The sequence below is a fragment of the Myotis lucifugus genome, unplaced genomic scaffold (assembly GCF_000147115.1).
Source record: "Myotis lucifugus unplaced genomic scaffold, Myoluc2.0 scaffold_332, whole genome shotgun sequence".
Taxonomy (NCBI): domain Eukaryota; kingdom Metazoa; phylum Chordata; class Mammalia; order Chiroptera; family Vespertilionidae; genus Myotis; species Myotis lucifugus.
Window position 1 is genome coordinate 846,275 of NW_005871380.1, and position 71,600 is coordinate 917,874.

The window sequence follows — 71,600 nt, forward strand, 5'->3', positions numbered from 1 at the left end:
ATTCAATGCACAGCTTTAGAAAGGGCTCCTCTGATTGTTTCCATAGGAACAGTGATATAATTGGGGGATACATTTTAGATCAATGGCTGTACACTTACTCCTTCCCGCAGTGAGTGAGAGGCATCATATTGTAGCGGTTAAAGCCCGTTATTGAATCTGACCACACAGCCTCAAATTGAATCTCAAATCTTAATGTCTTACTTAACCATTATGTGCCTTGGTTTCCTTGTGTAAAATGGGGATCACATAGTGCCCACTTCATAGAATGGTTGTGAGGATTCGATGCATCAAAACATTTAAAATCCTTACAGAAGTACGCGGCACTTAGCAAGGGCCCAGTTTCCAGTCTTGGGGAGATGATGAGTAAAGCCTTCTGTAATCATTTGTGTATAAGTTCTCGTGTAAAATATTTTTTTTTACATTTGTAAATAAACGTTATCATTTTTTCTTGGGTAAAAACTTAGGGATGGGATTGTTGGATGGTATGGAAGTATATGTTTAGCCATATAAGAAACTGCCAAAAATTTTTCCCAAGTTGCTGTACCATTTTGTATTGTCACTGGCAATATATAACAGTTCCAGTTGCTGTGTATCTTTGTCAGTACTTTAAAAAAAATTAGCCATTCTAGTAGCTATGTAGTAGTATTTCATTGTGATTTAAGTTTGTTTTTTCTAATGACTAATGATGTTAAACATCTTTTCATGGTCTTATTTGCCAACCATGTATGCTTTTTGGTGAAACATCTTAAATTTTTGTTTTAATTCATGAACAAAAATTGGGTTGTTTTCTTACTTTGAGTTTTGAGGGTTTTATACATCTGGATACAGCTCCTTTGTCAGATAGTGATTTGCAAATATTTTCTCCCAGTCTGTGGCTTTTCTTTTTATTCTATTAGCAGAGGAAAAGTTTTTAAATTTTTCTTTTATGCTTTTGATGGCATAGCGAAGAAATCTTTGTTTAATCCAAGGTCACAGAGATGTTCTATATTTTTTTCTAGAAATTTAATAGTTTGATTTTGCATTGAGTTCTATGCTCTGCTTTGAATTAATTTCATATAGTGGATTGAGGTATAGATCAAAATGGGTCTTTTTTTTTTTTTTTACCATACATGGATTCCAATTGTTCCACCACCATTTGTTACAAAGGCTATCTTTTTCTATTCAGTTGCACCTTTGTTAAAAATTGACTATATTTGTGTAGGTCTATTTCTGGATTCTCTTTTCTGCTCCATTGATTTGTGTATCTTTGATCTAATTTTAGCCCAGGGTTTGGCAAATTTCCTATAAAGGGCAAACTTTTTCTGTAAAGGGCAAAATTTTAGGCTTTGCATGTCAACTATATAAGAGACAAAACAAGTTTCCACAGAATTTTTATTAGTGAAATTCAACATAATAGGGAGGGAGTGAGAATGGGGTAGAGGAGGTCAATGGGGAGAAAATAATACATACTTTCAACAATAAAGATAAATTTTAAAAATTCAATATAATAATTGAGTACAATTTTTTTTTGTAATATATGTCTACTAATGAGAAAAATGGAGTTGTTTTTTATGAGACAACATACTTGTTAGGTGGGGTTCAAAGTATTCCCTATCATCAAAATTGATATTGTAAATATTCAACTCATAATGCTGATCTGTAATGAGATTTTGTGTATTTCACTTTGAAGATATGATATTGATTGAATACATTTATGGCTTGAAAAGCATTGACAGAATTCTGTTATATTCTTCTCCTTTATATTTGCCTTTTAATAAGTCATTACATTACAAATTAATCACATCCAATTGAAGGTTATGTGGAGGCTCCTCAATTGAACAATTAAATAGATTTTGAAATATGAAAATTTTCTTTGCACTTAAATCAAGGTCTGAAAAAATGATGCTGGAACAATAGTTTGAGCTTGGAATATACATTTGCTCAAATTTGTGTGGGAATGAAGATTTCACTCCTTGTTTTATCTCTTGACAGCATGGGAGGTGCTTAATGCAGCTTGCTATTGCTTGTGATTTAAACAACATTGGTTGTCATCAAAATGACTGTACCACAGTATGTTTCACAGATAAGCACTGTAAAAGCTAACTTCAAAAGCTATTCAATATCCAGTAATACTGGTTATGGGGAGTTCTTTCAACCATTAAAAATTGTCAAAATCATTCTTAGTTTATAGGCTATAAAAAATTGGGTGGTGGATTTGGCGCATGGGTCAGTTTGCCTGCTGATGCTTCAGCAAGACCATATTGTCTTGATTAGTGTGGTTTTAGGAACTCTTGAAATGAGGTAATAGGAGTCCTCCAGTTTTGTTCCTTTTTCAAAATGATTTTGACTATTCCAGTTCCTTTGCCTTTTCATATGGATTTTAGAGTCAGCTTGTTGATACCTACAAAAGATATTGCAGAGCTTCCAGCCAAGATGGCAGAGTAGGTAAGTGCTGTGCTCACCTCCTCCCATGACCACATCGAAGTTACAACGACATTATAGAGCAGCCATCAATGAGAAGCACCTGAGGAGTGGCTGAACAGAAGTCTTATAACTAAGAATATAAAGAAGAAGCCAAGACGAGACTAGAAGGAGCGGAGGAGACATGGATTGGTCAGGTCCTACACAAAGGTGTGGCCAATAAGGATCAGGGGGCGTATCTTGGCTGTGGCGGTACCCCCTGAAGAGTGAGGGTTCCTAGCCCCCCCGCCCCGCCCACCCAACTTCCCAGACTGGGAAGAGGAGTTCTCATAATATCTGGCTGTGAAAACCAGCAGTCTGGGTGAGACAAAGAGCTGATGGGGTCCCACGCATTCCTCTCGAGAGGCCCACCTAGGAACTCACTTGCTCACAAACTTACTCTCTGTAAGTTTCAGGGAAGGGGCAGCAGCTTGAAAGCACCACAAATATACAGGGAGGAACTGGGTTGATTAGCTTCAGGGCAAGGGCTGGAGGGGCAGGGATCAGGACAGTCATCTCAGGGGATGGAAGCCCTGGCAGGTGCCACTGTTCCTTTGTTGACCCCTCTCTTCACCCAGCTTACATTTGCAGGCAGACATCAAATAGGAGTTCTCCATTAACCTGAATAGTACTGTTGGACCCACCCTGGTGATTCCCTGAGACTCTGCCCGACCCAACTCATGTGCCCTGTCTGAGCTACTTCCAGTGGCTTTTCCATACGAGCAACCTGCCTCGGCTCAAGCTGCAGTTTTTTAAAACTATATTTTATTGATTTCAGAGAGGAAGGGAGGGAGAGAGAGATAGAAACATCAATGACGAGAGAGAATCATTGATTGGCTGCCTCCTGCATGCCCCTCACCCCCCGGGGACTGAGCCCACAACTCAGGCATGTGCTCTTGACTGGAATCGAACCTGGGACCCTTCAGTCAGCAGGCTGACACTCTATCCACTGAGCAAAACCAGCTAGGGCATCAAGCTGCAGACGTTCCTAAAATCTCTCAAAAGTCCATAAACTCCAAACAAACAGCACCGGCCTCGGTGTGCCCTCTACCTCTTGCTAAGCAGTCCCAAGCTCAGTACAAGTGGCAACTGGTCTCAACTTGCATTGTAAGTTTCATCAGGTGGCACCAAGCCTGGCATAACCTGTGGTCAGTGTTGGCTTGGAGCACAGCTATAGCTAAGTGACCACAAGCTTGGCACAAGGGCGTCTGGTTTCAGCTCACATCATGGTGACCACCCAAGGATTCCAAGCCAAGTACTAGTGCTAGCTGCCCTCAGTTCATAGCATAGCCTCTCCCAAGCACCTCCAAGCCCAGCACAAGTGGCAACCAATCACAAATCACTTTGTAGCTCCTACCAAGAAACTAATGGTACAAATGGTGACTGACCTTGGCCTCCACCAGGATCCCTCCCAGAGGCTCCAGAACCAACGCATCTGGTGGCCAGATGCAGACCACACGAGAGCACCACCCAACCAGCTCCACAAACAATGCACCTGGAGGGTAGACTTGTCTGGATCAGCCCCTGCTCAACAGCTTGTCTGCTGTAGTCATAGCCAGCCCTCACAGTCAGGCAGCCTGACGGTCAATCCCACCAACTGACGTGCCAACAGCTACTGAGGCTCAACTACAACAGAAGGGCACGCACAACCCACCCAAAGGACACCCCTGGAACACCTGGGTCAGGTGATCAAGGAGACTGCACCAATGGGCCTCTCTACTGTATAAGGCCACTCGGCCAAGACTGAGACAATAGCAGGTCTACCCAGTACATAGAAACAAGCACACAGAGTCAGATAAAATGAGGAGACAAAGAACCATGTCCCAAATGAAAGAACAGAACAAAACAAGAAAAAGAACTACACAAAATGGAAACAAGCAATCTACCACATACAGAGTTTAAAATACTGGTTATAAAAATGCTCAAGTAGATGAAACAGTGAGAATTTTACCAGAAAGATAGAAACGATTTAAAAAAAGAACCAGTCAGAAGTGAAGAATATAATAACTGAAATAAAGAGTACATTAGAAGGCATCAATAGTAGAATTGATGAAGCAGAGGATTAAATCAACAATATGGAAGACAAGGTAGGAGAGAACACCCAATTGGAACAGCAAAAAGAAAAAATAATGTTAAAAAAAATGAGGCTAGTTTAAGGGACCTCTGGGACAAAACTAGTGTGCCAACATTCTTTTTTAAAATATATGTATATTTTTATTGATTTCAGATAGGAAGGGAGAGGGAGAGAGAGATAGAAATGTCAATGATGAGAGAGAATCATTGATCGGCTGCACACCCCACACTGTGTATCGAGCCCGCAAACCCGGGCAAATGCCCTGACCAGGAATCGAACCGTGACCTGGTTCATAGAACGACACTCAACCACTGAGTCACACTGGCTGGACATAGAATAGCACAGAAATTTGAATTCATTTTAAAAAATATATATATATTTTTTTATTTCAGAGAGAGAGGGAGAGAGAGAGAAAAAATCACCAATGATGAGGAAAAAAAATCAATCATTGGCTGCCTCCTGCCCACCCCACACACTGGGGATTGAGCCTGAAACCCAGGCATGTGCCTTGACCGGAATCAAACCCTGATCTCCTGATTCAACCACTGAGCCACCTGCTGGGCATAACACAGAAATTTGAGGAAATATTCTTCCAGTATTAAACAAGTATTACTCAATTCAACAAAAATGTTGCTCACCTCATGGACAAATGAAGTTCTGACATCCATCTCTGTTGTTTCACTTTTATCTCAATTATTGTTCATTAAACATCAACCAACATCCTTGTTAGAACTACACTCAGAGAGCTAGCTGTTAAACCAGCTAACACACACCTGCCTCCAGCCCACAGCCATGTGAGGGCGCCACCTTGGTAGTACTTGCAGCCTTCTGCCCTAGTCAAGCCTTCAGAGGACTACAGCCCTGGCCAATAGCTAGACGGCAGCCTGGTGAGAGACCTTGAGAAAGAACCAGTCAACCAAACCACTCCCAAATTCCTGACCCACAGAAACTATGCAAGACAATAAATGTTTAGTATTGTTTTAAGCTGCTAAATTTTGGAATAGTAGCTGCATTAGATAACAAACACATCATCTTTGACAGAACTGTACTGAAGGAAAAAATGAGTCAAAATGGACTGGATTATTTTGTTGTGACAAATTCCCAGAAGTAGACTAACAGACCCAATGACTATGAATAAATATTTGTTTCTTGAGTTATTAACAGTTTGCTGCCAACAACAAATATATCTTTTTCTTAAAATAGATATTAAGTAATATTTCATTTCTGTTTTAATTTGCACATGGTGTTTTTTAAGGAAAATAATGAATCTATTCATGTTAATATTGCCTCAGTTCTTTGGAAAAGCCATTGGTCAGTTAATTCAATATTTAGTGCCTATATAAGAACTAGCTATACTTGCTAGCAGTATGTAGTCAAGGTACAGCTCCTTTTTCCTTTATTATTGTTGTCCTAACTTATTTATTTTAAATATACTTTTATTGATTTCAAAGAGAAAGGGAGAAAGAGGGAAACATCAATGAAGAGAGGGAATCATTGATTAGCTGCTTCCTGCATGCCTCCTATTGGGGATCGAGCCCGCAACCCAGCCATGTGCCCTTGACCAGAATCGAACCAGGGATCCTTTAGTCTGCAGGCTGACACTCTATCCACTGAGCCAAATCAGCTAGGGCCTACCTTCTTATTTTTTTCAAACTTTACATGACTTTTATTTTTTAAATTAAAGCAAAATGAAATGTGTTGCAATTTTGAAAATTTGATTTCTTTTTGTTTTTTGTTTGGTTTAGGGTAAGTTGGCAGATTCCAGAACAGAGTTTCAAGCCATCAAGCTTCCCTCTGTCCATTCTCACCTCCCGATTAGCAGAGTTCCTGTTAACAGAATTAAACATCTTTATTCAAGGATCTTCTCAATGCAGTCTGGCCTCCTAATCCACCCAAACACTGGGGTGAGCAAATATTTCTGATGCATGCAATAAAGCAGTTTTGGTTTAATTCTTGGAATCATGCTATTATTTTGTCAAGAAGTATATATCAACCTTTAACAAAGGCTTAAGAAAAAATGTGCAGATTTAGGCATAAAGACCCGCTGTATTCCATTTCAGCAATACCATGCTCTCTGTTTTGGTTCAAAGGCAAAATTTGGTGTGTTTCTTTTTTACCAGGATTAACCCAGTGGAAGAAAGTATCAGGAAAGATCACAGTAAATGTCTTGGCCATTCCTCTTACCAGGAAGAAGAAACAATAAAAACACTAAAACTACTGGCCAAAAAGCATATTTAATCTTTCTTTTTCATCTTTCATTGTGAAACAGATCATGTACTGTACCACCTGGAATTTAAAATTCTTAAAAATATATCCTTATGAAATGTAGGGTCAACCTGTAATATTCTTTCAATGTCAACAAAAGAGTATGGTGAATTTTATAAGGTGGTCTTAATTTAGCTTTCTACAAGGTATTACTGTAAAATAATGAGACTGATTTTCATGGGTTAGTGAAGAGGTTAATTTCATTGTTTCATTATCTTGAGTCACACATTAAAGGGGAAGCTGTCATCTCTGGAGCCTCTGAGTGGAGAGGGCATTAGGGATCATCTCCAGTGGTTCTCAACCTTCCTAATGCCACGACCCTTTAATACAGTTCCTCATGTTGTGGTGACCCCCGACCATAAAATTATTTTCGTTGCTACTTCATAACTGTAATTTTGCTACTGTTATGAATCATAATGTAAATATCTGATATGCAGGATGTATTTTCATTGTTCGCGACCCACAGATTCTCAGCCCCCAGCAAGGCTCTATCCAGTCTCCACTTGGCCAAGCTTTGCTTTTGAAGGCAGTTCTGCAATCTTCCCAGGAAGTATTTCTGAGGGTGCAACTTCAGACAAGTCAATAGCAGTGCCCCCCCCCTTTTATTAAATATATTTTATTGATTTTTTACAGAGAGGAAGGGAGAGGGATAGAGAGTTAGAAACATCAATGAGAGAGAAACATTAATCAGCTGCCTCCTGCACATCCCCTACTGGGGATGTGCCCGCAACCAAGGTACATGCACTTGACCGGAATCGAACCTGGGACCCTTCAATCCACAGGCCAACACTCTATTCATTGAGCCAAACTAGCTATAAAAAAATAAAATAAAATTTTCTTTTGTAATTTCAAAGAGGAAGGGAGAGGGAGTGAAAGATAGAAACATCAATGATGAGAGAGAACCATTGATTGGCTGCCTCCTGCATGCCCCTGACTGGGGATCAAGCCCAAAACCCAGGCATGTGCTCTGACTGGGAACCGAACCTGTGACCTCCTGGTTCACTGAGCCACATCGGCCCGGCAATAGCAGTGCCTTTTGATGAACACTTAAGGCATTTGTAGCCTCCATCGTGTCAAATGTGGGAAACTTTGGGGCTGTTTGGTAGAAACTTTCAGGGATCTGTTGGAATTTTGGGCCAGAAACTTAGGAATGCCTCACTCAAACCCAACCACCACAAAGGCTTGCGGGTGGACAAGTCACGCACAAGGAACACTGGCACCTGAGGCTTCCTGTCCCAGCTCAGACAGTGCCATGGAGAAGCTGAGTGGGAACATGTGGTGCTAACCTCTAGGGGTCTCCCACCCCCAGGCACGACTCTTGATCTTGGGATCTCGGTGCACACGACTACACACTTGACATTTACTGTCGGTGCAGTAGGGACAGCCTGTGCATGGGTCTCGCATACTTATACAAGTGTACCTGTAGGATACGTTACTGGAAGTGGAATTTCTAGGTTGAAGACTGTGTGAATATTAAATTAAATTCTATTCATCCAGCTAATTTGTTTCCTTAGACCAAATTAAAACAGTGATATTTTCTCCACATCCTAGTCAACTTAACATTTTTGCCAATCTGGTAGGTAAAAAAAAAAAAAAAAAAAAAAATTGTACCATGTTTACATTTGGTATCTGCTTAGACTACTCTTCCAGACTCTTTCCAATTTTCCCCTTCTATTTCTTTGTCATCAAATGTCAATCGAATCATTGGGTCAAAGAATTTTAACTTGAAGCCAATTATGAACAAAATAAAAATGTTAGACAATTATGAGAGAATACAGTTGGACATGAACCAGGGGCCACTTAACTTCCCGTCAGCTTCTATCTGTGACCCTGTTAATGGTATATCTCTCTCTTTTAAAAATTGTAGCTCAGTCTTCTCTGCCAACAGGTCTATGCCATGCTCCTGTAAAAGGTTACATATTCTTGGTGCAACTGGATAATGATGCTATTGATACAGATCCTGGTGCCTCTGGCGATCATTATAGTTAGTCCACGTCACTCAACTTCAGAACAAACATGGAAAGTGTCCCATTCAAACTGGCTCTAAAAACATACAATCAAACTATTGTTCCATCTTTATTTCTCCAAATTCCAAGCTGGGTCCTCAGCTTTTAGAACATTTTACAGATATGCATGTGGCTGAGGAACAGATTCCTCTGGGTAAGTACCAGGCCCAGGAGAATGGGGCATGAAGCAGGCCATGATTCCTTGTAGTCTAGCCATGTGGTTTCAAGGCATGCGATACTCCCTGAAATCAAACTGAATAGCACGAAGTCTCAGAAAAAAAACAAACATCTTTCAAACTCCAAATGACAGAAAAGGGAGGGTTCCTAGAAATGGGACCAAGTTGTGTCTTTCTAGGGACTAAAGCATGTCCAAAAATGAAACTAATAAATGTTCTGATATATTTGAGGGTATTGAGAGAAGATTTGTACTTCTATCAAGGGAGTTTATGAGTGACTTGGTGATAAATGTAGAGAAAACGAAACAAATGAGAAAAAGAGGATATCAACCCTGGACAGAGAGGGGGGTATGACATTGCATATCATGTACATCATGATATACTACTTGGCTCAGCTGTGAATAATTTTGACTTAGTCATAATAATGTCAAAACTGACCATTGATTTAACCACATTTGTGATATAACTCTAGAGGGGAGAAAGGAGAGAGAGAGGAGGGGAAGACCATAGGAGTAGGAATAGTCATGGAGAACAAAATCCTTGCTTCCATGAAAGGCAGTCACTAGATAAATGTGCTAGCTAGCTAGCAATCTGGAGAAACACCAGCTGAAAGATTGGAAAGTGGTTGCCTCTGGTGAGCAGGCACTGGGATGCTGAAGAGTAAGCCAGGGCACTACCATTTCTCATTATAAATCTTTTTAAAAAAATATATTTTATTGATTTTTTTACAGAGAGGAAGGGAGAGGGATAGAGAGTTAGAAACACCGATGAGAGAGAAACATCGATCAGCTGCCTCCTGCACACCCCCCACTGGGGATGTGCCCGCAACCAAGGTACATGCCCTTGACTGGAATCGAACCCGGGACCCTTCAGTCCGCAGGCCGACGGTCTATCCACTGAGCCAAACCGGTCAGGGCTCATTATAAATCTTGCATAATTATTTGATTTTTAACATGATGTAATTATGTTTTGTAATAAAGAAATCAAATGCAGAACATGATGTAGTAAAATGGTACCAAAAAAGGAAACATCATAATATACTACTTGTTACATAGTGGTCTACCTCTCCAAGCTTTGGTTTCTTTATATGCAAATGAAGAGAATAATCGATAAATCACAAGGATTCCATGAGGGAGGGCCTGTCAGGAGCTTTGCTCAGGTGGCACTCAGTGAGCCTTCAGTCAGTGGTATGACTATCATTACTGCCATTGCTATGATTGAAGGTCCCTCCCAGCACTAAAGGTTCCAGAACGTCAGATGAGTCATGTATTTGACATGGCCCTGTGTGCTGGAAGTACAGTGATGAACAATATTATTACCAGCCGTGAATGAGCCTCTAGCCCAGAAGTCATATGGATAAGTGACCATAGCTACACTGTGAATTGACAATAACGATGACGATTGAAGTGCTCTGATATCACATAGACACATCTCAGCCATGCAGAGTCAGAGGAGGCTTCAGAGTAAGAGCCTGAGATAGGAATGGAAATTGACCCATAGGAGGGGAAGAACATTCCAAGCCTCCAGAAGAGCATTTGTAGGCATGGGGAACATGAGTCCTTCAGCATGGCTAGAACTTAAAGACAGGAAGCTCAGTCTGGATAGCAGTTGGGCGCTGTAGGATATGTGCAGGAGTTTGGCTTTATCTCAAGAACAGCGGGACTCATTTGAATTTATTCAGTGGGGTGCAATGTGATCAGATGTGTCTTCTCACAGAGACTGAAGGGGCCAGAAGGCAAGGAGCTCCATTAGGGCCGCATAGTCCGTGGAGGAGAGTAGGCAGAGCTGAACGAAATTTAAAAGAGGTCTAGATGAGACTTTTTTGGTTTTGTTTTTATTGCTCCAGTCGAACTTTATTGAGGTCCCAGGGTCATGAGATTCAGGCAGGAGGCGGCCCTGCGGGCAAATGGGATCGCTGGAATGAGGAGCCCACTTTGGGATGTGGGTGAGGATTGATGATGAGACACCCAGGAGGAGCAGGGGTTGGGGGGTGGCAATGGCAAGTCCTCCCTGCCCCCCTGGGCCTGGGGGGAAGCTAGATAGATGTTCTGCTCTCTTTTAGGTTCAGTGGAGGTATTCCTACTGAAAAAGGCAGAAGAGGAGCCTGAGAGCTTTGATCAGAACTACCGAGTGGCAGCTTCCTTTGAAGACGCGAGGAACCAAACCATAGTGACAGCGCTGCTCGACCACCAGGCGCACCATTCCCCTGCCCTGGCACTAGCACTGGTGGAGAATGTTCTCTTCAAGCTGCTTTCTGGTGCCAGGGCTTCAGTGATGGTGTTCAACCACCCCCAACCTCCGTCAACCATGGAGCCCTCCGAGAATATCCCGTCTGAGTCTGTGCAACTTCTCTCTCCAGTTAAAGCTCTCCCACTGCAGTGTGGGAAAACCCCTCCCTTCCCTCCCCTCCCTTCACCACCTGTTCCTTCCTTTGTTGTAATTACAAATCGTTATTTTGGAAGGTGGTTGCTGAGAGCAGTTCTACTTAAACTGCTACCTCGCACCTCACGTGCTGTCTTTTCCAGGGGCCCTAAAGGACTTACCAACTTGCTTTTCGGTGTAGCTTTCCTGTCTGGCTCTTTTTCCATCTTGGCAATCAAAGAGAGATCCATCCAGGCCAGGCACATCCACTTCGTCGGTGGAGTTTATGTGGCCACTTTCTAGCCCTCGGCTGTACGGTGGGACCTCGTCTCCTTCCGCGTCCCCACCTGCTGCTGCCGGTGAGGGGTGCATGGTGCTGGGCCTCTTCCCCTGCACGGCACAGGGGACTTGCTTCGGGGAACTTGCAAGGAACCAGAATGAGACCGGAATTCTAGGCTGGCAGCTCAGCCCCTGATGGGTGACTCAGGGTGTGAAAGCATCTTCATTGTTGACCTCCATAAAAGATAATTCCAGAAATAGCTCCCTAGGGCAGGGGTGGGCAACCCCTGGCACTCGTGCCAAACAGGGCACGCCAGTAACTTTTGCTGGCACTCGAAACCCTCTCTTATGATCTTCCATTTACAATTTTTTTCTTAATATCGACTTTTTTTATTTTTCAGATAAATTCAGTGGAGGTGCATCTTAGATAAATAAATAACTTTACATAACAAGTTATCTTAAAGACCATAGACATGGATTGACGAGAGAGGGGAAGAGCAATTTCTATGCCTCTGCCTTAACTCTCCCTGCCTTCCTAGATCCGACCAGTGTTTTGGTTTCATCCACATACGCTTGTGAATCTTTGTTCGCAGTGATGAATTTTGTTAAGTCTTGTAATCGGAGTAGCCTGACGGATGAAAGTAGTAGCTCGTGCATATCTCTGAAGGTCACGAAATATAAACCTGATGTAAAATCTCTCATCAGTGATGCTGCAGCAAAAGTCCCACTGATAATATCAAACGGAGTTATAAAGTTTTCTGTCGGACTATCAGTGTACATGTATACATTAAAAAATAAATGTATTTTTCATCATCATATACTGTGTTTTTGTCGCTCGAATGAATTTTATTATTTCTTCAAGGTTCTTCACATACGTACACCTTAAGAGATATCAAGTAGGCGTAACATGTTCTCAAAAAATTAGGGTTGGCACGCAGAAGAATTTTGAGTCAGAGATTTTGCTGGTTTTGGCACGCACTCACAAAAAGGCTGCCCACCCCTGCCCTAGGGCATTGAGGGGTGCGAGTATTTGGGACAGAATTATGCAGCCTGCTGGCTCCCTGGTCATTTGTGTAGAATAGACCAGTCCTCCTTTGCTCTGCCTATGTTCTTTGTAAACATCTATGAACTCGCGATTTCCAGAAGTGGAGTCTCCTGTCTCTGCACTGTTGGGTGAAGGGAGTTGCCTGAGCTGTGTTACTAACAACTCGTTTTTTTAAATTGAGATTATCATGTTCTTTCTCATGTGCTTAGGATTGACTCTTGGTGAACTTTTCAAATTCTTCCCCCCACCCTTCCCTAAGGTGGTGTTTTTATACTACAACGAAGAAGCTTTTCCACACCAGAAAAGCATCCTGGCTGTTATCTTGCTGCTCATGCTCTATGGCTGGGCTATCATCCCCTTTATCTACCTGACCAGCTTCTACTTTGACAATGGGGGTAGCTCTTGTGTTAAGCTCATCACAACGCTCAGGGAGTGAGCATTGGACCGGTTATTCTTGTCTCGGTCACAAGTGAAAAAGGTGAGGACCATCATATCTACACATGACACAGAGCTTTGATACTTCCTCCAGCAGCCACAGATGCTGTGTCTGCCAGAGCCTAGGCCAGGCTCTTCTCAGCAGCTGTAGTCTGAAGAGCCCCAAACTGGCCATGTCCCAAACACACATCTGCAGGAGAATCGATGAACACAGTGGTTATACTCATCCAAGGGACTGTGCTCAGCAATAAAAAGGGAACAGCTGCTTACCACATGGGGCAGTGTGGATGACTACCACACCATGGTGTTGAGCAGAGGACAACATGGGTGATAATCAGAAAGTCGGTTGCCTCGGAGTTGACTAAATAGAGACCTTAGGGAGCTTTCTGGCGTTATCCCAAAAATAAAAGGCCAAAGTGAGAGGCAACAGGCATTTATTTGAGATAAAAGAATAGCTATTAGGAAGCACTGATTCAGGCAGAAGCCCAAATAGTGTTTCAGTTAGGAGACAAAGGCAAAGGGTATTTATGGGAAAGGGAAGGGAACAATGACATTAATAGAAGCAAGGCATTTCTTTCATTTTTTAAAAAAAAATTATTTATTAATTTTGGGGAGAAAGAGAGAGAAACAGCAATTTGCTGTTCCACTCGTTTATGCATTCACTGGTTGCTTCTTACATGTGCCCGGACCAGGGATCGAACCTGACATATCAGGACAACGCTCCAACCGACTGGGCTACTCAGCCAGGGCTAAGAAGGCATTTCTATTGGTGAAGATAAGCTAACTTAGTGATGTTAATTCTAATAATATTTTTGGTTTTTAGTCTGATAGTCATCAGCCCAGGAGTCATAACATCTGCTTTCTTGTTATCCTTGCAAATAGTTATTTGGGACACAGTGTTGCTTGAGGCTCAGTCCAAGGATTATTTTGTCCTGTTTTAACATTCCAAAGGTCTGAGGCATAAGACATGCAAGGCAGTTTCTCTGAGATAGCAGTTCTAATTCCATTTAAAGGGGCTCCATGGTTTTTTTGTTTTTTTGTTTTTTGTTTTTTTTTACGCTAGAGCAGTGATGGCGAACCTATGACATGCGTGTCAGAGATGACACACGAACTCATTTTTTTGGTTGATTTTTCTTTGTTAAATGGCATTTAAATATATAAAATAAATATCAAAAATATAAGTCTTTGTTTTACTATGGTTGCAAATATCAAAAAATTTCTATATGTGACACAGTACAAGAGTTAAGTTAGGGTTTTTCAAAATGCTGACACTCCGAGCTCAAAAGGTTCGCCATCACTGCGCTAGAGTGATGGTAATGTTCTGTCTCTGTTACTGGTTGGGTCTGGGCCTGGAGCAGGTCTGCCTTGGGCCTGCCTGTAGTGAGTGGGTTCTTGACTTTGTGTAGGAAAGATGTCTCTGGTGATTTTGAAAGTATGATAATTAAAGCTGGGAACAATGAAACAAAGGAAGGGTTTATGGTAGAAGAAGCAACAAGAGAGAGAAAGTCATAGAAAAAGGGGGCCTTGGAGACAAGTTCAGGGGGTGAGCCTGGGATGAGCTGCTGCTGCCCATTGCTCCCCTGGTTGCAAGTCTCATGAGGACCCTTAGACAAGAACAGAGATACAGGGTGTGGGTGTGCTCTATCGAGTACCAAGTGGCTCCTTTGTCTTGAGGCTTTTTATCTTTCTTTGGCTGGTGGGAATCTAGGGCAGTCTCAGGGGAGGATTTTAATAGTATATTCCTCAGTTTTTCAGATGTGTCCTTCAATATGTTGATTCATTAAAATGTGCATATAGCCCTGATCAGTGTGGCTCAGTGGTTGGAGCATTGGCCCATGCACCGAAGGGTCACAGGTTGCATTCCCAGTCAAGGGCACATACCTGGGTTTCGAGTTTACTACTCGCCCACAATTCAGGGCACATGTGGGAGGCAGCCATTGGATGTGTTTCTCTCAAGACACACGGATGTTTCTCTCTCTCAATCTCTCTCTCCCCCTCTCCTCAGCCCCCTCCCTTCCTTCTTTCCACTTTCTCTGAAAAGCAATGGAAAAGGTATCCTCAGGTGAGGATTAACAAAAAAAAACCAACCACACATGTGTGGATAGAGGGGTCAGGGGTTATTTTCTGGTTAGTTTCATTTTTAAAGACTGACATAAAGAACCTCACTGAAGAGGGACCCGGCCTGAGACCGTTCTGTTCCTGGACGGTCTGGAATGTGTAAGCCATTTCTCCCTAAGTGTCCTTGGTTAGGGAAGATAAAACTCTTTGATTCATTAGCTGGCTGTAAATTGCTAAAATTGTTTGGCCTTGTTTAATTATTTTGTCTCAGTTTCCCTTATTCCAGTTGTCAAGGAATTCCCCTATCTTCTTACTATCCTGCCACATCTTTTTTTTTTTCACCCGAAGATATTTTTTCATTGATTTTTAGAGAGAGAGTGGAAGAGAGAGGGAAAGACAGAGAGAAATATCGCTGTGAAAGAAAGACATCAATTGGTTGACCAGGGCCCAGGCCGGGGAGGAGCCTACAACCGGGGTATGTGCCCGAGTCTGGAATCAAACCCAGGACCCTTCGATGGATGCATACAAGTCCTTCGGTTGATCTCTTACTCCCCTCCCTCCTGTCCCCCAACCCTCCCTGGCCTTCCCACTGCAGTTCGACAATCAGTTTGAGGTAGCTCTGCCACTGTATTTATTATTGTTCAAAAGTTTGTAATGGTCTTAATTATCCACGAAAGAGTGAGATCATGTGGTATTTTTCCTTCATTGACTGGCTTGTTTCACTTAGCATAATGCTCTCCAGTTCCATCCATGCTGTTGCAAATGGTAAGAGTTCCTTCTTTTTAACAGCAGCATAGTATTCCATCGTGTAGATGTACCACAGTTTTCTAATCCATTCATCTACTGATGGGCACTTAGGCTGTTTCCATTGATTTTTAGAGAGAGAGTGGAAGAGAGAGGGAAAGACAGAGAGAAATATCATTGTGAAAGAAAGACATCAATTGGTTGACCAGGGCCCAGGCCGGGGAGGAGCCTACAACCGGGGTATGTGCCCGAGTCTGGAATCAAACCCAGGACCCTTCGGTCCACAGGCCTATGCTCTATGCACAGAGCCAAACCGGCTAGGGCTATCCTGCCACATCTTGATTGAGGTGTTGGTTTCACGAGTGTAAATATTTGTCAAAATTCATCAAATTGTCCACTCATGGTCATGCATTTCACTGAAATAAATTATTCTTCAGTTTCAAAAAAGGTAATGAGTAAATAAATAAGCCAAGTTTGGGAGAATGCTGCTTGGTGAGTGTTTAAAAAGAAACTGAAGCCTGGCAGGTGTGGCTCAGTGGTTAAGCTTCAACCTGTGAACCAGGAGGTCACGGTTCAATGCCCAGTCAGAGTACATGCCCCAGTTGCCTGCTCAATCCCCAGTAGGAGGGTGTGCAGGAGGCAGCTGATCAATCATTCTCTCTCATCATTGATGTTCCTCTCTCCGTCTCCCTTCCTCTCTGAAATCAATAATCAATTTTAAAAAGAAACTGAAGAGGCAGCCATCATTCATACCACATACCTTAAAGTGAGCATTTTCTTGTTTCTGTTGCCAAATCTCTCTGGTTCAGAGTTGGATAAACATATTTTACCTCTGTAATGCTCTTTTTTGTTTACTTTCTTGCTGGTCACCTCCTTTAAATTGATGTTTGGGTTTTGTTGTTGTTGTTTTTTACTTAAAAATATGTGAACAGCTTCCTCTGCTTTCCTCTTGTGAATGATTATATCTCTTCAAGGGCTTTACATGTACCTATTCTTATCTATTTTGAATTCATTTTAGTAGTCTAACTCCCAGAGTTTTGTGGTGCCCTTTCTAGTTCTCATACAAACTGCCTGTGGAGTTTTAGAGGCGGAATGATTTTCATCTGAGAGGATCAGAAAAGCCATAGTGTTTTGAATTTGTAATTGAAATAGAACAGAAAGCAGTCTGCAGGCAGATGAAAGGGGATTAACAAAGTCATGTTCTAGGGCAGTGGTTCTCAACCTTCCTAATGCCGCGACCCTTTAATACAGTTCCTCATGTTGTGGTGACCCCCAATTTCATTGTTACAAATTGAACATAAATAAAGCATAGTGATTAATCACAAAAACAATATGTAATTATATATGTGTTTTCCGAGGGTCTTAGGCGACCAAAGGGGTGGCGACCCACAGGTTGAGAACTGCTGTTCTAGGGGAACCCTAACCCAGCGGTTCTCAAATGCAGTGAGCATTTGCGATTCACTGATCAGAACTAAAACACATATCCCAGGTGATTCTGACACAGGTGGTCCAGGAAATCACTGAGAAATGCTGCCCTGATCTCTGGGAAGAACCTAAGGATTTCTCCCTTTCTCCTCTCCTCTGTCACCGAACCTCACACCTGAGGGACAGGCACAGCACATCCAAGGAAACTTAGGGGCCCTGATGGGGACAGAGCTTTATAAGAAAACTAGAGGCCCAGTGCATGAAATTCGTGCACTGGTAGGGTCCCTCGCAGCTGCCAGCTGTCGGCCAGGACCTCCCTCCCTTCCCCCGGCTGGCCCGCCCCCTGGTCCAACTCTCAGAGGAACTCCCAGTCGAGGGGACAATTTGCGTACTATGCTTTTATTATGTAGGATTACCAAGGTAGTGGGCACCTGACTCTGGACATTCTCTCTGGATCCCTCGGCCTATCTGGGATCCATTTCTTTTTAGATTGCTTCATGCTATTTCTTCTCTTCCCTCCTATGCAGCAGTAACAAGGACCAAGGCCCTTCTGCTGAGCAGGAGGCAACTTCCAACTTAAAAACTAGGTGGAAAGTGGGTGAGTCTTACAGGAGGGATGTTGAGATTGGCAGGAAGCTGCACCTCTGGTCTGGGGAAAAGCATGGTAACGCCTTCATGGGCTCCCTACTTCCTGAGAAAGGAAACTAGTAGAGGCTGAACCGTGGCCTCTGTACACATGCCTGACCCCCTCATTAGCATGCTGCTCTCTATGGCAGTAGACATAGAATCAAGAAAAGAAAGCTAGCCCTCTCCGGTTTGGCTCAGTGGGTAGAGCACTGGCCTGCAGACCAAAGGGTCCGGGGTTAGATTCCTGTCAAGGGCACGTATCTTGATTGCAGGCTCCTCCCCGGCCCAGCCCTAGTTGGGGCGCGTGCAGGAGGAAACCAATCAATGTGTTTCTCTCACATCGATATTTCTGTCTTTCCCTCTCTCTTCCACTCTCTCTAAAAATCAATGGGAAATTGTCCTCGGGTAAGGATTAAAAAAAAAAAGAAGAAGATATGAAAGCTAAATCTGAGCTCTCTTCTTCCTGAGACCCTACTAAAATAATAGCAAAGAAAATAAAAATGTATGACTTGGCAATAAAGAAGCTTCTAAGAGAGCCACAGACACCGTCACCAGGACCGCTGCCGTCACTGCCACCGCCTCCATGAGTGATCAGCAGCTAGATTGTGCCTTGGACTTAATAGGTACCTGCCCCCACAGCAAATCAGGGAAAACCTCAGCGACCTGATCGGCCTGGTCCCCAGTCTATGTGAAGACAGACTGTCTTCTGTTGACCAGCCACTGAAAATCGCCAGAGACAAGGTGGTGGGAAAGGATTACCGTTTGTGTGACTATAACGGAGACAGGGACTCCTATAGGTCATCATGGAGTATGGCCCTCCCTCGGTAGATGGGGTCATGCCTTCTGCTCCGCTGAGGAAGCTGGAGGTGGAAGCCAACAGTGCCTTTGACCTGTATGGAGACCTTGTATTTTGAAGGCGGCGTCTCATCTGTCTACCTCTGGGATCTGGACCCTGGCTTTGCTGGAGTGATCCGCATAAAGAAGGCTGGAGACTGATCAAAGCAGACCAAAGGCTCCTGGGATTCCGTCCACGTGGTGGAAGTGCAGGAGAAATCCCAGGGCCGCACCGCCCATTACAAGCTGACCTCCTCAGCGATGCTGTGGCTGCAAACCAACAAGTCAGGCTCTGGCACCATGAAGCTCAGAGGCGGCCGCACCAGACAGATGGAGAAGACGACACTGTGAGCGACGCTTCGCCACATGTAGCCAATACCAGGCGCCTGGCAGAGGACATGGAAAACAAAGTCAGAAGTGCGCTGAACGAGGTCTAATTTGAAAAAACCAAAGACATTGTCAATGGGCTGAGGTCTTTGCAGACTTTTGCAGACAAATCAAAACAAGAAGCTCTTAAGAATGACCTGCTGGAGGCTTTTCTTTTTTTAATACACTTTTATTGATTTCAGAGAGGAAGGGGGAGAGAGAAGAGGGAGAGAAACATCAATGATGAGAGAGAATCATTGGTCAGCTGCCTCCTGTATGCCCCCACACTGGGAATCAAGCCCACAACCCAGGCATGTGCCCTGACTGGATTAGAACTGTGACCTCCTGAGCCACACCAGCCGATCCCTGGTGGAGGCTTTGAAGAGAAAGCAACAGTGTTAAAACCTCTGCTTCACGCTAACCAGACATGCCATACACTCATTAGATTCTTTCTTAGAAAACTCGTTTTCTGCTCCCTTCCCATGTCCCTTCCCTCCCTGACAGGTCACACAACTTGGGTCATCCACCTGCACAGCATCATCACACCCTAAGAATAAAGCTGCTAAGCACCCTTCTCTGTCTCCTAGGCCTGCTTCCCACCATGTTTGAGAGACTGTGTGTGTTTTGTTTGCCCAGCCCCCCACACTCCCCACCTCCTGCCCCCATTTATAGGCATAAAATACACTGTCTGTCTGCCTCCCCTTCCTTCCCACCTTTTTGTTACACTGGTATAAAAAGCATAAAACAAAAAGATTTTATGAAATAACTGTGGTGTATGAAAGATAGAAGAAAAACTGAATATCTGATTTCACATGTATTTGGGAGTTGCTTGGGGTTGCGGGTGGGGGCAGGGGACAGCTCTGGGAGAAAGCAGAGGTGGCCCCCAGCACTGTCCCCCACCAGCTGCCCCTGTCCCATGGAGACCGTGTTTTGGTGCTAGAAGGGGGACCTGCCCCACTTCTGCTCTTCTGGCCAAGTGCTTTTCTGTCAGTTTTTATGGAATGCAAAAGGAGTTTTTGTTTTATTTTGTTTTTTGGTAAAGCTTAAAAAAAAATCTACCTCTTATGCTTGACCTTCCTTACTTACTAAAAAAAAGGGGGGGGGGGGAATAACAAATAAAAAAGAAACTGGGACACAGTATATTTAAAAAAAAAAAGCATCTAAAATGCATTTAGAGGGGGAAATGGCTGAGCAAGGATCTAATTCAGTGCTACAGAATCCTGGAGGGGCTTGGGACCTCAGAGAAAGGAAGTGAAGGCGGACTGAACGTCCGTGCCGTTTCCACTGTCCCTGTTCCCACGTCCCCACCCAGAAGCCGAGAACACAAGACAGTTACAAGGGCAGTCAGAGACCCCTCTTGATGTATAGAACCTGTTCCCAAAAGACACCTACACATTCTGATTCGTGTCCTGCCTAATGGCCTTAAAATGTACCTCCCCCGCACCCTCCAATCACACAGTTAGCAATTAGTCCCCTGGTGCCTCATTTGTTTCTGTGAATAGACAGCCAGCCAAGCGTCTCCAAACATTTGAGGACAGCAGCCACAGCACAAACCAACCAAAATAAAACACAGGAGTAGGGAAATGCAGGAAACAAAACAAAAATCGTGCAAAAGACTAAATCTATTAAACCACAGAATTCTATGAAAAAAAACATTGACAACCAGAACGAGGTGATTGCTAAAATAAAACTTAGCTGAAGGGATGGAATGTAAAGTCAATTCCCAGGAAGTAGAGCACAAAGATAGGAGAAACAGAGAAGGTGAGAGAAAAGGCAGGTGACAAGAGAGTGAGTCCAGGAAATACCACTTTATTCAATTGATAAGCATTCCAGAAAGAGAAAATAGAGGAAACGGAGTTGAGAAAATTACCAACAAAATAAAACAAAATTTCCCAGAGTTGAGAAAAACCTTAAGATTGAAGGGATCCATCAAATGTCCAACACTGAATGCAAAAAGACCCACAGGGTGAAAGGGCGAGGGCTAGGCCCTCCACCTTCCCCCAGGGTAAGGGCCATCTTGCCCCAGGGTAAGGGCTGTCCTCCATCGTACCTTGGCCACGTGTTTTGGCAAGGAGCTTCTTCCCGGAAGTTAAGACTCTGCTAGCCACACCCAGGAACAAGACATCGACTTGCGCCTGGCCAATCGGCAAAGCACAGTCCTTTCTCCTCCCCTTACTCCAACCCCCCCTATATAACCGGACTCCAGGCGGGGTTCTGTCTCTCAGCCACTTGGCTTGTCATTGTGTCGGTGAGTCTGGTGTATAGGAGCTCAAGCTAGCTTGAAATACAGATTCTTATGCTTTTGCATCGGACTGCTGGCTCCCTGTTGGTTTCTTGGGAATCTTGAAATCTGGGCATAACAAGGGTTAAACCCAGACGCTTCCTAGAAGGCGAGCCCCATACTTAATTTAATTGTTAATCAAGTGCAAAGGTAGGATAAAGATAATTTCAGGTGGGCAAACAGAAATTTTACCCACCACCTCTTTTTTCTTTTTCTTTTTAAATTAACCAGCAAAGTGAAGGAGTAAAGCAAGAAAGAAGACACAAAATCCAGAAAAGGGAGAATCCAACACAGGAGTGCGGCAAAGAAAAGTCACTTTTAGTTGGAAGGCTAGATACTGATGGTTTGTGACCTCTCTTCAGTCTTTTTTTTTTTAATATATTTTTATTGATTTCAGAGAGGAAGGAAGAGGGAGAGAGGGAGAGAGGAAGAGAGGGAGAGAGAAACATCAATGATGAGAGAGAATCATTGATCGGCTGCCTCCTGCATGCCCCCTACTGGGGATCGAGCCCGCTATCCAGGCATGAGCCCTTGACTAGATTCGAACCAGGGACCCTTCAGTCCACAGGCTGACCCTCTATCCACTGAGCCAAACCAGCCAGGGCATTTTTTTGTGTGTGTGGTCATAAATACATTTATTTCATTAAAAATGCTTAATTACAGTGCTGAGAGCATTTCCCCCTAGAAAAGCAGGTAAGCAATATTTCCATCAGAATGTTAGTTGTCTCTGCAAATACCTATTTTCATTTCACTGAACAGAGCACACAGCAAAAGGCTTCTGCTACTCCTTTTTTTTTTCCATTTTCTTTTGTGTTATAAACACCATAGCAAATTAAAAAAGTTGTTTAAACAGAGAAAAATATTGTAGTTCTTGATTTTCTGCTTGAACTTAACGCAATCCACCCTGTGCTTCCCACTCTTTCTCTAGGTTCCAACCGTGGGACTCAAACGAAGGGGTCTTCTGGAGGGTTGGCGGCTGTTGTCATCTGTTATTTACTGGGACACTTTCCCCTGTGGATGAGGCTCCAGATGCATTTTAACAGAACACGTGCAGTCACCTCCATTCAAAGCCATGTGGCCAGACGCCTGTAGAACTGGGTGGTTGGCTGGAGCCGGCGCTGAGAGCCTCGACGGCTCCACCTTGGGTCCTGTCACGGTCGGGCAGCCAGTCAGTCCTGCATCTATGGATCTGGATGGCTCCGTGCTCAAGCTGCATTTCGGGCTGCAGTGCGGGCTGCAGGGTCTCAGCCGTCTGAGCTGCCGTAGTGTGGTCAGTCACTGGCGCCAGCTGGACGTACTGGACCTGGATGTCACTGCCCTGGAGAGGTGACCCATCCATGCCTGTGGCAGTGGGGTCTGAGGAGGCCACGGCTATCAGCTGGGCCCCCTGAAGCACCTGCCCATCCTGTCCCACCTGGTGTATCTGTAGATAGCCCTCGCTGTCCTGCGTGATCTGCACCTGCTCCCCTTGGGGCACCTGAGCGATGTGGAGGTGACCCTGTGGGATTACTTGGACCTGTCCATCCTCTCCAATCTGGTGGATCTGGACCTGTTGGGCGTTGGCCAGGGCATAGTGCAGGGCCTGCGGCTGGGGCTGTGGTATCTCACTGGCGGGCGGTGGCGTGCTCCTCAGGCTCTCGGATGCGCTGTAAGAGGAGGAGGATGGCGTTCTCCGAGAGAAGCTCTTGACGGCCAGGCTCTGGCCTCGCTGTTTCCGCCGCCAGGCTGTCCGGCATTTGGAGTCGATGCTCTGTTTGATTCGGTACCAGTCAGATTCCGTGATTCCAAATTTATAAAAGAGGTGACACCGGATCCCATAGATGGTGAGGGGGTCGAGCTGCTTCTTGCCATGCTTGCCCTGGCCCGAGAGGTTGGAGGCGGCCTGCACCTCCCGGGGGAAGAGGTAGTCCAGCAGCGTCAGCGCCATCTTCTCTGCCGTGTGGCAGGTGGTGCTGATACGCAGCATGTCGGAGGGGACGATGGCGCAGCGCACCCGCATCTCGGGGTTGTTCTCGTCCCCCAGCCAGGTGCCGTTGGGGTAGTCCTCTTCTGAGTTCAGGGTGATGAGGGTGACGTTGTTTCCGATGTGCTGACTTCCCGACTGTCCCCAGGTGGGAACGGAGTCACTGGCCTCGGACCCACTCTCCCCGTCCTCATTGTGGCTGTCTCCTTGCCCGGGTACCTTCACCACAATGGTGTTCTGCCGGCGCCCGGGAACCGCGCTGCTAATGATATTTTCCAGGGAATCCGGTGCCCTGTTGCTCAAGGGGTCGTCCGTCTTGGCTACAAGGGCGTTCTGCCCATCACTGTTGAGTATCACCGTAGTCTGGGGGACGACGCATCGCACTTTGTTGCACGTCTGTGTTGCGCCGAGAGGGGAGCCCGCCACCATGGGGACTTGGATGGGACTGTGCTGCTTGTTTGTGACCAGATACAGCTTTTCTTCTAACGATTTACAAGTAGCCTCGAGAGCTTGCAGCTTGGCTTCAATTCTATCCATTCGCAAGCATATTGTCTGGTTAATGGAATACAGGAAGGACTTTATAGAGGGGTCCTGGCAATTGATCTCCAATCGTTGGTGTTTCGAAGCTGGTTCATCTTCGTCTGTCACTACATGATTCTCCAGTACAACTGGGTGATGGTGACTCCGGTCTTCTAGTGCAATCTGCACCACATCCGCCAGATCCTGTTCTGACATCATCCAGACGGAGAGAAGAGGGGCCAGTCCACAAGCAAGAATCAAACTCACACAGGGCTAGGATTCTGTCACCTCAGTTGTATCCAGTAATATTCTCTGAACCTGGTGCCTGTGCTGAACACTGGGAGTTTCTTCCACCTTCATCCGAAGCAACTGCTCCAGAGCACCGTGTGGGCTCCAGAATTCTCGTGGTGTTTGTCGGGGAGATGTGATAATGGCGCCCGTCCTAGCGAGAGAAGCCGCTTATCTGCCGCATTTTTAAAAAAATATATTTTCTTATTGATTTCAGAGAGAGGAAGGGAGAGGGAGAGACAGAAACATCAATGATGAGAGAGAATAATTGATTGGCTGCCACCTGCACACCCCACACTGGGATTGTTGGGGTCCAGCCCCACCAGGTCCAGGGGTTCCCAAAGGTGTGGACGGAGTCAGCGAAGAAGGAATGACACGGAGGCAGCGTTCAGTTGATCAGCATAGCAAGGTTCTCTAGTCAGGTTCTGTCTTTATTGTCCTGTTACATCTGTATTTATACCAGTTGATTTTAATCCTATCCATTCTATTCCAAAGGTTAGGGCGTTTCTTATCTCCATTCCAAGATTACTCTAGTGTTCTATTAAGCTACAAGGAAGTAACTGAAGGAGATTATCCTAAGTAAAGATTATGTAGCTTAAGCGTGATTGTTTGTAGTTAAAGTGATTAATTACTCGCCTGGCACTTAGTTAAGGGATTTTATTCCCTCCCTAACTCTAGGGAAAAATACCTATCTAGGGAAACAACCTTTCTCGGAGAGGTGACCTTGGTTAAAACACATAGCGCTAAGAAGAGGAGCAAACATATTAAGAACAGTATGCCATATACACCAGGTCCCTTGAAACATATGCTGTGCAGATGTTTCTTCCCTGCAGCAACTGTGTCAAGCAGCAAGGATGGCCCGACTTCTGGCAGGGGATCAAGCCCACAAACCGGGCATATGCCCTGATGGGGAATTGAACCCTGACCTCCTGGTTCATAGGTTGACACTCAACCACTGAGCCACGCCAGCTGAGCAAGTTATGTTTTCTATTCCCCTCACAGATCTAGGCTACACAACAGTCTCAGAGCCCTTGGATCACACATTCTTACTGCTTCCAGGCCACTGCCTAGGGATGACTTTCTCTAACTTATATTGCAACTTTAAACTACAAAAATGTTGCAATGCCAAGAAGCTGAACCAGACTGGGTGCAATCAATGTTGTTAGTATTGCAAATATAATTTGTTAATTACATTTTTATTGACATATAATGCACATGAAATTCACACTTTTAAAATATACAATTCAGTGGTATATTTACAAGGTTGTGCAACCACTACCACTAGCTAATTCCAGCACATTTTTATGGCCCCAAAAAGAAGGACTCTATCCTAACAGCCACTCTCAATTTCCTTCTCTCCCTATCCCTGGCAACCAATAATCTACTTTTGGTCTATAGATTTGCCTGTTCTGGACATTTCATAAAAGTGGAATCTCACAAGATATGGTCCTTTATGTCTGGCTTCTTTCACTTAGGATAATATTTTCAAGGTTCAACCACGTGGTAGCATGTGCTAGTACTTCATTCCTTTTTGTGGCTGAATAATATTCCATTGAATAGATATATCACAACTTGTTTATCTGCTCATCAGTTGATGGACATTTAGCTTGTTTTTACATTTTGCCTATTGTGAATAATGCTGCTATGAGCACTCATGTGCAAGTTTTTGTGTGAACATGTTTTCAAATCTCTCAGGTATACACCAAAGAGAGGATTTGCTGGGTAATGCGGTAATTCTGTGTTTAGCTTTTTGAGGAACCACTAAACTGTTTTCCATAGTACCTACATCGTTTTACCAGTGATGTTTGAGGATTCCCATTTGTCCACATCCTCTCCAACACCTTTAAAAAAATTTTAAGTTATGGTAAAATATACATATACTATAAAGTTTCCCATTTTTACCATTTTTTTAATTTTAAAAAAATATATTTTTATTGATTTCAGAGAGGAGGAAAGAGGGAGAGAGAGATAGAAACATCAATGATGAGAGAGAATCATTGATGGGCTGCCTCCTGCATGCCCCACACTGGGGATGGAGTCCGAAACCCAGGCATGTGCCCTGACTGGGAATTGAACCATGACTTCCTGGTTCATGGACTGATGCTCTGAACCATGCTGGCCGGCCCATTTTCACCATTCTTTTTTTTTTTTTTTTAAATATATTTTATTGATTTTTTACAGAGAGGAAGGAATAGGGATAGAGAGTTAAGAAACATCGATGAGAGAGAAACATCGATCAGCTCCCTCCTGCAAACCTCCCACTGGGGACGTGCCCGCAACCAAGGTACATGCCCTTGACCGGAATCAAACCTGGGACCTTTCAGTCCACAGGTCGATGCTCTATCCACTGAGCCAAACCGGTTAGAGCAATTTTCACCATTCTTAACTGCACAACTCAGTAGTATTAAGTACATTCACACTGTTGTGCGACCATCACCACCATCCATCTCCAGAACCTTTTTTTCCTTTTCAATCAATATTTCTTTTTTTTTACTGTTTTTGTCAGTGTTACAAATGTCTCCCATTTCCCTTTTAGACCTCTCCACCCAACCCCAGCCCCACCCCAGGCCTTCTACACACTGTAATCTGTGTCCATGTATGGAACTTTTTTCATCTTGTAAAACTGAAACCTTGTATCCATGAATCACTAACTCCCTATTTCTCCAGCTCCTGGCAGCTGCCATTCCACTTCCTGTCTATATGAATTCGACTACTTTAGCTACATCATATGAAATGTTAAAATTCCTTTCTCATTTCCTTTTGTGTATATCCTATAACTATGTTCGTGGTGGTTTCCATGGGGATTGTATATAATTAACATCCTAAAGTTATAACATTCTAATTTGAATTTATACCAGCTTAATTTCAATAACATACAAAAACTGCTTCTAGCCCTGGCCGGTTTGGCTCAGTGGATACAGTGTCGGCCTGCAGACTCAAGGGTCCCAGGTTCGATTCCCGTCAAGGCATGTACCTTGTTTGCGGGCACATCCCCAGTGGGGAGTGTGCAGGAGGCGGCTGATCGATGTTTCTCTCTCATCGATGTTTCTAACTCTCTATACCTCTTCCTTCCTCTCTGTAAAAAAATCAATAAAATATATTTTTTAAAAACCTGCTTCTATACAGCCCCATCCCTTTCATTATTGATGTCACAATATATCTTTATGTATTGGGTGTCCAGAAACATAGACTAATAATTTTTTACACATTAGTTTCTTTTTAAAAAAAATATATTTTATTGATTTTTTTACAGAGAGGAAGGGAGAGGGATAGAGAGTTAGAAACATCGATGAGAGAGAAACATCGATTAGCCGCCTCCTGCACACTCCCCACTGGGGATGTGCCCACAACCAAGGTACATGCCCTTGACTGGAATCGAACTTGGGACCCTTGAGTCCGCAGGCCGACGCTCTATCCACTGAACCAAACCGGCCAGGGCTACACATTAGTTTCTTAAATCATGTAGAAAACAAACAGTGGAGTTACAAACCAAAGTTATAATGATACGACTTTTATAATTGTCCATGTATTTACCTTTATCAGAAATCTTTACTATTTTGATCTATATGTCCTGATATGGTTAATGTTCATTATATATTTTTTTCTTTACTTGTTATATCAACTTTAATTTTTTAAATATATTTTTATTGATTTCAGAGAGGAAAGGAGAGGGAGAGAGATAGAGACATCAATGATGAGAGAGAATCATTGATCAGCTGCCTCCTGTATGTCCCCTACTGAGGATCAAGCCCACAACCTGGGCATGTGCCCTTGACCAGAATTGAACCTGGGACCCTTCAGTTCGTAGGCCGACGCTCTATCCACTGAGCCACACCGGCTAGGGCCATTATATATGTGTGTGTGTGTGTGTGTGTGTGTGTGTGTTTAATATTTTTGTTGATTTTAGAGAGAGAGGCAGGGAGAGGGAGAGAGAAACATTGATCAGCTGCCTCCTGCATGCTCCCTACTGGGAATCAAACCAGCAACTTTCGGTGTAGAGGTCAATGTCCAACCAACTGAGCCACAGTGGCCAGGGCTATATATTATTAGACGAAACAAGCAAGTTGGTGAAGACAATGCATAGTATTGTCCCACTTGTATTTTTTAAAAATTTATCTAAAAAGTATGGAAGGTTTATACACAAAACTGTACCAATAATTTTGGGGAATGAGCAAGTTCCTTTACTTTCTACCTCATACATGTCTCTTTTTTTCCAGTGAGTATGTATTTATTGTATAATTTTTAAGTACATATATTTAAACCCTAGCAGTTTGGCTCAATGGATAGAGCATTGGCCTGCAGACTGAAGGGTCCCAGGTTCGATTCCAATCAAGGGCACATGCCCTGGTTGTGGGCTTGGTCCTCAGTGGGGGGTTTGCAGGAGGCAGCCGATCGATTATTCTCTCACATCATTAATGAATCCATCTCTCTCTCCCTCTCCCTTCCTCTCTGAAATCAATTAATATATATATATATATTAGAGGCCTGGTCATGAAAATTCATGCCCTGGAGGGGGTCCCTCAGCCTGGCCTGCCCCTCTCACAGTCTGGGAGCCCTCAGGGGCAGGAGGCCACCCAGCGATCAGGGGAAGGCGATGCCCATCACACCGCTGCTGCTGCCACTGCTGGCAGCGCAAGCCTCGGCCGGCCCTGGTTACCTGAGCCTCGGCCGGCCCTGGTTACCTGAGCCTCGGGCAGCCCAGGGTGGCTGAGAGGCTGAGGGGCTGAGGGGACTCTGGAGGCAGGCGCATGATGCAGTGTGACTAATGCCCTGGCGGGGCCGAGGGCACTGGGTGCTGCCATCTTTGAGGGCGTGGCAATAAATTAGCATATTTCCTCCTTATTGGCTGTGGGCGCCTCCATCTTTGAGGGCATGGCAGTCAATTAGCATATTCCCTCCTTATTGGCTGTGGGCACCACCATCTTTGAGGGCAGGGCAGTCAATTAGCATATTCCCTCCTTATTGGCTGTGGGCACCACCATCTTTGAGGGCAGGGCAGTCAATTAGCATATTCTCTCTTTATTAGATAGGAGATATATATATATGAAAAAATTAAAGCAGGTCAGATTTAAAAAAGGAAAATAGAGGCTCCTGAGTGTTTTCACATGTGTGGCCAGTTAAAGTTGCAGGGTGATTAATGACTGATAGAAGAACCAACATATAATTTTTTTCATTTCAACAAACTGTCATAGACAGGGAGAAGTCTTTTACTTTACTGCATTATTTTTATAGGACATTAGTTACAGCCAGGAAAACAAAATATTATTCATGTTTACCATCTGCTAGGATGATGTAATAGCATTGATAACAAGTATGCTTCTTTTAAATGATAGGTACCTACTCTGTAAAAATGTACCTACTGGGAGAACCTCGCCATGATGATCACCTGAACACTGCCCCCGTGTCCTTCCTTCATCGCCGACTCCGTCCACACCTATGGGAACCCTTGGACCAGCTGGGGCTGGACCCCAACAGATGACGCCCAAACAGGACGGATAGGTCTTCACCGTAGGAAGAGGGTGTATAGTCTTCGCCGACTCCGTCCACACCTTTGAGAACCCCTGAAACAGGATTCCCCTAGATAAGCCCCCCCCCCCCGCACTCGGGACGGAAAGGACTTCACCGTAGGGTGCTGCAGACCCCCTAGAGAGGATAAGTAGGGTAAGACGGTGGATAGTACAGAACTTAGATTGAGAAGATGTGCCATACTGAGTCTAGAAGAAAAAAGACTCCATATTGATCTTTTAACACATATGCTTGCTAGCAGAGGAGTTAAGGTTACTCCCAGTCAGACGGAATGTTGTTGTTTTTTAAAATATATTTTATTGATTTTATTGATTTTTTTACAGAGAGGAAGGGAGAGGGATAGAGAGTTAGAAACATCTATGAGAGAGAAACATCGATCAGCTGCTTCCTGCATACCCCCTACTGGGGATGTGCCCTTAACTGGAATTGAACCCGGGACCCTTGAGTCCGCAGGCTGACGCTCTATCCACTGAGCCAAACCGGTTAGGGCCAGATGTAATGTTTTATACAAGAAGTATGTCCATGCTTTTCTGAGGAAGGAAAGGTAAATGTAGAGGCATGGGAGAAGGTAGGCCCAAGGAGCCTTATCCTTAACCCCACTGCAGCCTTTCCACCCCGGGAAAGTGCAGGACTGGCAAGCTCTCCCTGGGGTGATAGATCAGGACTCAGGTAATAGCGGAAAGCACCAATCTTACTCTTAAAATGGATACAAGAGAGCATTTGGGGTTTTTTCTTTTTTAATGCCTGCTTTGGATTGAGTAAATGCATTTTACTTAGTTTTAACACATCAAAGTTAGCTCTTGACACAAAAAGAAAAACTGACAATTCCATCAATATAAACCTTTTCTATAAAAAACAAAAAAGGGGGAGAATAATGTTATATGTTAGATTTTTTGGAAATACAATGCAGAGGGCTGTACAGCAGCCAAAAGGCATCGGGCCTCCTGTACAATAGCCTCTGTCGACTCAGCCTGGTAGAACGATACACAAAGCAGACAAGAGTGTTACCAGATCTAGTAATGATGTGGGGAAGAGGTTGTGTTTTGTATCTTTCCAGAAGGGGCAGCCTCTGCCTCCCTCCTGGGGACCATCACCCCTGGGAGGCCGAGTTAGCACACCTGACCAGTGCCCGTCTGCAGCAGATGTGCAGCTGTGAGCTGGAACCACCTGTCCATTGGGAGGATCACATGTGCCTCCTTTTTGTCTGTCCATATGTCCCAGCTTTGCCCCACATCTCCTTTCCTTTTTCTTTTCTTTTTTTTTTTTTTAACCTGACTACTTGTTTACTAGTTCTTTGGCCTTTCTCCTTCTCTCCTGAACACAGCCTTTTCTAGAATCTCCCTACCCTACTGTTCCAGGAAGGGCACCTCCTTTCCTGCCGTGACTGGGGGGTCTGGTATATGCCCCATATGTGGAGTTGTCTTGTGCCAAGAGCCTGACATCCTGGGCTGAGAAAGCCCTGTTCGGGGACTCTCCTTTGTCCTGTATTGGCCCCTCTTGCCCTTGTGTCAAGAGGGACCCTCTTCTCACAGTCCATTTGCCCACAGCTGTTGCCTGGGCTTTCTGTTCACACTGAGATTGAGGCCTCATGGTGGCCGGTGCCATGGATCTGTCTCTCGCCCAATGGTGTGAGCTGGGCCCTCCCTGGAGAAGAAACCTGGGTTCCCCAAGAGATGTGACCAGAGCCGGGGATGAGGGGAGCCCAAGGCAGGTGCTGGGCGTGGAGGCCACGGGGGCATAGGCTACCAAGGAGACAGAACTGAACCTCTTGCAGGGGGGCGCTGCCCCTCCCTCATTCACACACCTCACATCACCCTGCTTGGCCCCAGAGGATGGCTGGTTAGCCAGAGACGGGTAAGATTCCTCAGGGAAGGAACAATCTTAGATAGGCAGGTTATGGAGTGACATTCATGAGAATAAGACCACTGACTCCAATTAGGTCTTAAACAGCAAGCGAGGATTTATTGAGCTGGCCAGCGACTACAGTTACAGCACCCTGCCGAAGCAGAGGCTGAACTGCAGTGACGACTGCAAGAGTTACATTTTATTATTAAATTCTGTGGAGGCCCAGAGAAAAATGTGTCTTTCAAATTCTGGGCCCACCCTATATGGAGGAAACTCTCTTTATTTATACTTTTTCCAGTCCTTTGTCTCCCAAATTTGGAATGAGACTTCCGGGCCTTCGGAGAAAGAAGGCCTGCGTGCTGGGAAGGGGCCATGAGACCATATCTCAAGGCCTGGCCTGATGTCAGTACCTTCCTATCTGTGTTTTAGGAACAGACAGCACAGCATGACCCGTCTGGCCAAAGCGCCAGATATGTAGCCCAGCACAAGGCACAGTCGCAGAGGGGCCATCAGGAGACAACTTGGGGGTCAACAGAGGTGGGGCACAGATCCCCACCCCCCCCCAACTATGCAGGGGCTTGAACACTTGCCCCTTCTGAGGGAGGTCTCCTGCCCCCATGGCTGCTTTGCTTCCCACGCCCAGCTCAGATCGGGACCCAGGTGAAGACAGAGACTGGCTGACAGCAGCTGCCCTCTCACTGCAACAGGACTTGTTTCCCATTTCTACCTTGGACCACAGGGAAAGGGACAGCTGAATGAAAGGGCTGTGTCAGGATGCTGCCTTCTTCCCTTTCTTCTCCCTTTTTTTCCCTAAACACTTTCATGCCTTGTAGTTCTTTTGCTTTCTCTTCTTTTTCTCTCTACAACCCTCCATCTCCGCCTCCTCCTCCTCCCTCCTCGGTGTCATCCATATCAGCTGACACAGAGGGCACAGCTGACTCCTCCCCAGACACCAACACCACCATCAATCTAGGCCATGATGGACAATTTGATCCAGCCCTTCAACGTGCTGACGCTTCGGGAAGTCCAGCACTAATGACACCGCCTGCTAGCCAGATCAACAATGACAACCAAACCACCGACTTGAGGACAGCTGAAATCACTTGACTGAAGAAGCCAGCATCCTTCTACAGGAACAAGGCTCCGTGTGCACTCCATTCACTATGTTTATAGCTATGCTCGCTATCATTGCTTATCAGTCTTCTTCCAAGTCTTAAACAACCCAATCCCAGAGGTGGCCGCTGATTTACATGCGCTGTCATTTAATAAAAAAGAAAGAATTTGCCCGAAGCCGGTCCACCCTTGCTGCTTGACACAGTCGCTGCAGGGAAGAAACATCTGCACAGCTTATGTTTCAAGGGACCTGGCGTATATGGCATATGTTTTCTCCCCCTCTTAACGCTATGTGTTTTAAGCAGGACCACCTCCCCGAGAAAGGTTGTTTCCCCAGATGAGGATTTCTTCCCTGGAGTTAGGGAGAGAATAAAACCCCTTAACTAAGTGCCAGGCGGGTAATTAATCACTTTAACTATGAATAATCACGATTAAGCTACATAGTCTTTACTTAGGATAATCTCCTTCAGTTACTTCCTTGTAGCTTAATAGAACTCTAGAGTAATCTTGGAATGGAGATAAGAAACGCCCTAACCTTTGGACTAGAATGGATAGGATTAAAATCAACTGGTATAAATACAGATGTAATAGGACAATAAACACAGAACTTGGCTGGATATCCTGGCAATAGAACCTGGCTGGAGAACCTCGCTATGCTGATCAACTGAACGCTGTTGCTGTGTCGTTCCTTCTTCGCTGACTCCGTCCACACCTTTGGGAACCCCTGGACCTGCTGGGGCTGGACCCCAACAATTGATAAATAAGCTGACAGTCAAACGCGAGTTCCCTTGTAGATTTCAACACTGAACTTGCACAATGTCTTTGAAACCAAGAGTAGCAGATTTTGATGAAACATGGAACAAACTTTTAATGACAATCAAAGCTGTTGTCACGTTGGAATACGTCAAAAGAGCAACATGGAATGATCGCTTCTCAGATATCTATGCTTTATGTGTGGCCTATCCTGAACCCCTTGGAGAAAGACTTTATACAGAAACTAAGATTTTTTTGGAAAATCACGTACGGCATTTGCACAAAAGAGTTCTGGAGTCTGAAGAGCAAGTACTTGTTATGTATCATAGGTATTGGGAGGAATACAGCAAGGGTGCAGACTACATGGACTGCTTGTATAGAAATCTCAACACCCAGTTTGTTAAAAGAAACAAATTGACAGAAGCTGACCTTCAGTATGGCTATGGTGGTGTCGATATGAATGAACCTCTTATGGAAATAGGAGAGCTAGCATTGGCTATGTGGAGGAAATTAATGGTTGAACCGCTTCAGACCATCCTTATCCGAATGCTGCTGCGAGAAATCAAAAATGATCGTGGTGGAGGAGACCCAAACCAGAAAGTAATCCATGGGGTTATTAACTCCTTTGTTCATGTTGAACAGTATAGGAAAAAATTCCCCTTAAAGTTTTATCAGGAAATCTTTGAGTCCCCCTTTCTGACTGAAACAGGAGAGTATTACAAACAAGAAGCTTCAAATTTATTACAAGAATCAGACTGCTCACAATATATGGAAAAGGTTCTAGGTAGAATAAAAGATGAAGAAATTCGATGTCGAAAATACTTGCACCCAAGTTCATATACTAAAGTGATTCATGAATGTCAGCAACGAATGGTAGCAGACCACTTACAGTTCTTGCATGACGAATGTCATAAGATCATTCGACAAGAGAAAAAAGATGGCATGGCAAATATGTATGTCTTACTCCGTGCTGTGTCCACTGGTTTACCTCCTATGATACAGGAGCTGCAAAATCATGTCCGTGATGAGGGCCTTAGAGCAACCAGTAATCTTACTCAGGAAAATATGCCAACACTATTTGTGGAGTCAGTTTTGGAAGTACATGGTAAATTTGTTCAACTTATCAACACTGTTTTGAATGGCGACCAGCACTTCATGAGTGCATTGGATAAGGCTCTGACATCAGTTGTAAATTACAGAGAACCCAAGTCTGTTTGCAAAGCTCCTGAATTGCTTGCTAAGTACTGTGACAACTTACTAAAGAAATCAGCAAAGGGGATGACTGAGAATGAAGTGGAAGGCAAACTTACCAGCTTCATTACTGTTTTCAGATATATCGATGATAAAGATGTTTTTCACAAGTTCTACGCAAGAATGCTGGCGAAACGTTTAATTCACGGGTTATCTACGTCTATGGATTCTGAAGAAGCCATGATTAGTAAATTAAAGCAAGCATGTGGTTATGAGTTTACCAGCAAGCTACATCGGATGTACACAGATATGAGTGTCAGTGCTGATCTCAACAATAAGTTCAACAATTTTATCAAAAACCAAGACACAGTAATAGATTTGGGAATTAGTTTTCAAACATATGTTCTACAGGCTGGCGCATGGCCTCTTACTCAGGCTCCTTCATCTACATTTGCGATTCCCCAGGAATTGGGCAAAAGTGTACAGATGTTTGAATTATTTCACAGCCAGCATTTCAGTGGAAGGAAACTTACATGGTTCCATTACCTCTGCACAGGTGAAGTGAAAATGAACTATTTGGGCAAACCATATGTAGCCATGGCTACAACATACCAAATGGCGGTTCTGCTAGCCTTCAACAACAGTGAAACTGTCAGCTATAAAGAGCTTCAAGACAGCACACAGATGAATGAAAAGGAACTGACAAAAACAATCAAATCATTACTTGATGTGAAGATGATTAACCATGATTCGGAAAAGGAAGATATTGACGCAGAATCTTCATTTTCATTAAATATGAACTTCAGCAGTAAAAGAAAAAAATTTAAAATTACTACATCAGTGCAGAGAGACACACCACAGGAAGTGGAACAAACTAGAAGTGCTGTAGACGAGGACCGGAAAATGTGTCTCCAAGCTGCTATAGTTCGTGTCATGAAAGCACGAAAAGTGCTTCGGCATAACGCCCTTCTTCAAGAGGTGATTCGCCAGTCAAGAGCGAGGTTTAACCCTCGTGTCAGCATGATTGAGAAGTGTATTGAAGTGCTGATAGACAAACAGTACATTGAACGCAGCCAGGCCTCAGCAGATGAATACAGTTACGTAGCGTGATGTTGCTCTCCTCCTGTGTGCGTGTGAGAAGACCATCGCCATCACCATTTGGTGTGTTCCTGTGGGGAAAAGAGCAGGCCTGTGCCTCCATAATTTGGTCATGTGGCAGCCCCTGGTTTTCTGCAGTTTACAACATCACCAGTGCCACGTCACGAGCGTCAGAGAAAATGCCTACAGATATTTCAAGCTCATGTCATTATGACATTTCTTAGAACTTTATTAAAGAATGAGTGAAGTATTGCTGAAATGTGGAAATTTGGTTGGGTAGCCGAAACCGGTTTGGCTCAGTGGATAGAGCGTCGGCCTGCGGACTTAAGGGTTCCAGGTTCGATTCCGGTCAGGGGCATGTACCTGGGTTACGGGCACATCCCCAGTGGGAGATGTGCAGGAGGCAGCTGGTCGATGTTTCTCTCTCATCGATGTTTCTAACTCTCTATCTCTCTCTCTTCCTCTCTGTAAAAAATCAATAAAATATATTTTTTAAAAAAAAGAAATTTGGTTGGGTACAATGCTTTTTCTCCCCTTCATGTTTGCAGTTGATGTGTGTGTGTGTGTGTGTGTGTGTGTGTGTGTCCTTGTGTTTTTTAAAAATATATCTTAAAGGACATAAAATAAAAAACTTAAATATTGTAAAAAAAAAAAACAAGGGGGAGAAGAATGTTATATGTTAAATTTTTAAAAAATACAATGCAGAGGGTTGTACAGCAGCCAAAAGGCATCGGGCCTCCTGTACAATAGCCTCTGCCGACTCAGCCTGGTAGAAGGATACACAAAGCAGACAAGAGTTTTACCAGATCTAGTAATGATGTGGGGAAGAGGTTGTGTTTTGTATCTTTCCAGAAGGAGCAGTCTCTGCCTCCCTCCTGGGGACCGTCTTGCCTGGGAGGCCGAGTTAGCACACCTGACCAGTGCCCGTTTGCAGCAGATGTGCAGCCCTGAGCTGGAACCACCTGTCCATTGGGAGGATCACATGTGCCTCCTTTTTGTCTGTCCATATGTCCCAGCTTTGCCCCCCATCTCCTTTCCTTTTTCTTTTCCTTTATTTTTTTTAAATCTGACTACTTGTTTGCTGATTCTTTGGCCTTTCTCCTTCTCTCCTGAACACAGCCTTTTCTAGAATCTCCCTACCCTACTTTTCTAGGAAGAGCACGTCCCTTTTCTGCCGTGACTGGGGGTGTCTGGTATATGTTCCATACGTGGAGTTGTCTTGTGCCAAGAGCCTGACATCCTGGGCTGAGAAAGCCCTGCCCCAGGACTACATGCTGACAGGCCATTCCTCTCTTGTCCTGTATTGGCCCCTCTTGCCCTTGTGTCAAGAGGGACCCTCTTCTCACAGTCCATTTGCAGGCGAGGGGAGCCCAAGGCAGGTGCTGGGCGTGGAGGCCACGGGGGCATAGGCTACCAAGGAGAAAGAACTGAACCCCTTGCAGGGGGCCGCTACCCCTCCCTCATTCGCACACCTCACATCACCCTGCTTGGCCCTGGAGGATGGCTGGTGAGCCAGAGACGGGTAAGATTCCTCAGGGAAGGAACAACCTAAGACAGGCACAGTCGCAGAGGGGCCATCAGGAGACAACTTGGGGGTCAACAGAGGTGGGGCACAGACCCTCACCCCCTCAACTTTACGGAGGCCTGAACCCTAACCCCTTCTGAGGGAGGTCTCCTGCCCCCATGGCTGCTTCCCGCTTCCCCCCCAGCTCAGATCGGGACCCAGATAACAGAAAGAGACTAGGCCCAGCTCAGATTGGGGCCCAAGTAAAGACAGAGACTGGCTGACAGCAGCTGCCCTCTCACTGCAACAGGACTTGTTTCCCATTCTACCTTCGACCACCAGGAAAGGGGCAGCTGAAGGAAAGGGCTGTGTCAAGATGCTGCCTTCTACCCTTTCTTCTCCCTCTTTTTTCTAAACACTTCCATGCCTTGTAGTTCTTTTGCTTTCTCTTCTTTTTCTCTCTACTACCCTCCATCTCTGCCTCCTTCTCCTCCTCCTCCCTGGTATCATCCATATCAGCCGACCCAGAGGACACAGCTGACTCCTCCCCTTACGCCAGACACCGTCACCAGCATCAAGTGCGGCCCTGATGGACCCTTTGATCCAGCCGTTCAACACGATGACACTTCGGGGAGCCCATCGCCAGCAATGCCGCCCGCTAGCCAGATCAACGAGGACAACCAAACCAGCGACTTGGGGTCAGCTGAGGAATTTAACAACTGAGGCCCAGCAGATGGTAGAGAAGCAAGAAGTGGAAGCTACTCTCAGCCAAGTCCGAGGACTCTGAGTAAATCAGCAAAAGAAACTTTCATTTAGCAGAAACTCACTTACTGCTGTTTTGCATTGCCATTGTCTTATTATTCTTACTAGTTTTAAAAATATTATGTTTTGCCGAAACCGGTTTGGCTCAGTGGATAGAGCATCGGCCTGCGGACTGAAAGGTCCCAGGTTCGATTCCGGTCAAGGGCATGTACCTGGGTTGCGGGCACATCCCCAGTGGGAGATGTGCAGGAGGCAGCTGATCGATGTTTCTCTCTCATCGATGTTTCTAACTCTCTATCCCTCTCCCTTCCTCTCTGTAAAAAATCAATAAAATATATTTTTTTAAAAATATTATGTTTAAGTTTTAAAATGTTTTGGGTTTTGCATTGGCATTGTCTTGTTATTGTTTTAATAGCCAGAGTTTTGTTCTTGATGCTTAAGTTTTACTTTCATTATGGTAGCTTTTTGTTCTTGATGCTTAAAAACTTTTATTATAGTAGCTTAAAATATAGGGTGAGATGTGGGGAGCCGATATAGGGTTAAGCCTCGGACTGACCTGTCAGCAAAATCACAAACAAGTCTTCTTCTGAGTCTTAAACAACCCAATCTGAGAGGTGGCCACTGATTTACACACGCTGTCATTTAAAAAATAAAAATGGGGGAATTTGCTGGAAGCCGATCCACCCTTGCTGCTTGACGCAGTCGCTGCAGGGAAGAAACATCTACACAGCTTATGTTTCAAGGACCTGGCGTATATGACATATGTTTGCTCCCTCTCTTAAACGCTATGTATTTTAACCAGGACCACCTCCCCAAGAAAGGTTGTTTCCCCAGGTTAGGGGTTAACAGGACTAAGGAAGAGAATAAATCAGTACTTCCCCCTAGTGTTACAGAAATACCATGTACTATTTATGAAGAACTTGGACTAAGACTGTTGGCAATAACTTTGGGACTTGTTGGGCCCGTATCCCTAGGGGTCTGCCCACCAGGGAAAGCACCAAAGCCTATACCCCTGGAGACCCACCGACACAGGGCAGTCCCAGGGAAGGCAAGCAGCGAGGCTGGGAGGACATAACCTTTACTGGGTAGGATAAACTCCTTCAGTCACTTCCTTGTAGCTTATCAGTAGAGCAGTGACCTTGGAATAGCCCTTATAATGGAACACAGAGATAAACCTAAGCAGGATTAAAATCAACCGAACTAGATAGAGACAGGATTTTTGGCTAAGGTCAGATAAGGAACAAGGAACTGTAGAACGTTACCCAAAACATACCATGATGTGATTATAGAGGCATGCTTATAGAATCAAATAGTATAAATATAGATGTAACGGGACAATAAAGAGAGAACCTCGCCATGATGATCACCTGGGAAAAAAAATGTACCTACTGTATGTAAAAGGTGAGGAAAAGCTTGGAAAAATCACCCCAAGTTTGACAAGATCTGTTTCTGCGATTTTAGCGAGGGGCATACAATTCAAAAGGAAGGGAGCCTCTAGGGATGGGGGAGCATCTGGCAGCACTTGCCATCTGGGGACCGGTACACATCATCCTGCTTTTCCTCACTGACACCAGTGTCTGGTGGCAACTGAAAGCCAGATGTTCTGGCTTCTCCTGGAAGCGAAACTGGTGAGTGGGTCAGAGTGTAATTCACTAAAGACATGGCTTCGTAGTGTCCTATTCCCCAGGAGCTTCTACCTGTAGGAAGAAGGTCTGTTCTGTCAGCTCTTGGTCTGCATCTCTTCCAGAGGCAAAGCCTCCCTTCCCCCCAAGGAAACTCTGTAGAAAATGGGATTTGTGATACCTGACATCCCCGGACCTCAAGTCTTATGATTTTCCTCAAAAGCCAGTGCCACGTTACGTGTCCATGTCCCCCACATCGTGGTCATGTCAGTATGTGTTCAGTCTTGAATATTTGTGGTTGCCCTTGAGAAAGGTGTGTGTATGAGAACCAAGATCAGCCGGGGCACCTTCAGGGCCTTCCCGGGGAAAACCCAGTGCCTCTGGTTCCCTCGATCCTACCTCCTAACCTCGCAAAAGCAGTTATACCCTCCATCCTTGTCTCAGGAAAGCAGGACGCGTCTCGAGACGAATTTGGAAAAGGTGTGTGAGGAAAATCCACTGGTTCTTAAAGAGGTATGGAAGGTAAAGTCAGGTGCAGTTTAAAAAGCAAAGAGCAGTACAGTGGGGCCTTGACTTACGAGTTTAATTCTTTCTGAGACCGAGCTCGTTAACTCAAATTACTCTATCAACTCAATGCAAAAAATTAGTCGAGAGACAGCTGGTATCTCAAAAAACTCGTTAGTCGGGACACTCGTAAGTCAAGGCCCCACTGTACTCATGTGGGCCTTTTGCTTACGGAAGCAGCCTCAGAGGGCTGCAGGCTCGGCCTGCTGGCTGGGAAATTTGGCAAAAGACTCAAGTGGGTTTCGGTGGAGACAGACTCAGAGGGAGATTCATCTGTGCACCCAAAGACAGAGGTTAGTGCCTCAGCCCTCTTATCTCTTTTGGGGTCCCCCTATAAGGCAGGAGGGCCTGGGATGAGAGGGGCACCAGAGCCATGAACCCCAAGGAGCAAGGGAGCCTTGAAAGTCGGACACCACTGTGTCAATCGCTCCTGGATCTTGAAGACAGCTTGTGGAGGCGTGAAGGTGGGGGAAAGGCTCAGAAAGCTCAAAGCAGCCTGGTTCGTCTCCCTGAAGGCCCCAGCCAGAATTTTGTTGAGAGACCTTCAAACATCCAGGAACTGTGTGACCTTTTCCTTAAGTCTGTTAGTCTTAGTTTCTCTATAATTACCAGTGGCTAAAACATCAAAGGAGTTTTGTTTGTCTCAAGGACAGAAGGAAAGAGGCCTGTCCCAGAACCAAGTGTGACGAGCACAGGGGGCTTTGGACTGCTGGCCTCAGGCCTCCTCGGTGGGATCTTCTGTCTTGGGTGTCTCAGGTCTATGCCAAGAAGGTGGCCCCGCTGGCTGTGAACAAGACAAGACCTCCTTCACTCAGGATGAGGAATGTGTTGCCCTTCTTGGCTTCAGTGGAGCTGGAAATGTTCCATTTTTTAATTGGTGACTGAGGAAGAGCCTGTCACCTTTGTCGAGGGCCTCAGCCTCAGCTCTCACTTAGGGAAGCTAGGTTATGAGCTGGGAGGAGGAAGGCACCCCTCTGAGGATGGGGTGGCTGAGTTGAGAAGAGGGGAGCACTGAAATACTCAGGGCTGGGGGACATTCCACATATCAGGTTTGTCTGTGACTCCCATCCTAGACCTCATCTCAGAGTCCAGATCATGTATTTGACCTGCTTACTCAACTTTGCCTCTTGAATGTCTCACAGGCACTTGCAACTCAATGGACCCCCAAAGCCATGGGCTGTCCACACACACCCAACCTCTCCTCTCTCCTCCCCCGATACTTCCTGGGGGAGTGGGTGGCAAACTTCTATGGACACGCAGGATGTCCAGTGGGCAGCTGAGTTCATGGTTGCTCCCTCCCTGTAGCCTGGAGTCTGCTCACCTGAGCCCCTTCCCACTGCACTCACCTTGGTTGAGGCTACTCCTGATTTTTAGTCCTGCCTTCTTTGCTTTCCTGCAGCATTTCATAATGCTGACCCTTCCTTCTGTCAAACTCCAGCCTTCCTGGATTTATTCTATGGTGTCCCCTGTCCTCTGCCTCGTCTCTGTCACTAACACTTCTTTTCAGGCTCCTGTGGTGGATCTTCATCTAGCTCATTAAATTTTGTTGCTCCTCAAGATTGAAACATCATCTCTCTGTCCTTTTTTTTATAAATACATTTTATTGATTTTTTATAGAGAGGAAGGGAGAGGGATAGAGAGTTAGAAACATCGATGAGAGAGAAACATCAATCAGCTGCCTCCTGCACGCCCCCCACTGGGGATGTGCCTGCAACCAAGGTACATGCCCTTGACCGGAATGGAACCTGGGACCTTTGAGTCTGCAGGCCGACGCTCTATCCACTGAGCCAAACCGGTTAGGGCTGTCCTTCTCATCCTTTACACATTGTCCCCGCCTGACCTCATTCGTTTCTCTGAATCCCATTATCTTGTTTACTGATGTCTCCTAAGTAGCCACATCCCCATTCCTGTGCTTCAGACGTGCATATATCCATGCCTATTAGGCAGCCTCACTCAGACATCTTCTAGTAGTTTTTTTAATTTTAATATTTTTATTTTTTAAAATATATTTTTATTGACTTCAGAGAGGAAGCGAGAGGGACAGAGAGATAGGAACATCAATGATGAGAGAGAATCATTGATTGGCTGCCTCCTGCACGCCCCACACTGAGGATCAAGCCCGCAACCCAGGCATGAGCCCTGACCAGGAATTGAACCGGGACCTCCTGGTTCATAGGTCAACGCTCAACCACTGAGCCACGACAGCAGGGCTAATGGAATGTTGTTTAAAAGAATGAAGTACAGATAATGTTACATACAAGATGGACCTCAAAAACATTAAGTGAAAGAAGCCAGTCACAAAAGGCCACATGTTATGTGATTCTGTTTATGTGAAATGTCCAGGATAGGCAAATCTATAGAGACAGTAGATTAGTGGTTGCCAGGGCCTGGGGCATTGGAGGAAATGAGGAGTGGCTGCCAATGGATACAGGGTTTCTTTTGGGGGTGATGATATGTCCTAAAATTGACTGTGATGATGGACCCACTCTGAATATGCTAAAAAAACATTCATCAGTGGGTGAATGTGGTGAATGGGTGAACTGTATGGTATGTGAATTATGCATCAATAAAGCTGTTACAAATAGAAAGGAAGGAAGGTGGAAGGAAGGAAGGAAAAGAAAATATGGGACAAGGCTACATGGTCCTGGGCAGACCCTCAATCTAGCCTAATTGTCATCACTCATCCATCAACATACATTTACTGAAGCTCACATAGAAGAAAATACGAACTTATTCCATAAACTTGGGTGAAAGGCAATGTGACATTTCTTTGTATTATTTAAAATCAAATGACATCTGCTGCAAGGCCCTCATCCTGCCCAGCTGGCAAGAAATCAGATTTCTATTTTCCTGGAACTTATCTGCATTTTGTAAAGATTCATAGTTGGAAATACCGAATTTAAATCATGTTAAACTTGCTCCTCTGTTTCTCTATTTCCTCCTAGAAGTCGCACTTGAATTAATCCTATCTAATAATAGACAAACATGGTAATTGACTGTACCTTTGCTATGCCTCCCATCGGCTAATCAGCGTGATATGCAAATTAACTGCCAACAAAGATGGCAGCTAATTTGCATACTGCAGGCAGGGCGGGACAGCGTGAGCCACCAGCATGAGCTGCCAGAGCCAGAAGCCCCAGAAGCCACCTGATATGGCAGTAACTCTATCAGTAAGCACTCTGAAAGTCAGTGGCATAAATGCACCAATTAAAAGACAGATTATGAGGGTGAATCAAAAACAAAACCCACTTTAAATATAAAGACACATATAGATTAAAAGTAAATGAATTAAGCTGCAGCCTGTTTTGCTCAGTGGATAGAGCATTAGCCCATGGACTGAAGGGTCCCAGGTTCAATTCCAGTCAAGGGCATGTACCTCAGTTGCTGGCTTGATCCCCAGCCCCTATCAAAGCATGTGCAGGAGGCAACCAATCAATGTGTCTCTCCCTTTCCCTTCACTCTCTCTAAAATTCAATGGAAAAATATCCTTGGGTGAAGATTAACAAAAACAAAGTAAATGGATTAAGTAACATTAAAGAGATTATAAGAAAAATATATTCCAAATTTTGTTAGTTGTATAATGGTTATGTTTAAATTATTAACACCTAAGAAATTGGGTGAAGGGTACATATAATATGCTGAAGTATTTTATAGTTTTTTTACATGTATGAGATTATTTCAAATTAAAATATTAAAAAATTAAAAATTAATAAAATATTAATTGAAATGTATCTGCATTACATGAAAAATCTCCTAATTGCTTCGGTTCAATTAAGAAATATCTTAATTCTAAATGATATACAGTGGGGCCTTGACTTACTAGTTTAATTCGTTCTGAGACCGAGCTCATTAAGGAGCTCGTTAAGGAGCTCGTTAACTCAAATTACTCTATCAACTCAATGCAAGAAATTGGCTGAGAGACAGCTGGTATCTCAAAAAACTCGTTAGTCGGGACACTCGTAAGTCAAGGCCCCACTGTAATAGAAAATATATAATAGTGCAGTTATAAGCACTTACCTGAAAATAAAAATTTAAAGAAGTGAATTTAAAGAAGGGATTAGCCAAAGAAAATATATGCACAACCCATGGACACAGACAACAGTATGGTGATGGCCAGAGAGAAGTGGGGGGCAAGAGCTGGGTAGAGGGGGCAAAAGGGGGAAATAGGGACATCCTATATAATAATAATATAAGGCTAATATGCACATTGACTGAACGGCAGAATGACCGGTTGCTGTGATGCGCACTGGCCACCAGGGAGCAGACTCTCAATGCAGGAGCTGCCCCCTGGTGGTCAGTGCATTTCCATATGGGGAGTGCCACTCAGCCAGAAGCTGGCTCATGGCTGGCTCATGGCTGGCCAGCGCAGTGGTGGTGGCAGGAGCCTCTTCCACCTCCGTGGCAGCACTAAGAATGTCCAACTAACGGTTTAGACCTGATCCCTTGGGGGCCTAAGCCTTTAGTCGGACATCCCCTGAGGGCTCCCTGGCTGCCAGAAGGATGTCTGACTGCCAGCTTAGGACTGATCCCCTGGGGAGTGGGCCTAAGTCAACAGGTGGACATCCCCCAAGGGGTCCTGGACTATGAATGGGCACAGGCCAGGCTGAGGGACCCCCCCCACCCCCGAGTGCACAAATTTTTGTGCACCGGGCCTCTAGTATAATTAGAAAACCCTAACATGCTCTCTCCCTTTGTGAGCCTTCTGCTCACCACCCTTTATCTGTACAAGTATTTTTAAGCATTCTTTCACATCTTCTACATCTTCTAAAATACAGTCTTACCAGTATCTGCTGCTATTCTAAAAATCAGCAGTGACTTCTGAGTCACTCACTGCCTCAGAATTATTTAGCTCCTCTGCGAAGTTGTCATTGGTCCATGGTGCCACTGTGTGCTGATCAGGGCTCCTTGGCCATCCCAGATGAGCCACCATGGCAAAAGGTTTACGCCAACCTCAGCTGTGTAAGAAAAGTCACCTTTTTTTAAATTTTCTTTAAATCAAATTATATTTTCAAGACTTATATCCCAAAATTGGTTCAAGAAATAGAAAACCTGCCCATATAGACCAAAACCGAGACAAAATTAAAATAATGGTCAAAGGCCCTGGCCAGATAGCTCAGTAGGTTGTAACATTGTCCTATACACCAAAAAGGTTGCAGGTTCAATTCCTGGTTGGGGGAGGCAACCAATCAATGTTTCTCTCTTTCTAAAATCAATTTTTAAAAAACCGATGAAGATTTTAAAAATAATAATAATTAAAAATAAAATAATGGTCAAAGACCTACCCCTTCTTTAAAAAGTCTAGGCTGAGCCCTAGCTGGTTTGTCTCAGTGGATAGAGTGTTGGCCTGTGGACTGAAGGATTTGATTCTGGTCAAGGGCACATGCCTGGGTTGCGGGCTCAATCCCCAGTGTGGGCATGCAGGAGGCAGCCGATCAATGATTCTCTCTCATCATTGATGTTTCTCTCCCTCTCTGAAAGCAATAAAAAAAACTATATTTTAAAAAATCTAGGCTGGCCGTAACCGGTTTGGCTCAGTGGATAGAGCGTCCGCCTGTGGACTGAAAGGTCCCAGGTTCGATTCCGGTCAAGGGCATGTACCTTGATTGCGGGCACATCTCCAGTAGGGAGTGTGCAGGAGGCAGCTGATCGATGTTTCTTTCTCATCGATGTTTCTAACTCTCTATCTCTCTCCCTTCCTCTCTGTAAAAAAAAATCAATAAAATATAAAAAAAAAAATCTAGGCTGAAAGGGATTAATGGGCAAGTCTACCAACAACCACCAAACAGATCATTTCCTTCTTGAAGGAACCTTCAGAATTATGGGAGAGAAGATGGGGTTCTACCAACTCATAAATGATGATAAAACCAGATAGGGATCCAAAATGAACTATAGGCCCTACCCGGTTTGGCTTAGTGCAGCGGTTCTCAACCTGTGGGTCGCGACCCCTTTGGGGGTGGAACAATCCTTTCACAGGGGTCGCCTAAGACCTTCGGAAAACACATATATAATTACATATGGTTTTTGTGATTAATCACTATGCTTTAATTATGTTCAATTTGTAACAATGAAATTGGGGTGTCACCACAATATGAGGAACTGTATTAAAGGGTCGCGGCATTAGGAAGGTTGAGAACCACTGGCTTCGTGGATAGAGCCTCAGCCCACAGACGGAAGGGTCCTGGGTTCAATCCCAGTCAAGGGCACATCCCCCAGGTGCAGGCTTGATCTATGGCCCTGGTTGGGGCACGTGCTAGAGGCAACCAATCGATGTGTCTCTCTCACATCAACGTTTTTCTCTCTGTGTCTCTCCCCCTCCCTTCCACTCTCTCTAAAAATCAATGGGATGGGTTTCTTTCGAAGCGTTGCTAAAGTCCTACAATTGGCTCCTCTCTGAGGGGGCGTGGCTAGGCCCTGGGGGGCGTGGCTGGACTCTCTGGCGGGATGAGCTAGTTTAAAGCCCGGCTGAGGCTCAGCGGCCCACGTGGCTGTTACGCGTGGAGGCATGGAGGAGTGCGCTGGCCTCTGCAGCGGCGTGGGCTCTTCGCGGGGATGTCGGTGTCGTCTGCAGTGCCAGGGCCCAGGTGAGACGGCAGCGGCCCGGCAAGCCGGCCCCGGCCCCGGCCTTGGCCCCGGCAGAAAAGCACGTCGAGGCCGACGCAGCAGCGGGGTGCTGTGCGGGGAGTGGAGGGATCGAGAGCCCCATGCCGCCCCCGCGCTGCTCGCTGCAGGACCTGCCGGTGGAGATGCTGGTGGAGATCTTGGCCTTGCTCCCCGGCACCGACCTGCTCAGCCTGGCCCAGGTCTGCACCAAATTCCACCGCATCCTGCACACCGACAGCATCTGGAGACGGCGCTGCCGGGAGGAGTATGGCATTCGTGAAAACTTGCAGAACGTGGAGACGATAGGTATGTCTTACCGAGAAGTCTATGCGAAGCTGCTCCACCCATACAGACACATTTTGGGACTGTGGCAGCTAGATACTGAGCACTATAGAACACTGCTGAATGTCGTGGTGGACGGCTTATGCATTACTGGTTGGACGTACGGGCCTTCCCTGAACACCCACGTGGATGGCCCGCTGCAATTCGAGCCCTCGTTCAGAATTCGCCTGACGGAGAGGAAATAAGCCACGGTGGAGTGCCTGGAAGGCCGCATCAGCAGGCCCCACCACCGCCACGTGCAGATTCAGAAGGACAGGCTCACCCTCCAGTGCAACGAGACAGACCACGGAAAGGATTTAACAATGAGACTTAGGGAAGAACGGGGGGTGGTGCTGGTGTACGTGCAGGAGGACAGATATCAGTATGACTGCCTGGCCTACCGCCGCCTCTACCTCCCGCCGAGCCACCCGGACGACCTCATCAGGCCAGGCCTCTTCCAAGGCAACTACGATCCCTTCGGCCTAAAGATTGCCATGCTCAGCTTCCATGGGAAGTATGCCAGGGTCACGAAGGTCACGGGAGACTCCATTGGGATGTTAGAGATCCACCTCATGCGCCGCATCCAGCTGCCAGATGGCGAGTTCTTCAGCAACTTCAACGAGCTCTCCCGTGTGGTCCAGGAGATTGACCAGCAGGTGATCCGCGAGCGGGAGCAGCAGCAGCAGCAGCAGCAGCAGCAGCAGCAAGAAGACGGGACTGAGGAAAGCGAGGGCCATGGCTGGCAGAGCCCTGCCCAGCCCAGCGTCGGGGAGTCCGGGGCTGCAGCTTCGGAGGAGCAGCCTGTCCGGTTTGTTCTGCCTGTGGGCGTCCGCTCAATGGACCAGAACTACCCCGGAACCTGCAGGATGTGTTTCTATGCCGTGGACACTGTTACCTTAACTGGCTTAGCCTACCGCGGGCGCTTCCCTGGAGTCTTCATCCTGTTCGATGAGAACCACTTGGGGTTCATCTGGCAGGAGCTGAAATACTTCATCCTGTTCGGCAGAGTCCAGAACACCTTCCAGATTGTGGAGGCACCATCCCCGCAGGCCTTCCTGGAGATGCTCAAGGACATTCATTCCGGACCTCCTGGGAGGAGCAGCTTGCAGATTTGACCTTCTGACCAGGTTACCCACCTTTGTTTGTTTTTTTAATCCTCACCCGAGGATATTTTCCCATTGATGTTTAGGAAGAGTGGGAGAGAGAGGGAAAGACAGAAATATCGATGTGAGAGAAACACATCAGTTGGTTGCCTCCGGACCAGGGCCAGGCTGGGTAGGAGCCAGAAACTGAGGTAGAAATAAACCTTAGACCAGTGGTCTCAACCTTCCTAAAAAAAAAAAGAAAAATATCCTTGGGTGAGGGTTAACAAAACAAAAAACAAACAAAATAAATGAACCATTGGCCAGTTTCATATAGGAACATAAATATCCTAAGTAAATATTAACAATACAAATTTAGTAATATATTGAAAGAATATAAATTATGATGAAGTCAGGCTTATCCCAGAAATATAAATAAGGTTCAATAGTAGAAAAATCCTGCCTGGCCTGTGTGGCTCAGTGGTTGAGCATCGACTCATGAACTAAGAGATCAATGGATGTTTCTATCTCTCTATCTCTCTCCCTTCCTCTCTCTCTAAAAATCAATAAAAACATTTTTTTAAATTAAATCTTTATTGTTCAGATTATTACAGTTGTTCCTCTTTTTCCCCCCATAGCTCTCCTCCACCCAGTTCCCACCCCACCGTCCGCCCTCACTCCCCACCCACTGTCCTCATCCATAGGTGCACGATTATTGTCCAATCTCTTCCCGCACCCGCCACACCCCCTTTCCCCCCCAAGAATAGTCAGTCCATTCCCTTTCTATGTCCCTGATTCTATTACAATCAGCAGTTCATACTGTTCATCAGATTATTTATTCACTTGATTTTTATTTATTTTTTTTTATTAAATCTTTATTGTTCAGATTATTACATTAGTTACTCTTTTTTCCCACCATGACTCCCCCCCACCCAGTTCCCACCCCACCCACCGCCCTCACTCCCCACCCACTGTCCTAATCCATAGGTGCACGATTATTGTCCAATCTCTTCCCTCACCCCCCACATCCCTTCCCCCCCCCCAAGAATAGTCAGTCCATTCCCATTCTATGTCCCTGATTCTATTACAATCACCAGTTCATACTGTTCATCAGATTATTTATTCACTTGATTTTTAGATTCACTTGTTGATAGATGTGTATTTGTTGTTCATAATTTGTATCTTTACCTTTTTCTTCTTCCTCTTCTTAAAGGATACCTTTCAGCATTTCATATAATACTGGTTTGGTGGTGATGAACTCCTTTAGCTTTTTCTTATCTGTGAAGCTCTTTATCTGACCTTCACTTCTGAATGATAGCTTTGCTGGATAAAGTAGTCTTGGTTGTAGGTTCTTGGTATTCATCACTTTGAATATTTCTTGCCACTCTCTTCTGGCCTGCATAGTTTCTGTTGAGAGATCAGCTGACAGTCGTATGGGTACTCCCTTGTAGACAACTGACTGTTTTTCTCTTGCTACTTTTAAGATTCTCTCTTTGTCTTTTGCCCTTGGCATTTTAATTATGATGTGTCTTGGTGTGGTCCTCTTTGGATTCCTTTTGTTTGGGGTTCTCTGCACTTCCTGGACCTGTAAGTCTATTTCTTTCACCAGGTAGGGGAATTTTTCTGTCATTATTTCTTCAAATAGGTTTTCAATATCTTGCCCTCTCTCTTCTTCTGGCACCCCTATAATTCGGATGTTGGTATGCTTGAAGCTGTCCCAGAGGCTCCTTACACTATCTTCATATTTTCGGATTCTTTTTTCTTTTTGCTTTTCCAGTTGGGTATTTTTTGTTTCTTCATATTTCAAATCTTTGACTTGATTCTTGGGATCCTCTTGTCTGCTGTTGGATCTCTGTATATTATTCTTTATTTCAGTCAGTGTATGCTTAATTTCTAGTTGGTCTTTTTTCATATCCTCCAGCATCTCACTAAATTTATCGGCGGTTTCCAGAAAATTCTTGAGTAACCTTATAACCGTGGTTTTGAGATCTATATCCAGTCATTTGCTTTCCTCCATTTCTGTCATTTGTGACCTGTTTCTTTGTCTCCACATTTTTTTATGCTTCCCTGTGTTGGTAGAGTGGCTTTTTGTGCTAGGTGTCCTATAGGGCCCAGTGGCTTAGCCTACCCAATTACCTGAGGTGGACACTTTTGGTGAACCCCTTTGTGGGCTTTGTGCACAGTCTGGTTGTAGTTAAGCCTTGATTGTTGTAGGTATCACTGGGAGGAATTGACCTCTAGGCCAATTGGCTGTGAGAACCAGCTGTGTCTACGGTGGGAGAACTTCTGTGCTGAAGACACCCTTCTGGGGCAAGACTTGCTTCAGTGGGGCTTTGGTGCTCACTGAGTCTGCCCCCTGAGTGTGTCCCTTATGGATCTGAGGAGTTGTAATTGGATGGTCCCACTCTGACCACTGGGTACACTGGCTCTTGGATCTAAGGAGGTGCTAATTTAGCTTCTGCCTGAGGCTACCCAGCAGGAGGTAGGAAGAGATCTGCAGATTCCCCTTCCTTGTTTGGGGTTTAGAGGTGCCCAGATGAGGCCCAGCTGTGAAGCAATGCAAGCTGCTTTGGGGCCTTGGGCCTTCTCTTGGAAGTTCTGGGTCTTCCTGGCCCAGCTGCAGTTTGTTAGGTAATTTTCAGATTGCAAAGGGCCAGGGCATTCATATGCAAAAGCCTCTGCTGCAGCTTGGGTGGGGCGAGGTCTCAGGGGATCAACAGGGCAGAGAAAACAGCTATGGCTGATCCTCAGCCTTGCCCTAAGAGGCCCCGCATCTCAGTGTCCCGGTAATCGCTGCAAGCGCCTCTGAGAGAAAGCTGCCCTCGAGTTCCGAGTTCTGCCCGCTGCCAGGCAGTCCAGTTTCTCCCCGTATGAGTCTGGGTCCCCAGAGACTTCCCGGAACTGGAGTTCAGAGCAGTCGGGGGCTTGTGACTCCCTCCCGATTCAAAAAGACAGCCGCGTCCTCAGTTGCCAGCCCTTGCCGCGTGCGCCTCCGTACCTCTGCACTTTACTTCCGAACCGCACCTCCTCTGAGTCTCAGTGTGCTTTTCTCTTTCCTTCTAGTTGTAGAATTTCCACTCAGCCAGCCTTCCTGTGGTTCTGGATGATGTCCGTTTTGTCTTTTAGTTGTATTTTTGAAGTTGTTGTGGGAGGCAGCAATTTCCGGTGTTTACCTATGCCGCCATCTTGGTTTCTCCAAAACTTGTTTTTCTAAAAACATATTTTTAAAAAATAGTAGAAAAACCCAACAATATAAATCACGACCTTAATAGATGAAAGGAGAAAAATATTTTTCAATAGATGCTGAAAAGACATTTTTAAAAAACACAGTACCCACTCATGATTTAGAAAAAAAATTAGCAAACTAGAAATAGAAGAAGTATTGTGTTAAAATCACCAGATTTATTTGCAATCTACCAGAAATCTTTGTATTTAATAGTGAAATATTTGAAGCATCTTCATTCAAGTCATCATTCTTCTCAGCAGTCTCCCCACCCCACCCAGAGCTCAGAACTATCCAGCTGGTTAAAGTGAGGAGAAGATGGGGAAAAGAAATTTGGTTATCTTTCAAGAATGGCATTCTATTTTCATCATCTACTCCAGAGGAATGTTTGAACATGGGCATAAACCAGGGTAGTTCGCTGCAAGTTCATAATGGCAAAAAACTGGAAACAACTCAAATGTGCCTGAATTGTTTATAAACCACTAAGTAAAATCTAGAAGCCTTCCCTGGATGACTAAGTAGCAGTTAAACCGAGTCAGAATAGGTCTGTGTTTATTGACCGAGGAAGATCTTTAAGATATAATGTTGAGCTGGAAAAGCAAGTTACAGACTGGTAGATACAAGATGATGCTGTTTGGCAACAATCACACAAAACAGTCCTCTGCGGGGAGCACGCCTCATGGGAGAGTCTGGAGGTGCACACCAGGCCTGGGGCAGGGACCAACAAGAGAGTCCAGTAGCCTTTGTATAAATATTTGACAAACAAAAAAAATCTATTCCTGCCTATACATGTCTAACAGAAAATATTTTTAAAGGGGAAAAAATAAAGTGTCTTCTATTGACTGGAGCTTGAAAAGTGACTAGAAGTAGGCTTGGTGGGCAGAAGGTAGGGTGCCAAGTAAGTGCTCCAGCCCCATGTGCCCCAGTGTACAGACACCAACAGTGAGCACTGCATCCCAGGCTCCCTACATCACTGTTGTCCCAGGAACACCTGAGGCACATGTCTGCTCAGGTGGTAAATGCGGGTATGCATAGGGCAGAGGCAGGAGCCTGGGGTGGGGCAAGGCCAGGGCAGGTGTCCATCCGATGTGCCTTCCCCTTGGGTCTGTTCCAACCTCAGGTAGGGAAGGGGGTTGGCCACTCCCCCCAGTTTGATGTCTGCTGGACCACATGACAGGCCGAGAGACGCTGGTGATGGACAGCGGGCTCCGGGGCATCCCCGAGCGCACATCAGTGCCTGCGTGGACCAAATTATTATTTTTTTAAAAATATATTTTTTTTTATTGATTTCAGAGAGGAAGGGAGAGGGAGAGAGATAGAAACATCAATGATGAGAGAGAATCATTGATCGGCTGCCTCCTGCACACTCCCTGCTGGGGGTCGAGCCTGCAACCCAGGCATGTGCCCTTGACTGGAATTGAACCCGGGACCCTTCGGTCTGCAGGCCGATGCTCTATCCACTGAACCGAACCAGGTAGGGCACAAATTATTGATGACTTACTCGTGAACGCAAACTCAGACCAGCTGGTGAGGACCTACAGGTAAGATTTGGAGCTCCCTCGGCCCTACCACCTCCAATAATATTTGTTCTGGCTCTTCTCACTGCTGGGGTATAGGACAAGGCCCATTCGCCCTCGGCTTGGGGTAGCTGTGCAGTCCATGTCACTTTGTGGATTTGCAGGGAGGTGGCCTTCCTGTAAGAATGGGTCGGTGACCTTTGCTGTCCCGAGGCACTGCTTCCTCTTGGCCCGGGCAGTAATGGGGCTGAGGTCAGGTAGCAGCACTACAGATGTTATCGTCCAGACGGGATGAGGACAGACCTTTCTTCCTGCCACTAAACACAGTTCTGATCTGGGTAGGCTGGCATTTCAAGCACACATTACCTTATGTCCCTGTGTCTGAGGCATCCGAGATGTTGATATTCTGGTGAAGAGCCTAGAGGTATTCCTCAATTTTCTGTTGCCAGTGACATCAACCCAACTCCAGCTAGCTTAAACCAAGTCAGGCCACACGTCTCCGGACTCCCAGAACTCCCCTAGAGCTGTGCACAGCAACCCCTGAGCATTCGCAGTAGCACCCTACTCCCTGGACTGGGAAGTCAGAGATGCCCATGGGTCAGGGATATCGTCCTTGGTTCTTCCCTCTCTCTCTCTTGGCTTCAGTTCAAGGAGGTTTTTGTGTTTCCTGGTGTCTTTTGAAGATTACATTATTTAACTTTGCCAAGTTTAGAACAGCGTCTTGCATATTGTAAATGCTATGTGTTCGTTTTTAAAAGTTCAATAAAATGGCTCTCTGGCCCTGGAGCTGGAGGAGGAGAGGAAGCACAGGGGACAAGGCCCAGTGCCTGGAGGCTGACCCCTGGCTGCACTGTGGCCAAGGACGAGCTGAAGAGGCAGGCGGTGGATCAGATAAGAAGCCAGGAGCAGCTGGCTGCATAGAACACCACCAAGATCCCCCTCATGGAAGAGACACTTAGACAAAGTAGGAGGAGGTGGAGGAGGGGCAGCACAGGGCCAAAGAAGCCCAGGCTGACCTGGAGAAGGTCAAGGAGGAGCTGCATCTGGTTGATGACAACCCTCCCCCCCTCCCCGCCCCCAACCACACACACACTTCAGTGTAGGAGTTGGTGGGCTGTCAGGCCCAAGAGAATCTGTAGGAGGAGGACACGAAGTGCATGGATTACAGTGCTGAGCTGTCCGGGGAGGCATCATCACGAGGCCAAGGAGGAGGAGTGAGTGGAGGAGTGCGTGCAGCAGCAGCTTATGACCATGGCCAGTGAACTGTCCCGGGACAGAGACAAGAACAAGAGGACCCACAACAGCATCCACAATGAGAACATGAGGCAAGGCTGGGACAAGTAAACACCAAGCAGTGAATTATGAGAGCAAGGCCATGTGAAGGCCAGGACTGGGCAGGGCAAGGCCTCTCGCTTGGGTTCTCAGATGGTCACAGGCAAATTCTAAAATTTGTATTTGTATTTCTCTAAAAATAGACACCCCCCCCCCCCCATACTCCAGTTCCTTTAAAGAGAGAATAGTTGTGTCAGTGGGAATATTCTGGTCTGGGACCAGTGGAAGTGTCCCTGGTTTATTTTTCCCATTTGTATCATAATGCCAAACAGACCTGATGATGGTGATGATGATGGTGATGATGATGATGACTGAATCACTTTCTCTCTTATGCTTGGAACAGGGCTGATTGAGCTAAGGGAAGATACCTGTAAGTTCGAATAACAAACTCCATGCTGGACTGTGTGCTATGACATTCAATATAATTAGAGAAAGCCACATTGTGGCTTCTGTCCTGTGCCATACTTTTTTCTGTATTTGAAAATAGCTCAAATTGATTGATTTGTACTTGATTTCTATGAAGGATGCATCTTTGTGTATTTGTGTTTTTTGAAGGGTGAAAATTATTTTGAAAACCGTATCTAAAACACTCTTTTACTCAGACTTGCGCACACAGTGATTCCTCCCATAGTTGACAAAATCCTGTGATCATTCAGGATAAACACACAGAAGGGCAATCCATTCTTGGATAAACTTTTCTTGTGTGTTTTTTTAACCGTTAGAAGGCTACATTGTTGGACTTACGCACCAAATGAATGGTCAGCTATAGAGTATAGTATTTATATATAAGCCATAATATGGGTTTGTAACATTAGTTTTAAAAAGGGAAAGTTTTGTTTTGTATATTTATTACCTTTTACATAGTAATAAAATAATTACACATTTAAAATAAATAAATAAACTGGCCTTTTGCCCTTATCCCCAGCACCCATGGAGATCATCAAAGAAGGCTCATTAACCATATACTTACCTGGACTGATCCCTGTGTCAGGGGAATGGTTTATACTCAGCGTGGACAATTACTAAAAGCCCCACCAGGGGTTGTGAGCACTTTCTGGACAGAGAAGAAAAAGCGGGGAGGGTTGGACTACTGGAGGTTGACAACTGCCGTTCACCCAAACCTTCCTCCTCTCTGCTCCTCTCTGCTCCTAGCGGTGGCAGCAAGCAGAAGCTGAGCACTGGCATTGCCCTGCTGGGAGAGCCTGTGGTCACCTTTCTGGATGAGCCATCCATTGGCATGGACCCTGTGGCCCAGTGCCTGCTCTGGGGAACTGTGGCGAGGGTCCATAAGTCCCGCAAGGCCATCATCATCACCTCCCATAGGTAGAGCTCAGGGCTCTGTGGGTGGATGGATGAGCTGGGATGGGGGCTATGGGAGGAATAGGCTAGGAGGGACTGGGTAGGCAGAGACCTGACATCAGTTGAAACAGAATCTGCGAGGAGAATCTCCAGGCTCTAGCACAGGGGTGGGCAAACTTTTTGACTCGAGGGCCACAATGGGTTCTTAAACTGGACCGGAGGGCCGGAACAAAAGCATGGATGGAGTGTTTGTGTGAACTAATATAAATTCAAAGTAAACATCATTACATAAAAGGGTACGGTCTTTTTTTTTTTTTTTTTTTAGTTTTATTCATTTCAAACGGCCCACAGGCCGTAGTTTGCCCACGGCTGCTCTAGCATGTGGGCCATACTCTGAGCATGGGAATCAGGAACAGCCTGATCTGGGTGTTGACATCCAGCGTTTGACACAGAGGGTAGATGTCAGCAAACCCATCCCTCCCCCTGGGAGTGCTCATACAGGTGACAGTGCTCTGGGGGCAGCTGAAAGAAAGATGTCAGGCCCCCACCCCCTCTCCCCAGCATGGAGGACTGTGAGGCCTTGTGCACCCAGCTTGCATCAAGTGCCTGGGCAGCCCGCAGCACCTCAAGAGCAAGTTTGGCAGTGGCTACTCCCTGCGGGCCAAAGTCAGGACCAACAGGCAGCAGGAGGTGCTGCAGGAGTTCATGGCATTTATGGACCTGACCTTCCCAGGTGGGCGACACTACACAGAGGGCATCTGTGCCTCACCCCTGCCAAGTCTGGCATTCCTGGCCCCTAGGATGAAGACTGAAATTCTGTGGGCCCAGGCCACCCTGCCGTGGCCCTCCAGCCCAGCCCTCATGGGGACACGGTCTCTCCGTTGTGCAGGCAGTGTCCTGGAAGATGAGCACCAAGGGATGGCCTGTTATCACCTGCCTGGCAATGCTCTCAGCGGGGTGAAGGTGAGCATATACCCGGGCATTGGAGGGAGCGCAGCTCTGATGTCACCTGCTTTCTGGTGTTTTCTCTTTCGGGTGGAAATCTCGTTCAGTGCTGCTGCAGTTCCTCTCGGATGCCTCCATGGCAATGTTCATATGGATTTCATAGAACATGAGATGTCTGTGCTGGAAGGGACCTTGGAGATCAGCTCCTCCTCATTTCACAGAGAGGGTAGCAGGCCCAGACAGAACGCCACATACCCAGCATCGTACAGCAAGCCAGGGGCTCGCCGGGACCTCTGCTTCCTGGCACCATTCCCAGCCAGAGTCTCCGAGATGGCAGACAGCTGAATTCTGTAGGACTGACGTGCTGGGAGTGCTCTGGGGGCAGCTGAAAGAGGGATGGGCCTTTTGGGGGCCTTATCACAACTCCAAGGACCCTCCCTCTTTCCACCCTCTGCTGTTTCTCCCCCCTCCCCAGTGCCTACCATCCACTGTAGGTATTTGGCACTCGGGAGCAAGCCAGGAAGTACATGCTGGATGACTACTCAGTCAGCCAGGTCTCCCTGGAGGGCATCTTCCTGAGCTTCACCTGCCCTGGGCCCCCCACCCAAGGGGAAAACCAGGAGAAGCAGAGCCAGCAGGCCCCTCATCACCACCACCTCCCTCCTCACTTCCCTCACAGTCTTGCTACAATAAAAAATTCCCACCCTGGTAGGTGTGGCTCAGTTGGTTGTCATCCCATGCACTGAAAGGTTGTCAGTTCTATTCCAGGTCAGGGCATATACCCAGGTTGTGGGTTTGATCCCTGGTCAGGGTGCAGACGAGAGGCAACCAATTGATGTTTCTCTCTCACATCGATGGTTTTTTGTGTTGTTGTTTTTTCTCTCTCTCTCTCCTTTCCCTTTCCCTTCCTCTCAAAAAAAAAAAATCAATAAAAACATGTTTTTTTTCAAAGGTTGATGGGCTTCTATAGTCATTATCTTTTTAAAAAAATATATTTTATTGATTTTTTTATAGAGAGGAAGGGAGAGGGATAGAGAGTCAGAAACATCGACCAGCCGCCTCCTGCACACCCCCCACTGGGGATGTGCCCACAACCAAGGTGCATGCCCTTGACCGGAATCGAACCCGGGACCTCTCAGTCCCCAGGCTGACGCTCTATCCGCTGAGCCAAACCGGTCAGGGCAAAACATATATTTTTTAAAAATAAACTTCCCAGTGCCAGGTTAGCCCAGGTGTGCATAGCCTGCCATAGGTTGCAAGGGTTACACAGGCAGCTGGTGGTCCCAGTGAGCTCAGCTCAGGGGCGGAAGGCTAGGGTGGCTCTCTGCCAGACTGAGGCCATTTGCCTTGAAGGCCTAGTGGAGAATCCAGGTGTGTGTCAATAGAAAACCATTCCCTTGAGTCCCAGCTGGTGGCCTGCGGCCTCACTGAGACCTGTCTGTGGAAGCAGCCTCGGAGAAACACCTGTCGTGTCCTCTCAAGGAGCAGTAGCTGAGGGTGACCATGGCTGTAAAGATGTCATAGTTCTGAAGGTAGGAGAAGAGATAGATTGATGAGTTTGCAGCCTAAGTCACAAATTTTCAGCATGTACATATCTGGATTTGCTTTCTGCCCAGGCGCTGCAAAGGTTAGGGTAAGCCTACCTGTGACCCCACACCAACCCCTGAAGTGGTTGTGATCATTATACCATTGCCCTGATGAGTGAGCAGAGATTTAGACTTCAGTAACTTTCCACGGTCAGCAGGTATAGAGCCAACATTTGACTGAGGCAGACAGAGGTTCTCATAGTGGCGTTCCTGACCACAGCATTAGCAGCATCAGAAACTTGTTAGAAATGCAGGTTCAAGGGCCCCACCCCGGGCCTGTTGGGTCAGAAATTTTGGGATGAGGCCCAGCAATCTGCATTAAAATGAGCCCCATGTTAACAAGTGTTTCTGATGCAGGTCGGGTGTGAGAACCACTGAACGCAAGACCCATGTGCTCCAGCCCATTGCCCTGTCTAGCCCGAGGGTGGACGGATGTGTCTTTGCACCTCTGTCGTGAGGATGCTCCATCAAGCAGCCTTTCCCTCCCCAGCAGGGTCATCTGCCCCCCTCTAAAAAGCCCCCTCAGCAGGTTGTTCACTCCCTCCCTTCTCAGTCTTCTCTGGGAAAGTGGTATCTACTGTCCCTGCCCACACATCCTACCTCCCATCACTACTTACCCAACATTACAGCATTATCACACTCCTTGCTATCACACCCACTGGTTTCTGCCTTATTTTTCCATGTAACTTCTCTAGGGCATTTCACAACGTCCCCTGCAGCCTTCTGATGAAAACCCCTCCTGTGGCCTCTCTCCACTTCCTCTGCTTCTCTGCATCCTCTGAAGACTCCTGTTCTTTTCTCTCTGAATCATGGGATCTTTGAGTTCCCAGTCTACTTCAGTTTCCTTACTCTCCCCTCTACACCCTGCCACCCTTGAATTCCTTTCTCACTCATCCCCAGTCCTTCAATTGCCATCTTATTCCAAGCAGGAACTTCCCTGAGCGCCCCACAGTTTGACATTCCCAATGAGTTCTCTCACCCTGAAGCCCAATGGGAAATGGGCTCTTCTCACACCTTTTTGGAACTGTCACCCCAGAGAGTCCTAGGGGCTCTTACTGCTAGGGCAGTGGGTGGGGGCTAGGGAAGGTATGGCTACAGCATAGCCAAGAAGAGGACACCTGTTTCCTGAAAAATAAGAAAACTTTACTTCTGAATGATGGAGAGCGATAAGGTCAGAAAGAACAAGACGGAGGACATCTGAGGAACTCTGAGTGACCAGGGATGATGTTTTGGACTCAGTGACGTCGTATGACAGGGGAGTTAGGGCGGTGAATGACAGCTGACTCCATCATCGGTGGGTCCAGTTTATTAGTGCCTTATGGGTGCTTCCAAAATCTAACACTGAAAGAAGGTACCTCTGTCTGGGGAAAAACCGGTTAACAAAGTAACAACGCAGGGGAGGAGGGCGACAAAGTAACAAACCGGGAAAGAGTAACCAATGGGAAAAAAGGTATGAGGAAGGATGAGAACTCTGGGACCTCTGGGGAGCAAGCCCCAAGCATGTTCAGCTCTATCCATTCTACTTCCCGTGCACATCACCCCGCCCGCTCCGCCCTCACCAAATTCCAGGGCCTCAGCCCCTTGTCATTTTGGGACCACTGAGGCTTTCATATCCTTTGCTGAGATCATCCGTCTCCTCACTTCTCCATCTCCTGCTCCAGGCTGGCATGGAGCCTGGGCACCATGAGGTTCAGGGAGCATGAGGAATGGGGGAGCAGAGGGGACATGACAGCTGGTTGAGGCTGTGGGAGGAGGGGTCTGAGCCATGACTCAGATTCCTTAGCTTCTCCAGGCCCGGAGATTGCAGTTCTTTCCTTGTTAGAATGCCTCCTGGAAGGGGTGGACCGTGAGCTGATTCGTGAAAGACGGGCCATGTAGGCACTGCCTGCTAACCTCTGAGAACAGAATGCCCAGCTGTGGCTGGCAATGGCGAGTAAAGCAAGCAGGTGTGCGCTCCCCTTTCGGGAAGGGCTCCCAGGGTGGCAGTGAGGAGATACTGGAGACAGAGTTGGGGAGATGCCTGGTCAAGGTGAGAGAGAGGGTTAGTGCTTGCCCTGGGACAGGTACGGACCAAGGGTCCAGGGGGAGCCTTGTTACTGGGGAAGAAGGGGCCAAACGTGCTTGCTGAGTGGATGCTTTCGAGCCCAGATCTCCAGTTCCACTTTCTGCCATGACAATCTATGCAATCAGTGGCTTGGTCCCCAACCCGAGGTCGCCTCGCCTGAAGCACGAACGGGAAGTAGGCGTACGGCCTCGGGGAAGGTGAAGGTCGGGGGTCAGGGGCCACCTGGACGCAATGCCCGGGCGCTGGCTCTTCCGCGTCCACACAGGTAGACGACCCCGTCTGGGGCCCAGCTGCGCCGCGGCCTTCGCAAGACCCCGCGCCCGCAGGGTCTGCAGACCTTCACCGACAACCTACTGCGCACGATGGGTTCCGGTGGCCGGGAACTCTGACGCCGAGTCAGCAGCGAGGGCCAAGCACCGACCAGCCCGGAACCACGCGGGCCAAATCGGACTGAAGAAGCCCCTGCCCGCCGAGTCTGAACCGCGCTCCTCCCAGACCCCCGCCAGGACCAGGGAGCCGGGAGGCTTCACGGGCTCCGCCAATCAACGGCCGGCGTTCGAATTCGCGTCCTGGGGCGGCCAATCGAGGGCGCCCGGAGCCGGCGAGCGGGGCGTGGCCGAGGGCGGAGCCCTGTAGCCCTGCGGCGCGCGCCCCCCCAGACGGGCCAATGGAAGCGCTGGGTGCGTTTGAAAACTAGAGCGGGCGGCGGGGCGGGTCTGCGCGTGCGTGGGGCGGTGCGCGCAGGGCTGGCCGGCGGCTGGTGCTGCTTAGACGGAGGCGACGGAGGTGACTGAGGCGACGGAGGTGGCGGCGCAGGTGGCGATGGGGAGCGGCAGTGGTGAGCGCGGGGCGCAGGGGGGCGGGCGGCGGCGGGCGGGCGGCCGGAGACTGCGCAGCTCGGCTCGAGCCCTTTAGCCCGGGGTCCCGGCGGCACTTGCCCCGCGCGCAGTTTAAATGCCAGGCGGCGCCCAGGTCCGCGTGAAAGCCCTGCGCGGGTCCCATTCCCTGTCGAGGCTGTGAGCGCTGCCGCGGTTTGGGAAGTTATCGCCGTGGCGGTTAAGCGTTTCCGTGTCTGTCCTACATCAAGGGAATGAGGACGGTGTGGTAAAGTCCAGGTAACCTGTGGGAACCGGTCCCCCTGAGTGTAGGTCGGGCTTTCGCGGCACGTTACCTGCGGACGGGAAGACCCCGGTTAAGAGCGGGGCGGGGGGCGGAGTGCTGTATGGAAAACCAGGTAAATTGTGGGTGAGGGGTTCCTGCCCGGGAGTGTCCAAGTCCTCTACTTAGAATGAGGAAGGAGCCGCTGGAGTTGGAATGATCCCACCCCCCACTCCCCACCCCAATGGGGAGAGAGGACAGTGGGCAGAGGGGGGACCAAGCTGTCCTGCAAGTTCAGCCTTTGAGTCCGTGTGGAACTGACCCTCTTGGTTTGGACTCGAAAACCGGGTTGTTCAAGTCCACGGAGCCTAATGGAACATTATGCATTTTAGTCATGTATGCAAATGGAGCAGAGAGATCAGCAGGGGTCCCGGGGGCTCCATTGAGAGACCTCATCCCATTGGCTGCTTGGTTCCCCTTCCCGGTTATCCTCTGGGCTCCGGGTCAGAAGGTTTCCCGATAGCCAAGCTACATGATTGTCGGCTATTCACCGTCCATACGTACTGAATATTTGAATAAATGACGACGTCGTCTGTTATCCTTATAATACTGCTCCTTTATTAATTCTCTGTTGGGGACTAGAAATCTGGCTGACTCCTTTCGTGGGGCAGGGGACAGTAACTGTTAAGTCATCTGCGGATATAACTTCACCTCCGTATAGCTCCTTTCCAGCGCATCACTGAGACCATTCTGATTCTTTTTTCTTAAGTGATCCACTGTAGGTGTGCCAAGTGTTTCTGTTATCCTACAAAGCGGAGAATAAGAAGAAGGCCCAGAAACTTAACCCTCTTGAGTCTCCCAGAAGACGTGCTCTTTCACATCCTGAAATGGCTCTCTGTTGGGGACATCCTTGCCGTTCGATCTGTAAGTTGCCCGATGAAGATAGTGTCAGCCCTAGTGGTGTTGGTCATTCCATCAAGGTTTCAGGTTCTTAAATGTCAGAACAGAACTTTGGCTACAAAAAGAACAGAGGAACAAGGATGGTAATTGTTAATAGATGCTTGAGTTTGTTCTGATCATGGGAAACCTAAAAGTAGTACGTTCACTATAATGTTTAACAGAGAAGCCACTTTTTTTTACGGCAGTAAAATTTGTATCTCTTAAGACATAAGACATTACATCTGAAACTAACACTGTATCTCAATTGTACTTGACAAATTTTTAAAAAATTTTTGAGCCCTAGCCAGTTTGGCTCAGTGGATAGAGCGTTGGCCTGCGGACTGAAGGGTCCTGGGTTTGATTCTGGTAAAGGGCACATGCCCAGGTTGCAGGCTCAATCCCCAGTAGGGGGCGTGTAGGAGGCAGCCGATCAATGATTCTCTCTCAGCATTGATGTTTCTATCTCTCTCTCTCCCTTCCTCTCTGAAATTAATAAAAATATATTTTTTAAAATTTTTTTGAAAAATATTAAGATATTAGTGCTCGCTTCGGCAGCACATATACTAAAATTGGAACGATACAGAGAAGATTAGCATGGCCCCTGCGCAAGGATGACATGCAAATTCATGAAGCGTTCCATATTTAAAAAAAAAAATTAAGATATTAAAAAGAATAAAAGTATATCCTTGAGGACAAATCCCATGTAATATTCAGTACTGAAAGGGACTCGGAGTTATTTTACAGACATTGGAACTGCAGCCTCATTTTGAACGACTTAACCCAAGGCATATAGTAAATTCGTAGGAAAACAAGAACCCACTTCTCCAACTCCCAAAGCCGCCTCCATTTGGGTTATAATATCCATGGGTGCTGAGTTTCCAATGGCGGTGGGAACGTTAGCGCTTAGATTGCTAACCAGTGATCAGGGCTCCTGCCCAGAGCAGAGGCTCCAGGTCCTACCTGAGGCTGCTGTCAGTCTTTTCCAAGAGTCCGTTGACCTCTAGGCTCCATTCATGCTCCCACTGCAAGACTCCAGGCAGAACAATACAAAAGAGATTTTTGGCCCTTCCAGGTTTGGCTCAGTGGATAGAGCATCAGCCTGCGGACTGAAGGAACCCAGGAGGGTTTGATTCTGGGGAAGGGCACATGCCCAGGTTGTGGGCTCGATCCCTGGTAGGGGGTGTGCAGGAGGCAGCTGATCAATGATTCTCATCATTGATGTTTCTATCTCTCTCTCCTTCTCCATTCCTCTCTGAAATCAATAAAAATTTTAAAACAACAACAAAAAAACAGATTTTTGTCCTAGCTACTCCTGTTAGACTTGGTTCCTCTGTTCCTTGTAGCTATATGTCGTACAGAGGTGTCATTCCCTCTTTCTCAGTCTAGATGATTATTCCCCCTTCCAGGACCACTGTCTCCACCTTTATTTATTTATTTTTTTAATTTTTTAAATATATTTTATTGATTTTTTACAGAGAGGAAGGGAGAGGGATAGAGAGTTAGAAACATCAATGAGAGAGAAACATCAATCAGCTGCCTCCTGCACACCACCTACTGGGGATGTGCCCGCAACCAAGGTACATGCCCTTGACCGTAATCGAACCTGGGACCCTTGAGTCCGCAGGCCGACGCCCTATCCACTGAGCCAAACCAGTTAGGACCACTGTCTCCACCTTTAGAGCCACAGAGAAACTTATTTCTGGGCTCTTTTTTCTATTCAAAGCCACTGTTACTTTAAGACACAGAGTGGGGGCCTTTACTACTGGGGTAGGGAAGAGGACAGGAGGCCCTACATTCTGTCTTCAAGAGCTCCAGAGGCATGGCTTCTGGGAAGGTCCCTTAATTCCCACCTACCCTGCTTCCGTTGCTCTGCAGGTGCACTCCCACCTGAAGTACCTGGTGGACAACCATGCCAGCGTGTGGGCATGTGCCAGCTTTCAAGAGCTGTGGCCTTCTCCAAGGAACCTGAAGCTCTTTGAAAGGTATCTCTGCACCCTGGGAATAGCTTGGTTTCTCCCATCTTGGGGCCTCCCTGATATTTCAGCGTGTGTCCCAAGGCCTGACCTGGGAATGATTTTCTTCCTGTAGCCTCTGCCAATTCCTTATCCCCCCAAGGAAGCAACTAAGGGCAGTCAGCCTCACCCACTGAGTCACATGACTTCCAGCACAGTCATCAGTCATCCATACCACCCTGACTCTCATTAGTCAGAGTGGTGCTTCTGAAGAGTCCCTCTTGGGCTGTGACCCATCCCTTGTGACTCAAACCCCGGTCACCTGTGTGTGGAAACTTTATTCAGCTCTCTTTTCTTTTGGTCAAAACCATATGATTTAAATCCTGTTGCATTTCGTTCACTGGCTGATCCCATCCCCCTGCTAGAGATGGGACCCAGAGGCAGGACCAAGGTGGGTGTGAGCCCTAAGGCCTGTGAATCCTAGTGTGACAATGACTAAACACCGTCCAAGTGTGCCAGTAGTTTCAGGCCGGCCACCCGAGACATAACCCACAAACTGTACAATTTACCCTTTTTAAATGTGCAAGTTGGTGATTTTTAATATAGTCACAGTTATGCAACCATCAACACTATCTAACTTTATAACATTCTCATTACCCCAAAATGAGACCCTGTACCCATTAGCAGTCATTCCCTATTTTACCTGCAATCCCCCAAACCCTAGTATCTGTTTCCTCTCTCTGGATATGCCCATTATGAACATTTCATATAAGGAATCATACAACTTGTTGGCTTCTTTCACTTCGCATGTTTTTAAGGTTCATCCATGTTGTATGATACATAACTGCATTAGCTAAAAAAAAAAGTTGCTATTCAGAAAATAAGTACTCTAGCTTCAATTGCTGTGATGGAACATAACCTTGATGGAATATAATTCTGTGATATTTTCTGTTCTTAATGTAGGGCTGCTGAAAAGGGAAATTTTGAAGCTGCTGTGAAGCTAGGCATTGCGTACCTCTACAATGAAGGCTGTAAGTCCTTGCAGGGCTGGAGCTGGCATTGCCCCTCTTGGTATTGATGTTTTAGAACACGCATAAGCTCTTCTCAGTGTTTGTAATTTAGTTGCTCTTCTTACTGTATCTGGAGGTCTGCCTTACTGTCTTCTCCAAGGAGCTTGTGCCAGAGGTGCCCTACTGAGGGACCCATTGATGAAGTTTGATTTTTGTACGTTGGAAGACTCACCTCTCATTTTAATAAATCTTTTCATTTCAGTCAGCAAAGAATGACTGAGCAGAGACTTAGAATGAGGGCTACCCAGGCAGCAGCCTTCCCCTGGCTGCCTGCCCTCTCTCCAGTTAACACCGAAACCCGTGTGTAGACTCTGGCTCCTTGCCTCAGCCACAGTTCCTCTGTGGAACTCTGGGGCAGTGGTCAAAGTGTGCCTAATTCCGTAGGATATCAAGAACACAGGTAGCCAAGGCTCTAAGCCGGAGGCAGGTACAAGCAGGTCAAAGCCAGCGTAGTGACTGAATTTCTTTACCTCCAAAGGTCAGGTGCTCTTTGAAAGAATCTTATGTGGCCTTCCACCAATTCCTGCCTGTTTGCTTAGCACACTAAGGACTAGCCTAGGGTGCATCCTGTCTGGTTCCCAAAACACATAAAGATTTGAGTATAACAGCTGTTTTTCTGTTTCTAAAAGATCTGGCATCTTATTGAGAAATAGCCCCTGCATGTGGTCAGTTGACAAGACTGTTGTGACTAATAGAAACAATGAGCATTCCTCCAGGCTGAGAAAAGCTGCAGTCCTGCCCCAAACCTCCCATCAGATAGCAGTTCCCAGACAAAATTCGCATACATACAACTCACCCATCCAAAGTATACAACCTAGTGATTTTTGGTATATTCACAGAGTTGTGCAGCCATCACCACTGTCTGATTTTGGAAATTCTCATTACCCCCAAAATAAACTTGTTAGCAGGGGGGTTGCCAGCAGTACCCAACAGGAGGGTGGGCATCTGACACCTTCACAGAGAGCACCTTCCCAACCTTCAAAATCCAGGCTGTTGGGAAGACCCTGGCAGAGGTACATGAGTCACAAAGTAGGGAGAGAAGGGGAAGGAGCCCCCCATTCTGAAGGGCTTTTATCTCCTCAAACACCAGCAGTTCTCCACTGCAGTGGACTTGGGGTTTTAGACTTTCACAAAAGATCAGGGAGAACTCTCACATTTGTCCTCGAGACATCCCTGGGTCATGTTCTGTCCGCCTCTACAGTGTCTGTGTCTGATGAGGCCCGCGCAGAAGTGAATGGCCTGAAAGCCTCTCGCTACTTTAGTCTCGCTGAGCGACTGAATGTCAGTGCCGCGCCTTTCATCTGGCTCTTCATCCGCCCTCCGTGGTCAGTGTCTGGAAGCTGCTGCAAGGCTGTGGTTCACGAGAGCCTCAGGGCAGAGTGCCAGCTACAAAGAGTGAGTCCTGGCCAGGGGCGCATGTAGGGTGGGCAGCGCTGGGCAGTTCAAGCCCCACAGGATCCCGGGAGGTGAGAAACCTTGAGGAGAGATGCTGTGGACCATATAAAGTCAGGGACCTGAGGGCAGTGGAGGCACAGAAAACCAATAATCTGGATGTGGGAGCGTCTGGAAATGCCCAAGCAGGAGAGGAGGCCTCGGAGCCGGGGTTCAGGGGAATCTGATGAACTGGACTGCAGGCACAGTGACAGCTGGAAAGGCAAGAGGTTCCATGAAGCAGGCGGTCCTCTGCAAACCCCACAGACTGGGAGGGGCAGCCCCGGATGTTCTCTCCTCTGGTGATCATACTTCTTTCTCCTCCTCCTCTTAGACTCACAGAGCGTCCATACTGCACTGCTTGGGGAGAGTACTGAATCTTTTTGAGGTGAGTTGAGTTATCCATCCCACTTGGATTCTGAGTTTTATGTGTGCCTGGCCTGGGTGAGCACACAGAATACAGCAGCGTCACATGTCCATGCTGCTCACCTTTCTGCCAGCCACAAAGACCAAGGATGAGGAAGTAAGTGAAAGGCAGCAAAAGGGGCTGTCCAGGGTTCAAAGCCAGAGTCCTGACTGTGAGAGGCTGTGTGGAGCCAGGCAGAGCGTCTGAGTGTGCTTATTTGTTCCATGGTTCTGCTATTGGTGAGCCTCTCCCACTGCTCACCCAGACCTCTCCACATTTGACAAGAAAGCTTTAACAAGCTTTGTTATTAAGGAATTCCCTCTGCAGCAAGTCAGGGAAGGTGGTGGCTTCTGGTGACAGGTGTGCATTGACAGTAACAGGGAGGGACACTGAGCATGAGGGAGGGGGTGGAGGAGCCCCAAGTTAGCCTCCAACATCACCATCTGGGGGGTTCAGTGTGGAGGGCTTGCCCTCCAGTAGGCCTAGGGCCAAGCTAAACACAAACCTGGTCAAGGAGAAAGCAGAACCTGTGAGGGCAGAACTCGTGAATTCACTTTCCCCGTTGATTGTCAAATGTATGTCTTTAGAGAAATCATTTCTACTCCGATTTAGTTAACTCATTCTTATTAAAGAGCAATGCATGGGGACACTTAGAGATATGGAGAAAGATGAAGATGGTTACTAGAATGGGTTAGCAGAAAGAGAATAAGAAAAGAATAAACTGCTTGGACTTTTCCAGGATGAAGAGAAAAAGAAGCAGGCTCGTGAACTGTTTGAAGAGTCTGCTAATCAGGGATGTTTGACCAGCTCGTACCTCCTCTGGGAAAGTGACAGAATGACGGATGTGAGTGGACCAGGGTCTGGGGAGAGGAGGAATTATGTTGGCCAAAGGCACAGTCTCCAAACTGGCCCTTGGATGAGGTTGTCAGCGCAGGAAGGATCCTCATACATCTAGTAGGCCCCTGGGAACCGCTGCTTAGTGGGCCACTCTCAGCACTGTCCCAAAATGACCACTGTCACTTGGAGAATAAAAGGCTTGGAAGAAAGTGCAGCCAGAGACCCTCTGGGGATGTTGGGGGAAACATTTAACGATCCCGTAGGTCAGTTCTGAGTTTTTCCAGAGACACAACAGTATAAAGTCATGGTGACTCTTCCATTGACAGATGTCTGATCCTGGACGGTGCCTCCACAACTTCCGGAAACTCAGGGACTATGCTGCCAAAGGCTGCTGGGAAGCCCAGGTGAGGAGGGAGCTGGCCTTTACCTCCTGGACTCTCACTCGGGAGGCCATAAAACTGGAGTTGTGTCTTAAAGGAGTTTAGCTCTGGGGCGTGTGGGAGGAGAGCCTGGAACTGCTGCTTTCTTCTCTGTCCATTACCACCCTATTGTCTCAAAGCCCATTGCCTCTAAGCCAGTCTCTTAATTTCTAAGTGCCTGGGGACTGCATCTGCTGTCAAAATTCATACTGGTCCCTAAAGTTGTCTTGCAGGTAAAGCTTAACTCAGCAACAGATCTTGAAGCTCCTTAGAGCAGGTGGGCATGTGGAGTGCTGTCTTATTCTCATTATTTGACCTGCTCACCAGGTTGTCCAGTGTCAGAACCAGAACACTTAAGGATTTGCAGTTGGTGTTCTTTAAGCACTCTCCCCTTGTAGCTGTAAAGTCGTGATTTCAAGACAAAGAAAGCCAAGCAGGTAGAAGCTCAGCCAATCAAGTGGATGGTTGAGAGTCACCTACCCTCAAAAGCTAAGAAAGAAATCACAAAGCGGCAGGTGGCTCAGCCTGACATGTCACAGAGCCCTGTAATGTTTATGTCCAAAAAGGCAGTCAGCAAATTTATAAGACATGACAATCACAATGTGGTTCTACTTGAAGCTCAAACTCATCAATAAGAGTAATAAGGTCCTGATAAAGTCCACAGGGTCTCAGTGCCCTCTGAGAAAAGAGGAAATAAACACAACTGAGGAAGCAGAGCAGCAGCATTCCCATCACTGCTGGCTGAAAGGGCAATGCATTTCTCCCTTCTGGAATATCTAGCTTTCACAATTGGGAGTTGAACAGAAACATACTTTTTTTTTAAGTTACCAAACACTTATTGGTTGAACTGCTGTACCAGGTTAGGAAGGGGACTGACATTTCATTACTTACCTTTTATCCTTTTTAAAATTCTTTATCATGTGATATATTACTTATTTCAAAAGGAATCATTAAAATCTTAGTCATACTGGTTACAGAAGGCTTGAGGCATAAGGAGGGCAAATGTGTATACACATGTCTTCTCTCTCAAAAGCTCTTCACATTTGGAAATGGAAAACCTCAAAAGTCACTGCTTTGTGCTCATTCTGCATGTCTTTACTTCTCAGCTGTCTTTAGCCAAAGCCTGTGCAAATGGAAACCAGCTTGGCCTAGAAGTGAAAGCATCCAATGAGATAGTCTGCCAGCTCTTTCAGGCTTCCCACGCTGCTAATAAGCAGAAGGTCTTTTCCGTGCAGAAGGGACTCAACGACACGATGAGGTGAGGGGTTCAGGCCAGAGCGTCTGATTGGAAGGCAGAGTGACCACTGGTCTCTGGTGCAAAGGGAGCTTCATTCTGTTTCACCTGAACCACCTGTCACAGAGCACTCTGTGTTGTCAGCCCCACTAGGATCACCCCATTTGAGTGTGTGTGTGTGTGTGTGTGTGTGTGTGTGTTTTCTAAGTTATCCAGGGCTTTTAAGAGAAAATATTCGTCCTAAAAAGTGTTGCTCTCTCCAGTTTTCCTTTTTAAGCCTCAGAACAAGTTAAACCATAAACCATTTTAAACATCTTTCTGAAGCCCCCAAACCACCTTTTCTTTATAAGCTATCATTACGATCATCAGCTTGGTGTGTGAAACTCCATGGCTGTCTGAGCCGGCCTGAACCAGGAGCTATGCCCTCTGGGGCAGCTGCAATGTGCCCGGTGTCCTAAAACCCCAGCAATACCCACCTCTTCCTGCAGGCCCATTTTCCTCCAAGGTTTAGAGATAAGGCACTTCTTACGTTCAGTCACAGAACCTGTTAGTAAAATGGAAAATGTGAATAATTTTGTGAGCTCATGTAAGATTTCTAATACATTTGGATTTATAATGGGCAGGCTCTGGCTATACTCTAGTAGACAATGCCCAGCACATAGTAAGTTCTCAGTAAACATTTATTTTTAGAAGGATCTAGCGTTTCCTGGAGAGGCTTAATGTCTAACACACACAGTGAGGGATGCATCATCCTTAGATCCCACATTAAATGTCACAAAGCTTTTGTGCTTTGTGCCTGTAGTGGTGGTGACAATCCCTTCCCCCCTCCTCTCAGCTCTTCCCTTTTTCTGTTGGAAGAAATTCGCTGATAACACCTTGTGCCCCTCTCAGTCTGCCTTTTTTTTTTTGGACTGTTGCTATTTTGGGAGTAGCAGTGTGTAATAAATTTCACTTTTTTTTTCCTTGTTAAGAACTAAAACAATTTTATTGTGATACTATCATTTCAGCCCTTGCATTGAGCATCTTTCCATTTTCCTCTGTGCCTAACAACTGCCAACTTTTTTCTTTTTTACTGAGGTATAATTGACATGTAACATTATATTAGTTTCAGATTTAACCATTTTAAAGTATATACATTGGTTATTCTGTTTTTATAAGCCAGATTAAGCTTGTTAATCTGTTTGTGTAGGGGAACTTCCTCTTCTGTTCCAATAGTGGCTACTTTAAACCTCAAATACCTGACACTCATGCTGTCTTCCTCCTTCTGGGAGAAACTAGAGGCTTGTCTTCCTCCTTCATCCTTTCCTCCTTCCATTCCACCACTTTGATCCCATCTTTCCCTCCTTCCCTCCGAGATGCTTCTGTCCTGCCTGACACCAGGATCCCATCTACCCTGTCTGTGCAGAATCACAATTTTTCTCTCTCTTCTGTTCTCTGTGTCCCCTCTCCTTTGTTCGGAAAGACATTTCCTGTACTCTAGTATCCTTCCCATTGCACGCAGCATTCCTTTGTGATGTCTGTGTCCCTGACCCCAGGCTATAGCCCTCTCGAGGAAGGACCCCATGTGTGTTGTCTCTGTGCTCCATCAGGGTTGGTGGGTGACTAAGAAAGTCCAGTTCATGGGCTCAGTGCATTCTGCTTTAGTTGTGTTCTTGGCTCTTTGCTCCACTGCAAAAGGTTTTGGTAAATGACCCCATAGGTGACTTGCAGGAAGGCCAAAGCTCTCGCACCTTTGAGTGTCTTTTCTCTGGTCCTGGGGTCTGTGATCTGTTCCACCTCTACCTTGCCCCTTACCTGTGAGTATCAGGTCTTTCCAGTGCCTGGGGGACCCTGTGGGGAAGGCAGAGACACCTACCTCCCAGAAACAATGTCAGGAGATGTGGGGCCTCCCCAACCCCCTTGAATGTGGCATCTCAGCCTGGGATGGTTCCTGGGTAAACCAATAGTGCAGATGACCAGCTCTCTCACTTGAGACAGATGGACCATCTGGATTGGGAGACAGGACACTCATGAGCGCTCGCTCTAGTGTTCAGGGGTGGTTCTCTTCCCAAAGGTACATTCTAATCGACTGGCTGGTAGAA

General features: G+C 46.4%; 1 protein-coding gene, 1 non-coding gene and 3 pseudogenes across 2 annotated transcripts in view; 4 read left to right on the forward strand and 1 right to left on the reverse strand.

Moving 5' to 3' along the window:
• The first annotated feature begins 18,517 nt into the window (after positions 1-18,517).
• Positions 18,518-19,536, forward strand: LOC102428521 (annotated as a pseudogene).
• Positions 19,537-22,358: 2,822 nt separating this feature from the next.
• LOC102435992 lies at positions 22,359-24,290 on the reverse strand (annotated as a pseudogene).
• Positions 24,291-33,467: 9,177 nt separating this feature from the next.
• On the forward strand, positions 33,468-35,757 carry LOC102428827 (annotated as a pseudogene).
• A 25,127-nt stretch (positions 35,758-60,884) lies between these two features.
• CCNF (cyclin F) overlaps positions 60,885-71,600 on the forward strand; it is a 19,570-nt gene continuing 8,854 nt past the window's right edge. Inside the window, exons 1-10 of the mRNA XM_006100947.3 lie at positions 60,885-60,971; positions 62,001-62,155; positions 64,046-64,152; positions 65,086-65,153; positions 66,394-66,587; positions 66,958-67,011; positions 67,769-67,873; positions 68,193-68,270; positions 69,392-69,543; positions 71,573-71,600. The exon at positions 71,573-71,600 is cut by the window's right edge and continues 137 nt beyond it. Of these exons, the coding sequence (XP_006101009.1) occupies positions 60,956-60,971; positions 62,001-62,155; positions 64,046-64,152; positions 65,086-65,153; positions 66,394-66,587; positions 66,958-67,011; positions 67,769-67,873; positions 68,193-68,270; positions 69,392-69,543; positions 71,573-71,600 (957 nt within the window). The 5' untranslated portion in view covers positions 60,885-60,955. The remainder of the gene's footprint in view (positions 60,972-62,000; positions 62,156-64,045; positions 64,153-65,085; positions 65,154-66,393; positions 66,588-66,957; positions 67,012-67,768; positions 67,874-68,192; positions 68,271-69,391; positions 69,544-71,572) is intronic.
• LOC111828337 lies at positions 62,710-62,816 on the forward strand. The gene has a single exon (XR_002832176.1). It is a non-coding gene; the product is annotated as a U6 spliceosomal RNA (small nuclear RNA).